This window comes from Acomys minous (assembly GCF_964271855.1).
Source record: "Acomys minous genome assembly, chromosome: 5".
Lineage (NCBI taxonomy): Eukaryota > Metazoa > Chordata > Mammalia > Rodentia > Muridae > Acomys > Acomys minous.
In genome coordinates, this window is record NC_140494.1 from 78,223,228 (window position 1) to 78,294,096 (window position 70,869).

At 47.0% G+C, this 70,869-nt stretch overlaps 3 protein-coding genes across 4 annotated transcripts in view; 1 reads left to right on the top strand and 2 right to left on the bottom strand.

Annotated features, from left to right (window-relative positions):
• The first annotated feature begins 14,688 nt into the window (after window positions 1-14,688).
• Window positions 14,689-37,509, top strand: VSTM5 (V-set and transmembrane domain containing 5). The gene is made up of 4 exons (XM_084781291.1): window positions 14,689-15,022; window positions 32,986-33,312; window positions 33,407-33,547; window positions 33,990-37,509. Exons 1-4 carry the CDS (start codon window positions 14,935-14,937, stop codon window positions 34,031-34,033), a joined length of 600 nt encoding a protein of 199 aa, XP_084637417.1. The 5' UTR covers window positions 14,689-14,934; the 3' UTR covers window positions 34,034-37,509.
• Window positions 37,510-38,920: 1,411 nt separating this feature from the next.
• On the bottom strand, window positions 38,921-56,149 carry MED17 (mediator complex subunit 17). Its single transcript, XM_084781538.1, has 12 exons — window positions 55,745-56,149; window positions 55,122-55,288; window positions 52,485-52,704; window positions 51,087-51,223; window positions 50,924-51,008; window positions 49,169-49,321; window positions 48,291-48,421; window positions 47,121-47,305; window positions 44,260-44,397; window positions 42,335-42,452; window positions 40,632-40,791; window positions 38,921-39,481 (listed from the first exon to the last, which is right to left on the bottom strand). Exons 1-12 carry the CDS (start codon window positions 55,986-55,988, stop codon window positions 39,270-39,272), a joined length of 1,950 nt encoding a protein of 649 aa, XP_084637664.1. The 5' UTR covers window positions 55,989-56,149; the 3' UTR covers window positions 38,921-39,269.
• A 3,497-nt stretch (window positions 56,150-59,646) lies between these two features.
• Window positions 59,647-70,869, bottom strand: part of LOC311597157 (ester hydrolase C11orf54 homolog) — a 23,290-nt gene continuing 12,067 nt past the window's right edge. For both annotated transcript variants that reach the window (XM_084781312.1, XM_084781313.1), the window contains exons 4-9: window positions 70,610-70,683; window positions 70,338-70,439; window positions 68,035-68,211; window positions 66,766-66,915; window positions 64,204-64,317; window positions 59,647-61,548 (exon numbers count right to left, since the gene is read on the bottom strand). In XM_084781312.1, coding sequence (XP_084637438.1) covers window positions 61,375-61,548; window positions 64,204-64,317; window positions 66,766-66,915; window positions 68,035-68,211; window positions 70,338-70,439; window positions 70,610-70,683 — 791 coding nt within the window. In that variant the 3' untranslated portion in view covers window positions 59,647-61,374. The remainder of the gene's footprint in view (window positions 61,549-64,203; window positions 64,318-66,765; window positions 66,916-68,034; window positions 68,212-70,337; window positions 70,440-70,609; window positions 70,684-70,869) is intronic.

Below are 70,869 nucleotides of genomic sequence, written 5' to 3' on the forward strand. Positions count from 1 at the left end.
TGCTCACTCTACACTTGGTTGTTTTGTTTTTAAACTTTACAGGTCTTTTTCTTTAATATTATGGCTTCCAGTTTGTGGTTTTGTGGAATTTCTGTGTGTACAAATGTGCGTGCTTCTGCATCTATACATGTTTTTGTGATTTTTCTTTAGTCTTTTCTTTTCCTGTTTGTTTTGTCCTACTCTGTTTTGTTTGTTTTGTTTGATTCTATTTTATTATAATTATTTTTAGATGCCTCTTTGTTATCTTTTTGCTTTTCTTCAGGGGATATTGTTCAAACTATTTCCCCACCACCACAGTTTATGCAGTCAAGTTTCCTGGGTTTGGGGAAGTCACAGGGGTCAGTACAACCAGGATGCAAGGGATGAACCTCGACCTGGGAAAACCACCCTTGCCAGCTAAGTAAGCCTGTTTGTTTTCTAATGAGAAAAGAAAAGGGTGTTGATTTGGGGAGGTGGGGAGGTGGGGAGGATGGCAGAGGCTTTGGGGGAGAGGAAACTGTAATCAGAATATATTGTATGAAAAAATATTTTTCAAATATAATATTTTTTTTTCAGCCTCATCCTCCTTCCCCCTTTACACCAAGGCACACATACCTCAATAAGTACAACCTGCTCTTAGCAGCCTTGCAGCACCACCTGCTGGGAAGTTAAGGTATTAAATTCCTATTGCTTCTGGGAGCGGAGTTGTCTGCTGTAAATGAAGGAGGTTGTAGTACTTCAGCAAATACTGCCTGCCAAAAAACACTGCAGTGGACAACATGAGCACAGACAGATGTCCCCCCAAATCACCTACTCCACGGCAATGTTCTCTAAGGTGAGAAGCTTAAATTAAATAAACATAGAATTCAAAAGAACAATTCTAAGCATCGTCGCCATGTTCAAAGCTTATGAAGAGAAGAAAAAGTAAAAGCTTGGATGCACTTAAAGAGGACAAGGACAGCCAGGTGCAGTGGCGCACACCTGTAATCCCAGCACTCAAGGAGGCATAGGCAGGTGGAGCTCTGTGAGTTCCAGGCCAGCCTGGTCTACAAAGTGAGTCCAGGACAGCCAGGGCTACATGGAGATACCCTGTCTCGAAAAACAAAAAATAAAACAAAAAGAGGACAAGGACAAATGACTGAAGTTCAAGAAGGAGAAAGGAGAATGGGGAAGAAAAATATGTATTATTTCCCTCAGCTATTTGCATACATATGTGTGTGTGTGTGTACACACATATATAAATGTATATATATAAATGTATATATATACACACACACACAAGTGGCTAACAAAAATAATGAGAACAGTGCAGGATATGAAAACTGAATTGCACAGAGACATAGAAACACTAAATAAAAAATCCAGTGAGCCCCACAAAGCGGTAGAAGGCCCTACCAACAGAACAACCTTTTTCACATGATCTTAAATTTGGCTTGACACTGAGAGTTTGCATCTATGTTCATCATGGGGTCTGTAGTTTTGTTATTGCCACTTCTGTGCCTTTTTCCAGTTTTCGAGTCAGGGTAACACTGGGTCTGGAAGTCTTCCTTCTTTTCTTTAGTGAAACAATTTGATTAGTGTTGGTGTTAATTCTGTAATTTTGAGCAGAATTCTGTATGAACTAAGCCAGACCCAGACTTTCTTTACTTAAAAGATATTTTATTACTGCTTCAATCTCATCCCACATCCTTGATTTATTTTAATTTTTTGTTTGTTTGTTTTACCCAGACAGGGTTTCTCTTTGTAGCCCTAGCTGGCCTGGACTCACTTTGTAGACCAGGCTGGTTTTGAACTCACAGCGATCCACCTGCCTCTGCCTCCCAAGTGCCATGATTAAGGTGTGCACCACCATGCCCAGCTTTATCCTTGTTCATTTTAAATTATTTGTTCTTTTCTTTTTTCATTTGGTAGGTCACATGTATCTAAAAAATTTAACAGTTTCTATTAGATTTTCCAATTTAGTGGATGAAAGGTTTTTATGGACAGTTGTTTCATATTCTGATGTCTGTGGAGGCTTGCTTTGCACCCTAGCATGAGCTGTGTTTTTGAGATGATTCCAGGAGCTGCTGGGAAGAACATACATTCTTTAGTTTTGGATGAATATTCTATAGATATGTTGGATCTATTTGATGCATAGTGTCATTTAATGCAGCATTTCTCTATTCACTTTTGTCCAAATGACCTGTCTATTGGTGAGAGTGGAATAGTGGAATCTCCCACTGTCACTGTGTTGGGTTTAATCTGTGGCCTTACATCTAGCAGCAATTGTTTTATAGTATTGGATGTACCTGAGCTTGGTGTGTATGTGTATATATCTGTAATGTGCTCATGATCACTGGCCACGTCCCAGTGCCAAGACTTTAAAGGCAGGTGGGCCTTGAGACCAATGGGGCAACCTTGCCAAAAGGAGTAGAGTAATGCAGAGTCAGTGGCCAAGTCTTCCAGTCTTGGTTGGGCCTGGCACAGTGTAGCTGATGCCACCGCTCCACAGGGCACAGATGGTATAGAAGCTGGAAGAGCCATGGGCAGATGAAGAAAACACACACACACACACACACACACACACACACACACACGCACACACATGCACACATATTTGAATGACTGGTTGGAGCTCATTACATTATAGAAGTTTTGTCAAAAAGAACTGATTGTGGGGCTGGAGAGATGGCTCAGAGGTTAAGAGCCCTGACTGTTCTTCCAAAGGTCCTGAGTTCAATTCCCAGCAATCACATGGTGGCTCACAACCATCTATAGTGAGATCTGGTGCCCTCTTCTGGCATGCAGACAGAACACTGTATACATAATAAATAAATCTTTTTTTTAACTGATTGTGAATGTAAACACAGCCTTGAGTACATTCATAGCAACCTCAAGACTAATATGTGACCAGAGAGTGGGACACCACAACCTTGATATGTAACACTCACCATCTCAGTAGGACTTGGGCTCTAGGACTGACTGACTGACTGACCCAACGTGCAGTGAGTATGCAGACATGGGCAAGTGGGTCAACGGGGAAGCGTGGACCCCACATCACTGCCCCACTGCACTGTGTGGAAAATGAGCAGTCTCCTGAAGAGTGGTATAGCCAGGCTGGGGCTGTATCCTGTCTCCGGACATGGCTGGGATGCCCGCTCTTTTCTCCGTCCTCTGTCTTCCTTCTTTCCCTCCCCAAGTTCTGAGAGGCATTGGCATTAAGCTCAACACTGCCAAACCCACTCTGACTGCAGCCCCCATCTCCCTCCCCCAACCCAGGAGCATCGAGCTGTTCTTAGAAATGCATTAGTCTTTTTTTTTTCCCCTAGACTGTTCAGCAAGCCTGTGTCGGGAATCCAGGCCTCTAAATAATGCAAACTCCTGTGTGGTAATGGCCTCTTTTCTCTCTGAGTGCAGGAACCTGGAGTCATGAGATGTTCCCACTTCCACTCCCACCACATCACAGAGCAACTGTGGCTTGCTAGAGAAGCCCTAAAGCTGCCATCCTGTTCTGCTCTCTCCAAAATGGTAACCATGGCAGCTCTGCCTGGGGACCATGCATTTGATGTGTCTGAGCCTATTTCCTTAACAACAAAGCCCTAGCTCAGCAGCAGACCACTTGCCCGGCATGCTCCAGGCTCTGGGCTCAATCTCCCAGCACTGAAAAGAAGGTCCCTGTCCTAAGGTAGCTGAGATAATTAGGGAGATGATTGACATGAAGCTGCGGGCCTTAGAGCTTGGGACTTAGCTCCCAGCCCCAGCATCCATCAGTTTTCCCCTCTGAAACCTTCAACTGCCTCAAAGCCTCTTGTGCCAGCCATCACCTGGGGACAGCCACAGGGACAGGGGATGGAGCTGCCATCAGAACTCTTACATTCCAAATGCAGCGTGAATGCCCCAATTCAGTCCTACAAGGAGCCTGCCCAGCCTTAGCTGCCTTTGTCCTCTGAAAATGTAAAGACCCAAGCTGACACTGCTGGCTGCCCTGGGGTGGGGTGGGGCCATATGAGGGATAGTGCAACCCATCAGTGTAAATCATCAGCAAAAGCAGATGGCATGTCACACTAACTTTCCAGGAACCAGCAGCAGGTGGAGTCATTTCTCTGGGGGAGAATTTCCTTTTCTCTGCAGTGAAATATAACCAGACATTCATCAGAGAAAATTGTATTAGAATTGATTCCTAACTAGCCTCTTTTCCTCATCTCTTATCATCATCAGCATCTTTTCTGTGCTGTCTCCTGCCCCTCTACCCTTCTTCTGCCTCTGCAGCAGCAGAACATGAACTTCACTGTATCTACTACTCACCAACCCCAACCCATCCATCATCCATCCATCTATCCATCTATCTATCCATCCATCCATCCATCCATCCATCCTCCATCAGACATCCATCTATCCTTCCATCCATCATCCATCCATCCATCCATCATCCATCCATCCATCCATCATCCATCCATCCATCCATCATCCATCCATCCATCCATCATCCATCCGTCTATCCATCCATCCATCCATCCATCCATCCTCCATCAGACATCCATCCATCATCCATCCATCCATCATCCATCATCCATCTATCCATCATCCATCCTTCCATCCATCATCCATCCTTCCATCCATCATCCATCCATTCATCCATTTACATAATCTTCACTGAGTCCCTGAGGTCTGAAAGAGATGCACTGTTTATTTCTTTAAGAGCACAGTTTAGTCTTGTGAGTGTCATACTTGACTGTCACTGCCTAACCACACTGTAACCTTTTTGAAGAGAGATATTTACAAACATCTAATGCCAATGGAGAGAATGCAAAAGACTGGATGACACCATGGCCACAGGCTGCTTCCCTCTGACTGTTACTGAGGTGCAGAGGTTGGGGGGGGGACAAAGAATGCAACTGGTTGCTTCAAACAATTGAGCTGAGATCATCCAGCACCATCCAGATCTCCTTGGACTGGCTCAGAACCTGGATTCGTTCAGATAAATGGAGAGACTATTTATCCAAGCATAGCCTGGCATTCACCCACCAACATGGCAGCTGTCCAGCTCCCCTTCGTCCCAGAAGCCCAGGGGCCATTAAGGCTGGCTGGAGCCTCTCATATTAATGAAGGAAGCTCTCAGTGTCAACTCACCAAGAACACAGACAAGGCTGCTGTCAAAAGCATCTCCCTCTGGTCCTCGCCACACAAAGGTTGCCTAATACATGGATAGCCTGGCTTCCTTCCCTCTCCTTGGCCTGTTTCTTTTCCTCATCTCGCATCACCATCAGCATCTTTTCTGTGCTGTCTCCTGCCCCTCTACCCCTCTTCTTGCTCTGTCCTTATTTCTCCCTCTTTCTCTTGTCACTAACTCTCTCCTCCTTTATCCTGGGCCCACTCCCACTTTACTGCTTTTATGTTTCTTCCTCTCTCTCTCTCTCTCTCTCTCTCTCTCTCTCTCTCCCTCCTCCCTTTTTTTAATCATTTCTATGTATTTTATCCTTTAATGTCTATTGAAGGTCATTGTAAAAGTGTGCTTCAATTTCCTGGATCATTTCCCTGTTGAAGGATACTCACATTTTTTTTTATCTTTAAGTGTATGTGTGTGCCTGTTTGATTTATGTGCACTACATGCTTGCAGTACCTGCAGAGGCCAAAAGAGGGCATCACATACCCTGGAACTGGAGTTGTAGGAAGCTGAGAGCTGCCCGATGTGGATGCTGGAAAATGAACTCGGGTCCTCTGTAACTGCTGAGCCATCTCTCCAGCCCTGGTCTTTTCTCTGTGCATGGTAATGAGGCATGAGGTTGAAATAGTAAGTTCAGACTGTATGGCCAGTCTGTAAACTTTAAACAGAGTTTACAGCCTAAGAATGTTTCAAAGAGGCTTTCTCAGTAGAGTGCTTTAGGATCTAAATCAGAAAACAGCTGGCCCATCCCTGAGGTTTGGTGTCTGCTCCAACACTGACTCTCTGACACACACTGGCACCTTTGGCTGGTTGTGCGCTGCTTACACTGTCGGGGTGGCCTTAGGAAACACACAGGAGGAGCCCTCTGGAGGTGGAGCACAAGCAAGGATCACAGTCAACTGACTGGAAAGTGTGTGTCTGGCCTGTTTCCTTGACAAGTATATGCTGGAATCCTGAAGAAGTCAGCTGTAGCACCAGTGAAGAAACAGCCTTGCTGGTGAGGTGAGAGAGCAAGCAGGCAAAGAGCAAAAGCTTCCTTCTTCCGTGTGCTTTACTTAGGCTTCCAGATGTGGCCAGGGTTGGATTTTCCCAGAGCAAATGCTCTAGAGTAAAGGTGTGCCTTCCCACCTTGAAGATCCAGACTAGAAGTGGATCTTTCTACTTCGAACTAAGACAAAAATAAAATCTCTCAGGTGTGTCAAATCTCAGGTGGGTCCTTGATTTTTGAGTTTTAGTTAATTCCAGATGTAGTCGAGTTACAACCAAGAATAACTGTCACAATGAGTAATGGAATCCAATAATGTAAATTTCTAGAACCTTCCATGGGTTATACTCTAGCCATCACCTGCCACTGTGAGAATTGCCTGAGGCTGACAGGGAGGTGCAGTCGGTACCTGCTGAGATCTCAGCCAAGGGTCAAATAACCTTCCCCACCCCCTTTATCATAAGGAATGTGAGCAGACTCCATTGGAGGGTTGCTTATGGGAAGTCACAGTTGCTTGGCTGAAAATAAGGTAAGTGGGACACCGTGATAGTGGTCCTTCCTTGCGGAGGAGTTGAGTTAGTTAAAACTGTGTTGTCACAGGTAGGCAACCCTGGGGAGCACCTACGTGCCGCTGTTAGTGATGGACTTACATTCCACAACAGCCTCGTGGACTGATAACACTCAACTCAAAAGGCGAGTCGCCTGAATTTACAACAGTGGTGCCATGTGCTCAAGTCCTAAAGCTGGTTCTAACTTCCCGCTGCTTCAAACACAGCCCAGGATGGACACTCCTTCGGCACCTGTTGGCCACCCAGGGAACTCAGGCTGCAGACACCAGCAATCCCTGCTGACCACAGAGACTGGAAACGGCTGTGGTTTAGACACTTTGGACCATAGAGCTCAAAGCAGGGAACAAACCAAACCTCACGGTTCCTGCTCTCGATAAGACTGGTCTCCATGAGGGAGGTCTCAGGGTGATACAGACACCACAGAAGCTCATCTTAAAGACTCAGACAGCCCCAGATGGCACACGGAAGCCTGGACTAAAGGAACCGGCCCTAGTAAAAGTCCGTGAGGGTGTTCTATAGTGTAGCATTGGACGCAACACCTCCTCTTCCAGCCGCCCACGTGTCACCATAGCATTACATCAGACACCAAGGAACAAGTGGCAAGGTGCGGTGGCCCGTGGCTTTAATCCTAGTACTTGGGAGGCAGAAGTGGCAGCTTTCTGAACTTAAAACCAGCCTGTTTTACTTACATGGTGAGTTCCAGGACAGCCAGAGCTGTGTAGAGAGAGAGAGACCCTGCCTCAAAAAAAAAAAAAAGAAAAGAAAAGAAAAAAAGAAAGAAAGAAAGAAACTAGTACATTTTCTAGAGAAAGAAAAGAAGCATCTACAGACCTCCAGATGTGGTGACAAGTTTTTGCAGAACTTGGATAAGGCCACACGTATCCAAATGCTTTTCAGAATAACAGAACATATTTAACGTCTGGACTGCCATTAGAAATGAGGCTGTCACAAGGAGGGACCATGGTAGGAACAATATGCTTATTCTCTTGAAGGTGAAAAAGGGCCTCTAGGGTTTTGAGAACCCTGATTGTTCTTCCTGACTGGGAAGAATTGCCAGTGCCTGAGGGCTACAGTGACTGCTAGAGGTTGTGAAGAAATAGCCAGCTTTTCAAGCTCCGGGACCCTTGACCTCTCAGCAGCAGTGCTCAGTACTCAGATTTTACTCTCAGTCTACTTTTCTAGGTTAATTTTTATTCTTTTTAAATATACTTTTACCTGAAATAGGATTACAGCCAGGTGTGGTGGCGCAAGCCTTTAATCCCAGCACTCAGCAGGCAGAAGTGGGTGGATCTCTTGCTGTACCCAGATCTTGAGACCCCCCAAAAAAGACCACCAGGACTCAGTACTGACACAATATACATAAGGACCTTTAATGGACTCGAGCTGGTCTCCGACCGGTCACCAACACAGTAGTAGCCAGAAAGAGCCTTGATCTCTGAAGTGAGAGTAAATTTATAGGCTCCTATCCCTCACAGAGCCCCAAAGCAGGGGGTTCCTAGCCTGGCAATCATCTATTGGTTGAGTAACATAAAGAGGTCTAATGCCTAAAGTGACAGGCTACCAAAAAAAAAAAAAAAAAAAAAAGACGCCAAGACCATCCATGGCTTAGCTTTCTTTGTTCTCTTTGTTCACTATCTTGTCTAGGGAAGTGTCTGGTTTCTTAATAACCCCATCTCCAGTGGGCAGGAAGGAATGTGGCCATAAAACTGGGTCTCTTTCAACTCTATCTCAGGTGGGACCCTTTGGGTCAGTCACTAGGCAACGCTATCTCTAGTGGGGCTCTTCTCTGCAGCTGGCCAGATTCTCTCCTGTAGGCCTATTTCTTAACCTTTGCCACGGTAACCCTGAAATCCAATTTTAGTCCTTCTGGTATCTCTCTCTGTGAGTTCAAGGCCAACCTAGTCTACAAAGTAAGTCCTGGACAGCTGGGGCTACTCAGTGAAGTCTTGTGTCGAAGAAAACAAAACAAAACTAAAAAGAAATAGTATTACAACACTTCCCCCCTTTGTAACTTCCCCCTGTCCCTCCCAGCTACCCTCCCCCAAACCCCTCTCATGGTACCCCCATTCTCAGGCCTATAACCTTTTTCTTTATTATTTTTACATACACATGTATGTATGTGTATGCACAAACACATACAAATACAATATAAATATAACATAAATTCCTACAGAGCCTTTGTTGTTGTTTGTGAGTACACAATTTGAAATGTCCACTCATGGACTGGCACACAGCTGGTGGTGCTGTTCTGGAAGGGTGTGGAAACTTTAAGAAGCAGAGCAGATGCTGGAGGAAGTGGGCTGCTATGGGTGGGCATGGAGATTTTTGTAGCCTGGCCTAACTTCCTGCTCACTGTCTGCTTCCTGACAATTTGTGACCAGCCGATGCTTCTGTCGACATGCCTTTCACCAGCATGGTGTGTTTACTGCTCTAGAGACAGTGGGACCTCAGAGACTGGAGCTCTTAGATGTGGCGGACTGAAGTGTGCTAGCCAACTTTATTCAGAGCATCAGACGATGTATGCAATCCTGAAGGCAAACTGCATATGGCAGAAACATGCTTCTCCAGAGAGGCCGAGAAACAAATAACAAGAACCAGTTGTAATGACTAATCAGAAGTAAACTCACTCCTATCAGCTACACCTAGGAGAAGCACGCAAGCATAAGCCAAGAACAATTCTGTGTTTTGTTTTGTTTTGTTTTGTTTTGTTATGTTTAAGAAGCTCAGGTCAGCCGGGCGTGGTGGCACACGCCTTTAATCCCAGCACTTGGGAGGCAGAGGCAGGCGGATCACTGTGAGTTCGAGGCCAGCCTGGTCTACAAAGTGAGTCCAGGACAGCCAAGGCCACACAGAGAAACCCTGTCTCAAAAACACAAAACAAAAAAAAAAAGAAGAAGAAGCTCAGGTCACAAGACTCTAGTATTGTGGAGTTTTCTCGGGAGCACTCAGAAATCTCCTCACAGGACTACATATTTGGACCACGCTCTGACAGTGGCCGAATGACACCCCTGAACTGTGAGCCAGGACAGACCCAGTCTTCCCTGGATTGCTTTGCCGGGTGTTTTGTCTCAGCAACAAGGCAAGTAACTCAGACAACCCGACTTGCAGAACCTCTGACTGCGAGGCCTGGACTGTGACGCTTTTTCCTAATGTCTTGCTGGACGCGCAGTCTGAACCTGTCAGAGGTCCACATCACTCCTCCATGACCCGAGAGTTAGGTGGCGGCAGTCACAGGAGGAATTCAAAGCATTATTGAATCATCTACTTCTACCAGCTTTTTCTCTCAAGAGACTCTTTCTTTTATTCTTTTCTTTTTGTTTGTTTGCTTGCTTGCTTGCTTGTTTGTTTGAGACAGGGTCTCTCTGTGTTACCCTTGGCTGTCCTGGACTCATTTTATAGACTAGGCTGGCCTCGAACTCACAACGATCTGTCTGCCTCTCCCTCCCGAGTGCTGGGATTAAAGACTGCCCAGCGAGGCTCTTTCTTCTAACTTGTGTTTCTCAGGCTTCATTCAGCCTTCCTGGTTCAGACATTCGTGTGACAAACAGCCACTTAGTGCTGGCCACACATCAGGTTAATGGCAGCGAGCAAACCAAGCATTTTTCTTTAACCTTGGGCTCCACAGAAAGAGACGATGGGCCTAGAGGCCTTTCTTAATTTGAGCCATTGAATCGACATCAGTGTGTGAGTCCCTTGGGACTTAGGTCCATGAGTCATTCATCTTTGGAGTGCCGATGGTGCCAGCTACAGGGCATGTTGGGTAAATGTTTGATGAACTAACAAGTAAATGCAAAGGATACAGGAAACCGAAACGTTTGAAAGACCCTGTATTTCAGTCAGGAGATTCTCAATTTAAAAATCGTTTCTAGCATTTTGGTGTGTTGTGTTTCCTGTGCTTGAGATCAGACTCAGGGCTGCAAGATGCCAGACAAGGGCTCTACCATTGCATTCTACCTCCAGGCCCTCCCTTTATGCAAATTCTGATAAGATTAAAAATAAAAGATAGTTGGCTCTTTGGCCTTATGAAATTGTTGTCTATAAGCATATTTATTAATCTTCTATCCTGTGACCACAGTATCTGACAGAAACAACTTGGTGGGCCAGGACTTATTTGGGCTCAGGTTCAGTCTGTCACAGGGGGCGAAGGCAAGGCAGGAAAGCTCCATTCCTGCCAGCGATCCTGCGTGGAAGATGCTGTTCCCATCACAGCCCATCAGGAAGTATAAGGCAGGAAAGTGGACTAGGTAACTAGCAAGTGTCTGACCCCAGGGACCTGCTTTAGGACACACCCTTTAGGTCCCTGTGGCTCCCACCCCCCCCCCCCGCCCCCGCGCCCCCCACCCCCACCCCGGCAAAACACCACTGGATGGAGAGTGCACACTCAAAACACAACCCCAAGGAGAACACTTTGGACACTAACTGTAAGGCTGGGGTTCTAAATTGGGATGATCTGGGAGATGGCTCAGTCAGTGAAAATGCTTGCTGTGCGGTCAGGAAGACCCAGAAGACCCTGAAGCGCCCCCTTTCCCAATGTACACATCAGTGGTCCCAGCACCAGAGACCCAGAGACTAGAGATGGGGGCTGGGGGGGGGGGAGCGTGTTGGCCACCCAGTGCAGCAGAATCTGTGAGCTCTCAGTTCAGTGAGAAAGCTTGTCTCAGAAATGTAAGATAGAGAGAAACCACAGAAGATCTTGCCCTTGACCTTTGGCCTACACACACACACACACACACACTCACACACACACACACACACACACACCTTTAAATTGACAGATGCACAACCTAATGTTTTAAAGGATGTACACACTGTGAACTAGCTAATGTAGCTGCTCGCACGCTTGTCATTTGCTTCATGAGGGCTCTCACCCACTCAGCACATTCCATCATCAATCGCCACTGCTGTGCTGTGTAACGCACGTCCTGAACTTATTCCCCCAACACACTGAAATGCTGTATCTTTCAACCATTAGTTATGCCTCAGAAATCCGACTCAAGCAGAGTACAACCAACAAACAGACAAAACATTTATCTGGTGGTAAAACGGAGTTGGAACCTCAGAGCACACACTGTGTCTGCACCTCAGAGCACACACTGTGTCTGCGTCTCTCCAGGCTTCCCAGCCAAGTTTGTCTCATCTTAGCTTCAGGGTTTTGATGCCTAAAATGTTTTATTTAGTCTTGATTGCATCACATTGCCTGACTTGGCATCATCCTTAGTCCAAGACCACTCATGTGACAAGCACGGGGTGCTCATGTCTACATCTCCATGCCCTCAGCTTTAGCAATCCCAGCGGCCTGTCTTTCTGTTCTTCCGTCCTTACTTAGAGATTTGTCCTCACTTGAAACTTCATGAAATATGCCAGGGGCCACAGATCTAGGGAGAAGGAATGTCTTCGAGGCAGCAGCAGAGCTGTGGGGGCTTTTGCAGGAGAGACTATTTCTGTCTTCGGTGGAGCAGAAAGAAAGAATTCCAAGTCCTGGTTGCTGAAGCAATGAGCTTATTAAGATTACATTAGCAAGGGTCAGGAGCACGGGTGAGCCAAGCACCTGTACTACAGAAGCAACCATCCCAGCCGCACTAGTGGTCCCTGTACAGCTTGCTTGCAGCTTTGTGGAACACTCTCCTGTCTCCTGGCAATTGGTCCTGCCCTAGTGCTCTGAATCTTACAAATTGCCTGTGCTTTGGTGGGAATGCAAACTTGTACAGCCACTTTGGAAATCAATCTGGCACTTTCTCAAAAAATTGGGAGTAGGGCTACCTCAAGACCCAGTTATTCCACTTCTTGACATATACCCTAAAGATGCCCTACCACACAACAAAGACATTTGCTCGACTATGTTCATAGCAGCTTTATTTGTAATAGCCAAAATCTGGAAACAAGCTAGATGTCCCTCAGTCAAAGAATGGATAAAGAAACTATGGTACATTTACACTATGGAATACAACTCAGCTATTAAAACCCAGGAAATCTTGAAATTTTCAGGCCAATGGATGGAACTAGAAAAGATCATCCTGAGTAAGATAACCCAGACCCAGAAAGACACACATGGTACATACTCACTTATTTAGTGATATTAGCCCAACATAATGTCCTCTGAGAGTCTTCACTCAGTGGGGGATCAGGACAGATGTTGGGACTCGCTATTGGACTCCAGGTGAGAGGGGTATGTAAGAATGGGGAGATGGAAGGACCCAGAGGGTCCAGGAACCCCACAAGAATACCATCAAGGCTGGAGGATCTGGACCCAGGGAGGCCTGCACAAACTGTTGTACCAACCAAGGACAATGCATACAATAAACTTAGACCCCCTGTTCATATCTAGCCAATGGACAGGACATTCTCCATGGTTGTGGGGAGAACAGGGACTGACTCTGATATGAACTCTGGTGACCCCTATTTGACCACTTTCCCTTGGTGGGGAGGCCTGGTGGCACTCAAAGGAAGTGGAAGCAGGTTGTCCAGATGATAGGCTGTGATCATATATATGGTGGGGGAGGAGGTCCCCTTCTGTCACAGGTCTAGGGGAGGGGAATAGAGTGAAAGAGGGAGGGGGGGGGACAGGAGGATACACGTGAAGGGATAACAATGTGGACATAATCTGAATAAATTATTTAAAAATTAAAAATAAAATAAACAAACAAATAGACATTTCAGGTGGATGGGGTGGAGCAGGGGAGGAGTACAGGCCTGGACTGCAGCAGGGGTGAGAACAGGAGAGATCAGGTATGTTGAGGGGGGTGGAGGGAGAGAGCAGTGAGAGAGGCCACTGGAATGGGGCAGGAAGAGGAAAAAAAGAAAGTAAGAGTGATGGACTATCATACAATTCGAAACTTCATGTCATGGTGAAGTTGACTGTAATTAGCCTCAAGATGGGAAGACCTGGGGGTTTCAATGATGAGGCTAAAGTTAGAGGCTGCAATGCCGTTTCATGGGGGGCAAAGGGCATAACGCTTTGTTTGCTGTACTCTAAACTCCAACCAAGGTGTGCCCTCCCTGCTATAGGCTTAGAGGCTTTGGGACCCACCAGTGGTGAATTGAAATCCACAGAATTATGAGGAAAAATAAATCTTTCCTTGTTATTAAAAAAAAAAAGTTGTTTGTGTTTTGTGAGCCTTCTTTCTCCTGTCAAGAAAGAAGGCCTCAATCTGAAGGAAACAGCTACACAACAGGCAAGAGGCAGCGGTGGCCTGTTTTGTCCCTTTAACCAGGAAAGAAACCTTTCCCAGAGACTCAGAGCAGGCTTCCCTGTTCCCTGTTCCCTGATTGCAAGGGAGGTGAGAAAATCCAGTTCTGACAGAGTAGAGTAGAATGCCAAGAAGCACAACTAGCTTGGACCACTGTTCGTTTCCCCCACCTCCTGTATCTTTACACACCATCACATCCCTCTTAGAGGCCAGTTGCTCTGAGCCCTACAGCATCCTGGTTCCTCGTTTAACAGCAATGGGCAGACTATATAGTGGTTGGTGGTTGTTTCTTGGCCCCACCCACCCCCATACTAGGATTCCTAAAGTACCTAGTCACTAGTCATTCTTGTGGCTTCCAGAATACTGGGATTACAGTCGGGACCAGTGCTTGTATCTCTAGTTCAGTTCAGACATCATTCAACCACTGTCCTGTAAGAGACCAAAATGCCCACCTGAGTCAGATCCTGTGTAGTAAGCAACTTTCAGAGCCCTTTCATGGATGGATGGATGGATGGATGGATGGATGGATGGACGGACGGCATGAGTTTACTCTACCCAGAGCCAGCCTGTGTCCTCCTGTCTCCTTTCATTCCTCACACCCCAGGCTGTAACTTGGCTTTCCTAAAAGCCTCCCCCTTGCCCACGAAGTCCTCAGATTGTCTCTTTGGGTCCTTGGGCAGCAGCTAGCACTAGCTGCCTCCCAGCTCTGAACCTTGAATTGGTACAGTGGGTGTGCCCCTCAGGAAATTGCTCATTATTTGCCATTAGTGCCTCTGAGTTGAGTACCTTCCCATTATCCCTTATCTTTCCATATTCATAGCCCTTCCTTCTCTCACTCCTCCCTCCCTCTTCCCTTCCTCCTTTCTTCCCTCTCTCTTGGGAACTGGTTGAACCAGAGTACAACTCGCTCATCTGCCTCCGGCAGAGCAGCTGCAGGAGGTGAGACATGCAGAGCAGCTGAGCTGAGTCAAGGGAGGCTAGGCTGGCGCGCTGCGGGACACCAAGGGCGAGCAGTTGGCCCCGTCGCCTCCCGGAGGCCCATGCGGAGCCAATACAGCCCGCGACTCGCTCATGAGACCGCCGTGGTGCGGGAGGAGGACCCGCGGCATCCCGCTGGGGCTGCTCGCGCTCTGGGTGGCTGCCGCCCGCTGCCTGCAGAGTAAGTACCTGACCCGGAGAAACCTCGCAGGTGGGAGCGACATGGCGGGTGGGAACCACGTCGCTGAAAGAGGCCACCCGTTCGGTGCCGCGGTGATACCGGCTAGGGTCACTTCGCCTCCAGGCCGGCGGGGAGCGGCTGGAGAGTCCTAGGCCGCTGCTGTGACTGGAGCAGGAAACCGGCCTGGAGACAACACGCTCCCGACCGGGGCCAGCAATTTCTATTTTCTTTCTGGAAATAATGAGGCTGCAAACCCTAAGGACGCTCACCCCCCGCTAGCTTCTGATGGTAGACATCTTCTATGGGTTTTCCTGGATCCTATGGGCCACCCTTAACCTGCCGCCGACTTTCAGGTAGCCTAAGGCTAAGAAAAAGAGGTCCTGGGGTTCGTTGGAGAGTAAGACCAAAGAAGGGGCAGGTGAGCCAGTGCTAGGAGCCCTGTGCGTCAGAGTGTAGCACACACACACCATTACCTATAGACACAATAGATTATAGTGCAATTTTACTCTCTTGTTCAAGGACTAGCATTGTTACCATTCCCACCTTACAGATCAGTCAACGGAGGTTTAGAGGGGACCTGAGTGGGGCGACTGGGGTTGAGAGGGCTGAGAGAGCCCGCCTTTTATCAAACCCTTCCGTCCACAGATCCTTGGCCTCTACCAACTTCCTAAACCATTCAGTGCTCAGAACAGCCTTATAAAATGAGAGCCCCCCCCCCTTTTTATTTCTGCGTTCTACAAGTACTGAAACTGAGGCACAGGAAAGCCATGCTGCCTGAACAAGGTGAAAGACTCAGTGTGTCGGTATGTCGTAAAGGGAGGGCTCAAACTGAGCCTCTAGGGATTTTCTTAGAGACCAGCATTTGGTGTTGGCAAGACTCCCTGAGAGTGGGGGTGGAGGTGGGCATGGGGTGGGGGTGGGGCAGCTGTTGCTCCTACAGCCAGGGAGCAGGGCAGAGGTGGTTGTTAAGCCAACAGTTAGGAATCTTGGCAATGACTTTTCTCGCTGTCTTTCAAGCCCCAAGCACAAATTGGCAGTCACCATTCTTTTTTTTTTTTTTTTTTAGACAGGGTTTCACTGTGTAGCCTTGGCTGTCCTGGACTCACTTTGTAGACTAGGCTGGCCTCGAACTCACAGAGATCCGCCTGCCTCTGCCTCCCAAGTGCTAGGATTACAGTCACCATTCTTGCTCTTGGTACGTATGTCTGTGACGATGAGGAGGTCCAGACACTGTTTCGCCCTCCAGGAAGCAGGCTATGGCAGATACAGAGGGCATTTATTTTTCCTTTGAAGTAGCCTCTGCAGGAGGTAGGTGCCGCCTTCTGGGACACTTAGCAACTCCGGATTTGGAAAACCAGAGCACTCTATCTAAAGGAATCACACTTAACCTGGACCTAGCGGTTGGATAGGAGCCACTATGACAGTGTGATGGAGAAAATACAGAATGTTCCCGACAAGTAACAGGTGAAAGTTTGCGTCACCTGGTGACCGTGGGCAGCACCAGCCTTTCTAATCAGTCCCTGGTGTTGGCCCCATACTAACCAGTAGCCCTTCTTTTCAAATGATGAGTGGGCGTGAACCTGCCCGGATATGGTCTGTGCTGGAGGCCAACCCCAGCTGTGCGTGAGCCTGTCTGCTTCTCACCAGCTCTCTGCGTCCTTTGCCGCCCCAGCTTCTGCCCAGCTTCAGTGCAGGGCTAGGATATAGCTCCATGGCGGAGCTCTCTTCTAGCATGAGCAAACCTGGGGCTTGGCACCTAACACTGTTCCAAAAAAAGATAACAATATAGAAGAAGAAAGAAAATGAGAAAAGACACTTCATTCCAAAAATCCTGTGTTAAAACTTTGCCCCCAAGCACAAGACTCCTGTACTTGGAAGCCTTTTCTCTATAAATGGTAGTGTTATAGACTAAAATTATGGGCTCCAAAGGCATTGGCTGGAACCATTGGATGTGATGTCTTTGGAGTCCGAGTCAGGCCCTTCATGGGAAGTTAGAACGACTGTGGTGAGATTAGCATCCTTATCAAAGAGAGATCAGAGCTCTTCCTCTGCGGGTGAGAACACGGTGAGCAACTTAATTAGCCATGAACAGGGCATGAACAGGGGATTCCCTAAACTATAACTCTGTTGCCAGTGCGATGGCTCAGCGGGTAAAGGCACTTCTCCCCAGTCTTGGAGACCTGGGTTTGATCCCTGGAGCCCACAGGTGAAAAGAGAACTGACTCATGTGAGGCCGTTCTGTGACTTCCACAGACTTCGTGGCACACATAAATAAATAATAAATAAATGTGAAAATACTGTTTCAAAAAGATTTATTTATTTATGCATTTATTTATTATGTATATGGTGCTCTGCCTGCATGTACATCTTCAGGCCAGAGGAGGGCATCAGATCCCATTATAGATGGTCGTGAGCCACCGTGTGGTTGCTGGGAATTGAACTCATGACCTCTGGAAGAGCAGTCAGTGCTCTTAACCACTGAGCCATCTCTCCAGCCCGTGAAGATACTTTTTAAGTAAAATAAAATATGACTGCATTAAATACTCAGGATCTTACACTTCCCCCCCCCCCAAAGCTGAGAGGAAATAAACGCCTGTTGTTTCAGTCATCCAGTCTGCAGAATCTTAACAACAGCTCAGACTAGAGAAACCATATCAAGAAATAGAGAGCTACAGTAATAAACACCTAAAGCTGTAGATGTCATTGTGCAAACAGGTACTGGGTGGAGGCTGGGGAGGTTTTGAGGAGTATACTAGAAACATGGGTTAGAACGGACGTTCGGGTGAGGTCTTACAGAGAAATCAGGAGTGTTCTTGGACCATAGAGAGAGAATCCCTGTGAAGTAGCAGAGATCCAGGCTGAGCTGCCTTTGTGTGTTAGTACTTTGGGGAAGGTAGAAGTCACTAGTGATGCAGTTGGTTATTTAGCTGAGGAGATTTCTAAGCAAAATGTTGAAGAAGGGGCTTGGTCCCTCCTGGCTACTTATAGCAAATCTGAGAGGGAGTAATGATTTGAGCTGGGTGTGGTGATTCATGCCTTGGATCCCAGCACTCAGGAGTTCAAGGCAGCCTGAGTTCTAGGCCAAGTAGGACTATATAGTGAGACCATGTTTTTCTTTTTTAAGTTGAATAACTAAACAAACAAATAAGCCATATCTTAAAGATTTGCCTGTAACATGCCTATAGGGGGAAAAGTTATAATAAAGGAGTATTAAGAAGAGAACAGCAAGGGTGTGGTGAGCAGCCTTGATAAGTGTGGGTGTGAACATAGGCACTAATCTGCCACCCCGACAGAAACATTGCCAAGCTGAACTGAAGGGGCCAGGACCAAATGAAGGAAGAATGTGGGTGTCTTAGGTCCAGCTTGACTGACTCAGGGAGCTATGCAACTGTAGACATGGTCTTCCCAACAGGAAAGTAAGCAAGACTGATTAAGAGGGCATTAGGAAAAAAATATAAAAAATAAAAAATAAAAATAAATAAAAGAGGTCATTAGGGCTTTCTTGGTATAAAGGAGAAAGGACAATGTTTCAGTGTCAACTGGTCAGATAGTGGACACAGGCCACCTGGAAGGACATCACAGGTCACCTTATTGTGTCTAAAAGCAGAGTATCCAACCAAAGAATCTATTTAGTCTTCACAGTGTGTCTTACTAAGCTTGGGTCCCACCATCCCCATCTTCCCTTCAGTGTCTTTCTAATAAAATGACAATTTCTGCCCTGTTCAGTGGTAGCCACATCATTGTATTTTGGAAAATGACACCTGTGTAGTTCCCAGTGCACAGCTAGAAAGAACCTTGCTTCAGGATTGTCCCTGGCATCTCACCATATCCGCCTTAGAGGACTTTTAAGTAAGACTTCAAAGTTAACTTGAGGGTTGACTCCAGAATGAGTTCAGACTTTCAAGACTACTGAGATAAAATAAGTCTTTTTTTTTTTAAGGTAGAATGGGTATGAGTCTGGGAGACCAGAAATGGAAGGTGTAGATTGAATGTGTCCTAACAAACTTAAATAAAGATGAGAATCAGCCTTCTCTCTCTTATGTCGGGCCAGCAAGATGATGACAGCCTGATGGCCAGGACGAGGATGTGTGGGAGCACATCAAGAACCACAGATGCTCTGGAAAGTAGGATTGTGGGGCAAAAGCATAGTCGTGGCATTAAGGTGGGCATACATTCTGAGACTTGCATCATCAGCTGATCTCAATGCGATGAGAACACCGTACACGGTGCTTACAGAAACCAGGGTGTCTCTGATGTTACCTGGAGGTGTGTTTTCATGAGTCACGATCACAAATGTGGTTCATAGTTGTGTGGTGTATGCCTGCGTTTATGTGCATAGCTAAAACAGGAAGAGAGAGAGAGAGTTGACAAGGTCAGAGTTTCAAAGTGACTTTCTCATTAACTGATTCACCAGCCTGCTAGATATCAATCAACTCTCTGGACGCAGGGGACACAGAGATGACAAAATGGATCAGAAAGGGATCTTGTCGACATGTTCAGCCAATTAAGAATGAATGTCACCCTTTCCACCTGCTGAGGAAGCCTGACCCTTGCTGACCCAGAGAAGTCCTGCTGCGAAGTCTTCCCAGATGGCAGAGAGAGACTTCTCAGAGGCTCCGTACCAGTCCCAGCCTTTAAGCCCTGAGTTCACAGGGCAAGGACAGTGAGGAAGGGAGCTCAGTGCTTCCCAAACCATGTTGTCCATTAGAACTCGCTTTACAAAGATGGGTGCAACAAAAACAAACACAAAAAAAAAACTTTGGGGGAAGGGGCCCAGAATGACTCTTGGTGCTTAAGAGCACCGGCTGCTCTTCCAAGAGGTTCAATTCCCAGCGCTTACATGGAGGCTCACAATCACTTGCAACTCCAGTCTGAGGGAAATCTAATGGTCTCTTCTGGCCTCCTCCATAGGTACCAGGTACACGTGTGATGCATATACATACATGAAGGCAAAGCATTCGTGCACATGAAATACAATAAAAACACATAAGTCATTTTTCAAAAGAAAAGCAGAGGCCTAACCCTGGCGCAGATCAGTACAACCAGCACTGCCAAGGGCAGGGACTAGACTGTGTGGTTCTGTGTTTGAGCTTCTCTGGCTAAAATGTAGCCAGGCAGAGCGTGTCTCTCCTGGACAATGTCCATCAGTCTGGTCCTAGGGGAAGAGCCAGCCAAGAAGTACTCAGGTGTCTCCTGCCTTTGTTTCGTTTCTTAGAATCTTGCTTATTGTGTGATTTCAGCCACCCAGACTTATAAAGACGTTCCCACGGGGCCTAGGGTAGGGAACAAGTCTCCTTTGCTTTGGTGTCACTTGTCTCAGAAGTTCTTGAACACTTACAGCGACTGGCCATCAGGAGCTGGAGATTCTGAGGGATCTCCTGGGAAAGTCTAATGCCAAGAGGGTCCCTAGCACTGGGCACTGAGATCGGGGCTCAGTTTGGAGTAGGGCGGATCCTCTTAAAGAGGAAGCCTTGAAGGCTGAGTAAGCAGGTAATCAGAGAAGGCTGGGCTGCCGGAATCACAGGGAGCCTCCTGGGCCTAGGCCAGAGAAGAGGAGATCATTGGTTAGCTATACTCGACTTTGTGGTCCTGTGTGTCAGTCTCCTGTCGCCCTCAGGCCTGTGTGGTACTTTCCCTGCTCAGTAAATCCATCATGGGAAAAAGTCACTTTCTAATCACTCTTCTCTCAGAATGCATGTCGTCATTAAGCAACGATGCTATGTGCTTCTTTCTTGATGCTATTTTCTGGGGGACTCAGGTTCAGGGATCCTCAGATCTGCCAAACACCAGACCAGTTCCCCATGAGTCCACAGCCACTTCCTCTTCCGCTCAACACCCTCCCAGTCAAGAAGACGGATGTTGGGAAGGTCCTGGATCTTGGGTGGAAGTTGCTGGACTAAACCCTAGTGCTACGGAAGGAGAGGGGCACAGCCCTGGACACTAAGCCCTGGTGAGGGGACCTAATGTGAAGCTCTTTTTGTCTGCTCCCCTCTGTGGACAACCTCATATTAATAAGACTGCTCCCCTAGGCTCCAGCCCAGGCCTGAAACAGAACCCTCTCCTCCCCTTTCCTTTCCCCATCATCCAGCCTTTGGCTAGATTTTTAGAGACAATCTTGAGTTACAACTTTTCTTCTTGGTTATAAGTGAGTTAGACACATTGTAGAGGCTTGAGAGGAAGGTGTGGAGAGAAATTATCCTCTGGTTAGAAGGTGTATTGGGGGAGTTATTGGATGTCACAGAGTGTACCAGGGTCCCAAACCCATAGAGGTTTCAGTTTCCCATTGGATGAAATGAGCTGTCAGCATTACAGAGGGGCGGGTGCTGGGGAGGGGCAGTCCCATTCATAATGGTTGATAAGTTCACTACAGTATGTGCATGTGGCTGGGTTGCCTTGGTTCCCAGGTAACAGAGGAAAGGGGGAAGGTCTGCAAGGTTACAGCAGGTGTTTCCTGTCAGCTCCCCACACCTGCACCTGGAGAAAGGCTGCAGCAGGTGTGGCCTGATCTGGAAGGCAACAACTCTTGATTATGAACAGGGTTAAAGTTCAGTTCAGTTCAGCAGCCCCTGTGACCTGGCCTGGCAGACAGATGGCATTTGAGACAGTCCTTGGAGAGGAAGAATAACCCTGAGACCAGGGAGGAGTGAGTTCAACTGAGGTTAAGGAGATAAAGCTCACTGGGGGAGTGGCCCAGAGTTTGGGGTGAATGGAATTGAGGGTGAGGAAGAAATCGTGGGAGACAGAGGAGGAAAAGAAAGTGGGAACCAGTATTGAGACCTTCCAGAGTCAAGGCGACTTGCCCTCGGGAAACTAAATACCCGCAAAGGCCTTGACTCTCGGAGACACTCAGCATCCCGCCCACCTTCCACAGCCGGGCCGCTTACCCAAGTCGTTCTGAACGGAACTCAAAGTTGAGGGGCGGATGGACTGCGAGGAACTCTGCTCCAGGCCTCTCTCAGCTTCCGCTGGCAATGTCTGGTTCTCTGGTGTGCCTTGGCTTGTGCCCATACCACCACCATGCCCTCACCTACCATCACATGTCGCTCTGGGTCTAGATCCGTCTTTTCCAAAAGACACCAGGTCAGTCGTGTCCAGGCCAATTGAGCCCACACAGATGACATCGTTTTAGCTTGATTGCCTCTGTACAGACACAATCTCTAAAGATCCTACAAAGACAGGCTAGGATGCCATCATATCTCTGGGGCACCCCATTTAAACTATTAACAGGCAGACAGGAAGCGTGGACCTCAGGGTAGGGCACAAGTCTGGAAGAGCCTCTTCAGTGCAGCCTCTGACTCCCACCAGCCCTTGCGAAGTCTGTTCTCACTCATCGCTCCACACTGTCAAGATAGCTCTGGTGGAGTCAGGGAATATATATATATATATATATATATATATATATATATATATATATATATATTTTTTTTTTTTTTTTTTTTAATCCAACAGAGAATGAGCGTAACACCCATGCTACATCACTGTTGTGGATGGAATCAGAACAGCCCTGGGTGAGAGGCAAAGAAACTCTGTGTCCCTGGATTTCATTTTTTTCTGGTAGGGGCCAGTTCTCCTCCTGGCAAAGTAGTCTTCTTTCACTTGTTGACTGGCAAGCCATAAAAATCCCAATGACAAATGAGGAGGAAACATCAGAGAGAGGTGAAGGGCTCTGTGCACAGTCACCCGACTAGGGTACCGTCAGACAAAACAGCTGGATACTTCTGCAAAATGCAGTACATAAGAACCAGCTGCCAAAGGGAGGAGGTAGCGGGAGGCCAAGGTAACAGGCGGGACTGCCTCACAGAACACATTCTTACTGAGTCTCAGAGACTGTAGATAGTGGGGCCCGTGAACCCGATGATGGGAGGCAGGGGGTTTACATGCTAAGCCTGACAAAGACTGGCTGGTGATATAGAGTTGGTAGAGTGCTTGCCCAACATATACAAAGCCCTGGGCTCAACTTCTAGCACAGTCTAGAATGGGCATAGGGGTCTGTGACTCTAACTTCTGCACTACAGTGGGAGAGCCAGGAGGATATGAGGTCCAAGGTCATCCTTGGCTATATAGTGATTTTTTTTTTTTTTTTTTTTGGTTTTTTGAGACAGGGTTTCTCTGTGTAGCCTTGGCTATCTTAGACTCACTTTGTAGTCCAGGCTGGCCTCGAACTCACAGCGATCCGCCTGCCTCTGCCTCCCGAGTGCTGGGATTAAAGGCGTGCACCACCACGCCCAGCCTATATAGTGATTTCAAGGACAACCTGGGCTACATGAGACCCTGTCTCAAAAAAGCAGGAGTAGGAGTAGACAAAGGAGGCCCAAGGCAAACTGGAATATACAAGGGCTTTCTCAACAAAAAGAAGAAAAGCAAACTATGAAACTGAGATGTCAGTCAAGAAGTAGCCTCAGGGTCAGGGAGCAGACCGGTGCACTTAGCTGACTGAATAGCTTTGTTCCTTCTGTAAGGCCTCCATAGTGTGCCAGTGTGAGCTGACGCCTAGGACGGGGTTGTAACTAAGATGGTTGCAGTCAGGTCAAGCTAGATCCTCCACTGGGGTCTTTTGCACTGGGGGTAACCCCTGTATTCCTCAGCAGCCATCTTGTCCCCTTTGCCCCCTCCTTTTGCTCCAGCTGACAGCCACTTTCACTCCCAGCTCTGTCCCTGTTTCCATAAGGCAAGGCATGCCCTGGAGCTCACCTCTTCTGTAAGGCTGCTGAGTGCCCCCATCAGAGCAGGAGCGGAAGTGTGCCTATTTTTCTTTGTTTTAAAAACCGTGAGGATTTTTCTGGCCGTGGTGGTGTATACCTTTAATTACAGTCGAGGGCAGGAGGATCTCTGTGAGTTCCAGGCCAGGTGGGGCAGCATAATGAGGCCTCATCTCAAAAAGGGGATGGGGATTTTTTTTTTTCCTGGTATGTTTGCCGCAGCCTGAGGTGCACAGCAAAGTGACTTCCGATTGGCATTCCTGTAGGCACCACTCACCCTTTACTTACAGGAGCATGGAGTCCTGGGCTGGCTGTAGCATTTGCAACTTTTCTTTGCGTCTTTCTAACACACCAGGCCTGTGAAGTGGCTATAGCCATTGCATCGAGGAGTTGAGGCCTAGTCAGTGGATTACCCATAACTTGGCCAAAGTCATGACAATAGCAAAGCGTAGGCTGGTACTGGAACCTACCTCTGCCCACTCATTCCCTTTTAAGGCTTTGAGTCCTGGTGGGATTCCCTGGGCTGGCCTCTGTATATGGCTGCCACCTGCAAGAAAGTAAGGTTCTGGGTTCTGCGGGAATCAACGGTGGGAGCAGGGGCCTGCATATGTGCATTCACATGTAGAACACGGGGCTCCTTGCTGTTTTCAGACACAGCAGGGGAAACAAATTAGGACCTGAGGTCTACACCAGAGCTAGCCGCGGGGGCCTGAGCTCTCCAGGCTTATTCAAGTCCCACATTGTGTACCCCCTACCTGCAGGCCAGCTGCATAACACGCTAAAAGGAAGGTCACTGCTCAGGGATGCCCAGCCACGTGCCAGGTGCTCTACAGGCTTCCTGAGGCTCAACAGAGACCAAGCAGGCTAAACCACAGTGGAAACGGGGAGAGATGTCGGGTGGTCACACAAGCAAGGCCACACAGGCTGAGAGAGGTATGGTAACGGAGAGGTGCCTGGAGAGAAGCGCGGGGTTGGGATAGGCTTTCTAAGCAGCCTTCCCCCTGTTTACAGCCAACAGTAATGCTTGAGTCTAACTTCTGGACACACCCCTAACAGCAGAATGTTATCAGGGTTCTTTTTCTTTGCCAGTCTGATAATGGCCGGAGTCATTGAACTCCTCACCTTTGGTTTCCTTGGACTGTGTCTGGCGCCCACAGATGCTATCCATAGGCTATTTCGGAATGATCTTTCTTTTTTTCTTTTTTCTTTTCTTTTCTTTCTTTTCTTTTTTTTCTTTTTTTTCTTTTTTTCTTTCTTTCTTTCTTTCTTTCTTTCTTTCTTTTTTTTTTTTTTTAGACAGGGTGTCTCTGTGTAGCCTTGGCTGTCCTGGACTCACTTTGTAGAACAGGCTGGCCTCGAACTCATAGCGATCCACTTGCTTCTGCCTCCTGACTGCTGGGATTAAAGACACCCGGCTGGAATGATTTTTCTTGTTGGGGTATGAATCCTGAGCTTTGGTGAAAGGGACAGCCTGGCAGCCTGCACCTAAGCCTATCTTTGTCCGGACTGTTTGGGTGACTTCTCAAACGCATGAGTTAGCAAAACGGTGAGAACTCCTGCTGGGTGGGTGAGCTGAACTTTGGTTTTTGCAAAACCGGACATAGATGAGCACTCAGTAGGACGAGGTACCCCGTAAACTGTGTGAGCATGTCAGCCGTTAACATGACTCTTGGCACCTTAAAATGACCAGCCAGCATTTGGTTGCCTTCACACCAAGGTATCGTCCAAATTCTGGCTTTGCCTGGGTGGCAGAAAGCAGCCAGGACAGGAGTTTTTGTTTTTGGTTTTGTTTTTGGTTTTGGTTTTGTTTTTGGTTTTGTTTTTGCTGCTTTAAACCGATGTCATTTTGGTCTCCTCAAATTATCAACAATTTGACGATCGGGACCTGGATGCAGTCATTCGTTCATCTTCAGAGTACACTTGGGCTCTAACAAGGTGCACAGCCCTGTGCTGGCTGCTAAAATGCTCCAAATGATAATCCTCAAGGCTGCTAAAAGGCTGGTGGTCTCCCAGCACACTAGTCTGTCAGTAACCCTAACAAACACAGAAAGCCCTCGGAGGTTAGAGCGCAAACGTGTCACCAGCTATCTCGCTAATCTTACAGCGATGACTTCTCGTATCTGAGGTCAGAGGCTCTGGAAATGTAGATAAGAAGAGGGTGGGAGGATTGTCACACACAGGGCACAGCTGCAAGGAAGCTCACCCTCATCGGTGACAGGCTATGTGGGTGTTGTTGCTTCTCATTCGAAAAGTGAAAGGAAAAAAAAAAGTCATGTTTCTCAGCTGGGTGTATAGACAGAAGGCTCAAGAGCTCAAGGCCAGTCTGGACAATATAAAACTTTGCCTCAAAAGCAAAACAAAAAATAAGAGAAACGATCTAAAATGATTCCATGAAAAACCTTGGCTTTTGGTACAAATCTGTAATACCAGCACTTAGAAGAAATGGGAAAGGGATCACTGCAAGATCAAGGCCAACCAGGGTCACAAGTGAATAGCTAGTGAGATTGATTGATTAATTAATTCATAGATGGGAGAGAGAGAGAGAGAAAGAGAGAGGGAGAGAGAGAGAGAGAGAGGTGGATTGAAAAATGATGGAACTTGGGAGGCAGAGGCAGGCAGATCAATGTGAGTTCGAGGCCAGCCTGGTCTACAAAGCGAGTCCAGGACAGCCAAGGCTACACAGAGAAGCCTTGTCTAGAAAAGCCAGAAAGAAAAATGATGGCTAGGTATATGATAGATAAATTGAGAAATGATAAATGGATGATTGTATATAGATATGGTTGATAGATTACAGATAAATAATAGAGGATAGGTAGATAGAGATAGAGAGAGATGATAAGCAAAAAGATGGTAGATAGTAGATGATAAATAGATTCAGAGATAATAAATGATAAATTGAAAGCTATATGGATGATGATAGATATTAGGTTACAGATAGCTGGATGACAGAAGGTAGATGACTGATAGGTTGTAGGTAGAGGATATATAAGTGATGATAGTGGGGCTGGAGAGATGGCTCAGAGGTTAAGAGCACAGTTTGTTGTTCCAGAGGTCCTGAGTTCAATTCCCAGCAACCACATAGTGACTCACAACCATCTATAAATGTGATCTGATGCCCTCTTCTGTCATGGAGGCAGAGCACTGTATATATAATAAATAAATATTTAAAAAAAATAAATGATGATAGTACATAAACAGGTAGATGATAGATAAATACTAATCAGTAAAATACATATATACACATACATGCATAGATACTAGATAGACAGATGCATAAGTAGATAGATGATAGATAGGATAATACATTTATACATTATATATATATATATATATACATACATACATACACACACACACACACACACACACACACACAGCTATAAAGTACACCAATCACAAAAAGCCTAGATTCTAGGCTGGAGAGACATTTCAGCAGCAAACTAGATGACCTGAGTTTGATTCGGAGAATCAACTCCCAGAAGGCTTACACACACACACACACACACACACACACACACACACACACACACACGTATGCACATGAAGTAAATACCAGTTCCTGCCCTCCCACACACTGGCTGTCAGACAAGCTTCATCTCCACAGTCACAAAGCAGCAGCCTTCCTGGGAGGAAAAGCAGACTATTCTCACTGTCACTCACGTACTCACTGACTCAACAAACCTCGATTGACCAGCCACCATGTACCTCAATGTGGGCGGAGCACAGGAGTCAGGCCCTCCAAGGCTGACTGGGAATTTGACCTCAGTTTTCTTATTTATTCCAGGACGGTAAACTCTGCCCCGTGTTCTTTGTTAAAGGATAACTGTGTCACCACACTGGCCTGAGAAAGAATGGTCAACAGTCATAGAGAGGGTCCTTAGGTAGCTGAAGTGTTCCAACCCTAGACAGCTTCTGTGGTTTGTATCAATATTTGGGATGAAGGGCAGCTTCCTAGAAAAGGCATCCTCGAATAGAGCACAGTGTGCTTCGAGGTAGACCTGCCAGAGGCTGGGAGCTGAGCTCTTTAATTCCCAACTGGAAGTGAGGTTAGCCAGGAAGAGCCTTTATACCTCGAGAGGCTGAGATCTGCCTGTGCATAGTGCCAGGCCAGACTTTGTCTCAAAGATTGGCCACGTGGCCACTGCCAGGTCTGCAGCATGGGATTCAAGAAGACCAGTAGCTCCGGGTGCTTTCCTTAGCACTACATTTCAGAGATCTCACTACTGACCCTCGGAGGTCTCCTCACCAGTGGGTCTTATCTTGGTGCCAGAAGCATCCATGTTTCTCCTTCTTTGGCTTTGAGACATGAGGGTCCTTGTTAATATGTAATCTGTTCAATAAAGTGCTGGGCACTCAGGAGGCAGAGGCAGGCAGATCAATGTGAGTTCAAGGCCAGCCTGGTCTACAAAGCAAGTCCAGGACAGACAAGGCTACACAGAGAAACCCTGTCTCGAAAAACACAAACACAAACAAACAAACAATCCCCTTGTTGGACCATCAACAAGAGCATCTTAAAGAGCATCCAACAGCCCTAAAGAAGCTCCCCCTGGCCAAATGTAAGCTAAATTGTCGGACATCTTACATGATAACAGAGTGTGGTGGGGTCAATTTGAAGAAATCCTTGAATCTGCAGGAACACGAAGAACACTCCATCCCTCTTGAATCTCAGACAGGATCTCCCTATGTAGCTCTGACTGGCCTGGAACTCATGATGTAGCTCAAGCTGGCCTGAAATTTTCCATGATTTTTGCCTCAGTTTCCTAGATTCTAGGATTATACGCCACTGTGCTCATCTTGGGGGGGGGGGGCAGGGAAGCTTTCTTGGGCTGGAGAGATGGCTCAGAGGTTAAGAGCACTCTTCCAGAGGTCCTGAGTTCAATTCCCAGCAACCACATGGTGGCTCACAACAATCTTTAATGAGATCTGCTGCCCTCTTCTGGCCTGGAGGCATACATGCAGGAAGAATCCTGTATACATAATAAATACTTAAAAAGAAAAATAAGTTTCTTTTTGCACTGGGGCTGATGGGGGAGGGGTATGCACACCCCATTGCATGTGTGAGGTTTGAGCATCTGGCTTCTATCTGGCTTGAGCATCTTCTTGAGAAATATCTTCTGGGTTTTTTTCCCCACAGAGCAGTACCAGCCAATAAACTTAGGAGAATGATAGAATTTAAAATATCATAGGTTCGCAGCTATAGCCATTTACGAAGTAGCTAAGAGACCTGCGCATGCCAAAACCTCCAGTGTGCACCAATGTTGCCTACCAAGGTGGTCATGTGGTCTCTAGAGAAAGAATGACATGCCAATCACAACCCAGGCCCTCTACCCATCTTAGCTCCCCCAGCCATGGGACAGACTTCCATTGCTCGTCTTCTGGACTGATGCAACATGAAAACCTCACATCTACAGTGGTTTTCCATTGTTTCCAAACAAATATAGAGTCAAATGTTTTAAAATATTGCCGTGAAGGTCTCACATCATTTTTTTCTTTTCTTTTTTTAAAAAAATATTTATTTATTATTATGTATACAGTGCTCTGCCAGAAGAGGGCACCAGGTCTCATTATAGATGGTGGTGAGGCACCATATGGTTGCTGGGAATTGAACTCATGGCCTCTGGAAGAGCAGCCTCACAGCATTTCTAAGGGGGAGAAGCTTTGCTGGATTATGGAAGACTAACAAGGTGTAAGGACCAAATGCAGCAAGTGGATTCCGCATAAGAACACAATGGGTCATTCTGTGAACAGCTAAGGAACTTTTTGGGTTTTTTTGTTTTTGTTTTTGTTTTTCGAGACTGGGTTTCTCTGTGTAGCCTGGGATGTCCGGGATTCTCTTTGTAGACCAGGTTGGCCTGGAACTCACAGTGATCCACCTGCCTCTGCCTCCCAAGTGCTGGGATTAAAGGTGTGCGCCACCACCACCCGGCTCAGCTAAAGAACTTTAATGATACACTCTACATTAGGAAGTAGTGTTGCTCATGGGGCTGGAGAGATAGCTCAGTGGGTAGAGGTGCTGGCCACCAATACTGACAACCTGTTTGATCCTGGGGTCCCATGCAGTAGAAGGAGAAAACTGACTCCCGGAAGTTGTCCTCTGACCCCCATGCATGCACTGTAGCACACATTACACACACACACACACACACACACACACACACACACACACACACACACATACACACACACACAAATAAATTAACATGTGCTAAGGAAATGGTGTTATTCCAAAGCTCAATCTCAGGGGTGGGTGATGGTGTGCATGTGTCTGAGAACACCTGCTTTTAGGTGAAGTCTCGGGGTGCCTGTAATGACTTTCTTATGGTTCAGTCCCTCAGACCACCCTGCTCTTCAAATGCCAATCAAAAGCATAGGTTGGGGCTGTAGAGATGGTGCGTCAGTTAAGAGCACTTGCTGCTTTTGCAGAGGGCAAAGGTTCAGTTGTCAGCAAGCACATAGCAGCTCACATCTGTAACTCCAGTCCCAAGAGGACTGACACCCTTTTGTGTCCCCTACGGTACCATATGCATGTGGTACATATACAAAAAATGCAGATGGCGGACTCACACAAAAGAAAAACAAATAAATCTGGGTTTTAAAAGTCCCAGGTCACGCCTCATGCCTTTGATTGCCTGGCCCAGTCTTTGTACCCAACTAGTTTGCTAGAACAATTCATAAGACACGTGGAGACACTTTCTTTACATCTACCCAATCACAGGGCACTTACCCAGGCTGCAGGTGTTGGGGGAGGGGGGCCTTCAGAACTTTTTACCCTTTCTATGTGAGCTGCCCTGTGGCCACCTGTGTTTGGCTCTCCAGAACTCTCAGAACACTGTCCTCAGGGCTCTGCAAATGCTTCTGCACGTGGTCATGGATGACTGATCACAGACCACTAGGGAGTAGCTTTACCACCTCTCAGCCCCTGTCCCCTCCCTGGAGGCTGGAAGTGGGACGTGATGGTCCAGCATTCCCGTCACCCCCTGTCTTCCTGGTGACCGGTCCCGTTTCTGAAACTCTAGGGATCGCCAGGCACCAGTTGTGTCATGTGAAGATAAAGAGGCTTTGTGTCACTTCCATGGCTCTGGGGGAGTCCACAGTCTTAGGAGCTGAGTAACAGGAAGCGGAGGCAGAAAGCAAATTGCATAATAGTATTAGAGGGAGAAAGTGAACGCGCTCCTGTTTCGTGGCAGAATTACTCTAGAAAGTCATTATTACTACTTTAAGATGTTTTGCTCTGTTTATTTACTTATTTTGTGTGGAGAAAGGTACAAATGCATGCACATACCATGGGGACTGCGTGGAGCTCAATGGACAACTCGAAAGCATCAGTTCTCTCTTACCATGTGGGTCTCAGGGACAGGACTCAGGCCATCAGGCTTTGTGAGAAGTCCCTTAACCCACTGAGCTATCTCTGTAACCGTACTACACCCCCCATACCCCCTTTTTTTAAAACATGAAATCCATTGCATTGTTTTAGTTACCTGCCAGGCCTGAGGAAATGGGTACAAGTGGGATCCTGTTATCAGTGGTAGAGAACAAAAGAAAGTGTCTGCAAACTTTACCCACAGGGTTACCTACAACCAGCAACATGTATCCAGGGCAGCTGGGCAGCCGAGGATGTTAGGTAATCAGGAAATAAAGGTGGAAACTAAGTGTCTTAGTTAGCCTTTCTATTGCTGGCATAAACCACTATGGTGATAAGTGATTTAGGAAGGAAAGAGTTTATTTCGCCCACAGTTCCCCATCACAGTCCATCTTTGAAGGAAGTCAGGTCAGGAGATCAAGGCAGGAACCAGGAGGCAGGAACCTGGAGGCAGGAACCTGGAGGCAGGAGCCGAAGCAGAGGCCACGTAGGAGGAGCTTGCTCGGCCTGCTTTCTCGTACACTCCAGAACCATTTCCAGAGGTGACACCACCCACAGTGATCTATCTGGGCTCTCCCACATCAATCATCAATCCAGAAAATGCACCACAGGCTTGCCCACAGTCTAATCTGATGGGGGTGGGGATTTCCTCAACTGCGATTCCCTCGTCCTAAATGACTCTGGCCTGTGTCAAGTCGACATAAAACTCGGCAGCACACCAGGCTTGGCTGCCAGGCTTGCACCCCGCCCCAGTCACTCTCCCATCATTAGCCTCCCTGTATGTGGGAGGCACCTGTCACATTCTGTCCCCTCCACCGCCAGCCACTGGCCTTATACTTGAGCCTAGATGTAAACGCTTGTGCTTTGAAGTCAGCTGCCCATGTGTAAACTTCAGCCCTGCAGGGGGACCCTGGGCAGACTTTGTAATCATGACGAGCCCGAGGCATAAGCACTGATTAACTGGCAGTGGATCATGGGAGGCTTCAACAGCATGGCCCTGGTGCATGGTGTGCTCTGTGCAGCACCGTTCCGCTTTAGTGCTTGTGAAGCACACGTGTACGCGGCCTAGGCATTGCTACTCCCTTACACACTCAGCAGAAATCTCTGCCTATCCATCCCCCAAGCCACATCGTTATGCACAGTTCCAAGTCCTTCCTAACACATGTCCTCCGTCACCCTTCTCTGTCCCCTTCTCTCTCTCCCTCCCTCTCTCTCTCTCTCTCTCTCTCTCTCTCTCTCTCTCTCTCTCTCTCTCTCACACACACAATAACCACCTGGTGGCCTCTCATTTCCACTCTTATCTGCCCCACCCACCCACACCCAACCCACCAACCCCCCTGTGCAGCCCCCAGGCTGGTGACCATAGCAGATATTAGCACCACTGTTGGGCTTAAGGCACTCTGTAGTTCCTATGCCCCCTGAGTTCCGAATACTGCCAGTACGGATTCCTGCCCAGTGCTCCAGCTTTTTCATGCCAAGCTCTGCCCAGTGTTTCTTGCCTTTTGTTGCTGTCCACCCTCAAACACACCCTGCTCGCCCTCCAGGACATGGACATCAGATCTCTTGTCGCCTCTGCCAAGAATGTCTACCTCATACTTTCCTTCACAGGGGCTTTCCCATTATGTCTGAGCTCAAATGCCATTTCCTTGGGGAAGTCTTCCCAAGTTGTGTGTGTCCCCCTCCACTGCTCACTGTTATCCTTGCTTATTGTTGTCAGTGCGCAGGCTTTTTTGTTGTTGTTGTTGTTTTATTGGTCTCCAGTATTCCACCACTTGCTGAATACAGAGCAGAGCTGGAGGGGTCTCTGTGTCTCCTCACCTGGCATGTAACAGGTGCTCAGTAAATGCTCATAAAGACACTGATGAGTATGTTGACTCAAGTAGGTTCCTATGTGTGTCCGACAGGTCAGGGCGTGTCACTGTACATTCCACAGTCAGCCATCAACGCCACTGTCCAAGAAGATATCCTGCTATCAGTGGACTATTCCTGCCATGGGGTGCCCACTATTGAGTGGAAGTACACATCTAACTGGGGTGTGCAGAGGATCGTGGAGTGGAAACCAGGGACCCCAGCCAATGTCTCCCACAGCCATAGAGACAGAGTCTGCACCTTTGACAATGGCTCCATCCAGCTTTTCAGTGTGGGCGTGAGGGATGCTGGCTGCTACGTCATCACTGTCACAGAGCACCCGGGGAGCAGCCAGTTTGGTACCATCGTGCTACGTGTGTCTGGTAAGAGAGCCCCAGGGCTCCTCAAGCTACAGACGCAGGTGGGCGACTTTGTGGTATTAAGAGAGACCTTGCCTTCCCTCCTGTCCCACCCCAGAGATCCGCTATGAAGACCTCCATTTCGTTGCTGTCTTCTTTGCTCTACTGGCCGCTGTGGCTGTGGTGCTAATCAGCCTCATGTGGGTTTGCAATCAGTGTGCGTACAAACTCCAAAGGAAGAGGAGATTCAAACTCAAAGGTAACGCCCCAGGCCCTGTGGTAATCCTTGCATGCTTTTTGAGGCCAGGATGGCACCTGTTACCTCATCCACACCAAGAAACCACTGTGTGACAGGTTTTCAATCTGTTGTCTCGTGTGTGTGTGTGTGTGTGTGTGTGTGTGTGCGCGCGCGCGCGCGCGCGCGCCAGAGGTCAATAGTAGGTGTCCACCTCAAGCACACCCCACCCCTTATTTTTAAGGCAGAATTTCTCTCTGACCTGGAGATCACTGATTTGCTAGACTAGCTGCCAATCATCCCTGAAATCTGCCTGTCTCCACCCATGCCTTGAACACTGGGATTTCAGATATGCTCCCTGTAATTTTTACATGGGTTCTCGGGCTCTGGACTCGGGTCTTTATGATTGTGCGTGTAACCAAGCGAGCCACCTCCCCAAGCCCTTGACTTGTCTTTTGCTTTGCAGAAAGCACCACTGAGGAGATTGAGATGAAAGGTGTCGAGTGTTAGCCAAGACTCTGCCCGATTACATTGCTACCTCAAGAGAAGAACAGTATTTTCCAATAGAAGGAACCAACTGAGCCAGTCCTTGCTGCAGCCACTCAGAAGCTGGTGAATCAGCTTCTGGAAGATGAGCAAACTGTGTGGAGCTGAAGGTGATGGCTTCCTTCTATAAGCCAGTTCTCGGACTTGCATGTAAGGCCAAGGAAAAGCTTAACTAAGACTTTCAACCAGGAGCTGTCCTTGGTTGGAGCTTCAGGGCCATGCTGACCCTTGACACAGGCAGGCACATACAACACAGCTGCCACATGCAATCCGGGGCTACGGCCACACACTGGCCTATTGGAGTCCCCATCTCTGGGGCCAGAGTGTCCACAGAGAGCCTGATGTGCAGCTGGCACTGGGACATGCTGTCTGTTCCTTTGTGCTCCTGCCTGGTCTGCAAACTGCGGCGTCCTCCACCTGCTTGTTTTACATCCCATAAATGCTGCTGTGGAGACAACATGAGCAGACCTGGGGCTCTTGGGGTGAACTGCACCTCCGGGGAGCAGCTGAGTGCGCCGAGGGACCAGCTGTGGGTGCAGGGAACAGAAGGCGTCTTTCTCATCCTTCCTTACTCAAAATCAACTGAGCAACCTAAACTTGGGTTAGTTTGAGAAAACGTGCATTAAGTTGATGGGTGGCACAACGGAAAAAAACTCTGTAAGGCTTCATCCTGTTTGGTCTCCAGATCCTGGGCTGAGGGGCATGTGGCATTCACCTACCTCATGTGGCATCAGGAGAAGCCAGCATTAGCCTCGATCTCTCAGAGTGAGAATCCTTGAAGGATCTGGAAAGCTATTTGGGAAAGTGCAATATTGCATAACAAAGGTTGAAATGCCCTGAGATAGGCCTAGGGAGATGGCTCAGCAGGTAAGAGCCCTTGCTGCTCCTGCACAGGGCCCACATTCACTTCAAGCACCAACATGGTGGCTTAAATCTTCTGTAACTCCAGTTCCAGCGGATCTAATGCCCTCTTCTGGCCTCCATGGGCACTGCATGCACACAGGGCACACATATATATGAAACAAAACACACAAACACACAAAATAAAAACGTAAAAAAAAAAATCAACCAAAAAAATTTCTTTTTTTTTTTCTTCAAGATAGGGTTTCTCTGTGTAGTCTTGGCTGTCCTAGACTCGATTTGTAGACCAGGCTGGCCTCGAACCCACAGCGATCCGCCTGCCTCTGCTTCTGCCTAGAATGCTAGGATTGAAGGCATGTGCCACCACACCTGGCTTTTGTTTTGTTTTGTTTTGTTTTGTTGTTTTAATAACCCAGGTTATCAGCTGAGCTTGGGGGCTGGGTCTCGGTTGGCCTTGGCTTTCACACTCTGAGGCTCTAGTTGTGTTTACCTGAAAGGCTCTTCTTCCCAGTTTCCAGTTGCCGAGCTCTGTCATCAAGGATTTGCTCCGTTCTTGGTTCTCATCCCCCGGCTGCCTATCAAAGCTACCCATCCCAGCTATGATGGAAACTGAGGTCACTAGCTGTGTGCAGGGCCTTGGCTGCAGATTCTGCACACAAAGGTAAAAGTGTGCTAGAACATTCCTTTCTTTCTCCTTCCTTTCAGGTCCCCAATGCCCATATGTTTTCTACTTCCCATGGGGTAGGTGAGGAATTGCTGCTAAAATTCCTTTCCTCTGGGAGATGAAAACAGTGACTACCTCTCCTCCTCAGGCCCCAGCAACAAAGCAAGGAGCAATTCCACCAAAGTCCACCCAGGAACCAATGAATTTATTAGGTTTCTTAGAGAGCACTGGGTGCAGGGATTTGGTGAGGATGGCTTCCTAATGGCTGCTTGGATGCAGCACCCTTTCTTCCCCCACATGCAATAGTGCAGAGCTGCATCTGTCTGGCTCAGGGGGTGGGGGGGGTTGGATACTCAGGGGAAATGTTCAGGATCCTCCCGTTTCCCTGCTCAAGGAGGGAGAGGAGACAGTCAACAGGCCCAGCAGAGCTGAAGCTGGATAGTAGTCCCATCCAACAGGCGTTATCTGAATGAGTCCCTTGGAAGCCATTCCTTAAAGACCAAGCCAAGAGCTTGCAGCAGGCTAGAGGGGGCTCAGATGGCACCTCAACACTTCCTGTATTCAGGTGCAGACACCCACCCCTGTGCCCCCTGTGCTAGCAGCAGTCTGAGGAAGCCGACCCTGGGCCAGGGCAGTTTCTACCCGTGTCAGGAAGAAGCAGGGTTAGGGCTGCCGGGAACAGGAAGCAAGGATACAAGCCTCCCAGAGGCCCTCAGTGCTGTGGGAGCCTGGGCTACACTACCCCCCCCCACACACACACACCCAGGGACTTGAATAGAGAGAAATGGAAGTGGACCCCAAGAGGATTCCACGGGCAAACCCATCTGCAAACCACACTGTCCTGGGCCAGTCTCATTCTCTCTGCCACCCTATTTGGAAAGGGGCTTTCCCGTGCTCTAAAGCTGCTGTTTTTAAACTCCAGTCTAAAGATTCATCTGTTGTTTTGTTTTTTTCTTTCTTTCTTTTTTTTTTTTTTAATATTTATTCATTTATTATGTATACAGTGCTCCAGCTGCATGTACACCTGCAGGCCAGAAGAGGGCATCAGATCACATTATAGATGGTTGTGAACCACCATGTGGTTGCTGGGAATTGAACTCAGGACCTCCGGAGGAATAGTCAGTATGCTTAACCTCTGAGCCTATTTTTTTCTTTTAAAGACAATATTAAATTATAGAGAATTACCAATGTAGTGTTAAATAAGTTGTTTCAGGGACTAAAAAAAATGTTTAAAGAGTTCTGAAAATAAGTCCACTCCCACCAAGAAGATAAATGCTGGGCCTGAGTGGTTAAGAGCGCTGGTCATTCTTCCTGAAGACCTAGGTTCGATTCCAGCTCACAGCTGTCTGTAACTCTAGTCCCAGGGGATTGGATGCTTTGTCTGGCCTCCTTGTGCACCAGGCATGCATGCAGTACAGCCAAAGGATGTAGGTGAAGTTTCCACTTGGTATAGAACACAACTGTCAAATAGAGTGGAGGGTCAGACAGATGTAAGTGACAACAGAGCTTACCACACTGGGACTATCAAAACAGTTTCATAACCTTAGAAAAACAAAACCTGTTGTGCTGTAGCCAGAAGACTGTTTTTGAAATGTGTGCTTCCAGAATTGTAACTAGTTCTTGAGGGTGGAGACCAGGAGATTGCCATGCCACACACTTCAGTGGCGTGTACCTTGCCCTGTAGAACATACTGGTGTCAGCCTGTGTTTTCTCAGAGTGTGAACCGAGACCTCAGGTTTAAATGGAGCAATACCACAGTAAGGAAAACATAGGGAGGTTGCCAGGATGTCTTGGCCAGGACAAGGCCTGAGGAGGATGTCATTCAGAGGGCTGGAGAAAGGTAAGCATGGACAGAGAAGATGGCCTGCAAATATTTCCTTCAGCAATCTCATATTTTGCCTGCTCTAGGACCTTTTTCCTGGCTAAACAAAGTAGACTTATTAAGTAATTCAGTTTCCTCGTTTTATTCTTCAACAATAGTTTTGATACCAATTAGAATGTCACAAGGGACAAATTGCCAAGGGACTCACAGAGGGCCCTCCCGCAAGGTAGGGAGAAGAGGCTGTGAGCAGACTGGACTATGTTCTGCGTCTCCTTGGCACACTCACTGCATTACTACCAGGTTTCTCAGTTTATGTCACTTTCCCCCCTGAAACAAGGTTTCATGCAGAGCAGGCTGACCTGAACTCTTGATCTTCCTGTCTTCAGCTCCCTAGTCCTGGGCATGTGCCATCACACTTGTATGTCTCCTTTGTATCTCAAGCTTAACTTGACAAATTTCAAGGGTAGTGCAATTAGCTTTATGGAGGTTTCTTTACAGCCAAAGACTTAGTCATCACCAACAGGGAAAACAGAGACTGTAGTGTGGTAGGTTTCTTAGTTTCTGGAAAAGGAAGGCAAGACACTGGAGTCCAAACACCTTAATAATGAAGAACATCCAAACTTGGCATGTCTAGAATGACGCCACTTCAGAGGTTAAGGCAGAACTGTCACAAGTTCAAGGTCAACCTTTGCTACAAAGATCATGTCTCAAAACACAAAGCAAGCTGGGCGCGGTGGTGCAGGCCTTTAATCCCAGCACTTGGGAGGCAGAGGCAGGCGGATCGCTGTGAGTTCAAGGCCAGCCTGGTCTACAAAGTGAGTCTAGGACAGCCAAGGCTACACAGAGAAACCCTGTCTCAAAGAACCAAAACCAAACCAAACAAAAACCAAACAAAAAACCACAAAGCAAAAACCCAAATAGCACGATCTGATAACCTTTCTTCCAAGGGAGTCAAAGACTAATGAGAAACAAAAAGAATCCAGAGCAGGGGGTGTGTCTTGGGGAGGGGTGAGGCCTCTAGGGGGTTAGGGGGAACAGCCAGCAAGGGGGCGTGAATGGGGGGGGGGGAGTGAGGCCTCTAAGGAGGGTGGAGCAGCCAGCGAGGCGGTGGGGGGGTGGGGGGGCGAGGTGGAGGAGGGCCCTCTTAGGGGGGTGGGGCAGCCAGCAGGGGCATGTCTTGGGGCCTTTAAGGGGGAAAAGAGCCTAATGAGCTGCAAGCGCTAGACTCCGCCTGCCCTGCTCTGCTCATGATGACACAGGTGAGTAAGAAGACGCTAAAATGGCACTTTCCATCCCAAACACCCCCAGCGCACCCCAGAGCCTGGGTGCTGGGGAAGCCTGCTCCTGTGGGCGGGTGAGGTGGTCTTGGAGGTCTTCAGAGAAAGTGCCCGGTGCGCTCAGCAGCTCTGCACTGTACAACGTTCTTAGGTGACTGTAAACAGCAGGAGTGGTTGATTTGAGACACAGCTCATACGGGTTACAAGAAATTCACAGAATGCTTGGAGATTTTTAAACACAAAGTTTATGTCACCATCAAAGATGGATTTTTATTTATTTTAAAAAAGTCAAGCCCTTAAGTTAGTAATGTTTTCATGTTAGCTGTATAAAAAATGTACTATTTTACATCTCATACTGCATACTACAACTGTACATAAATTTTTTCATTCCAAAGCTCTTGTCACTTATAAAGTGAGAGAATTCCAGCCGCTAGGCAAACACTTAACTGTAAGCAGGGCTCCTGTGAAGGGGCAGAGCAGCAGTGCACATGAGCCGGCACTAGGACTTATATGGAAGGCATCTCTCCCATGCTCGTGACTCATCTGCAAAAATGCAAGTCAGTGTTCTGGAGAAAATCACAGCAGACAAGGGCTCAGGGCAGACATAAGCAGCTCCATTTTGTAAACGAAGTTCCGGCCCTCCATCTTGTTCCACTGAACCTCCTTGAATGGTCCTCGGAGATGACTCCACTTGCTGTCTTGTAAAACATCACTTTTCGGAAGGTCTTTGCACTGGTTACGGGGAAACTGAACCATCACCTTGCTGCCACTCTCAGGTCCATTACGAACTATTGAGGGAAACAAACATCACTTTGCAGCTTAGAAGGCGATGGAAAACCCTGCTAGGCTCACCTCTAACCCCAGCTCCTGGGAGGCTCACCTGTAACCCCAGCTCCCGGGAGGCTCACCTCTAACCCCAGCTCCCGGGAGGCTCACCTCTAACCCCAGCTCCCGGGAGGCTCACCTGTAACCCCAGCTCCCGGGAGGCTCACCTGTAACCCCAGCTCCCGGGAGGCTCACCTGTAACCCCAGCTCCCGGGAGGCTCACCTCTAACCCCAGCTCCTGGGAGGTGCAGTCTTTAGCATCAGGAGCTCAAGGCCAGTTCTGGCTACACAGTAAGTTCAAGGGCAGTGTTTCAGTTCCAAAACACTATCTATTTATTAATTTATGCACATAAGTGTGTATGTGTGAATGCATGGGTGTATGCACATGTGAAAGTCAGAAGAAAACTTCCAGTTGTTCTATCTGACCACCATGTGGGGCTTGGGGTCAAGCGGGTCATCCAGCTTGCTGGCAAGGGCCTTTTTCTGCTAAAACATTTTGTTAGACCTCAAATGCTAAAGTTCTGTACACACCGACACTCTAAGATGATCTAAATATTTCTAAATTATTATTTGTCTTATAAAAATTATGCAACATGTGGCAGGTGTGGTGACCTATGCCTGCAAGCCAAACCCTCAGTAGCTGACACAGGAGCACTGAGGTTGCTCTGGTCACAAAGCAAGTTCAACACCAGCCTGAGCTACAGAGTTTGAAGCTAGCCTAAACTGCACACAAGACCTGGTCTCCCCCCAAAATAAAATAAAATAAAATAATGGAAGAAGTCTTGGTTTTAATGAAGTTTTAACTGACATAGGTAAGATTTTAAACTGGCTTTTTGAACTTAATATTCATAGGTGTAAGATCAGAATGTTTACTTAGTAAGTTCTCACATGCACTCTTCCCTCCTCTCCCTCTCTCCCTCTCTCCCTCTCTCTCTCTCTCTCTCTCTCACACACACACACACACACACACATATACAAATACTATCCTGTCTTGAGTGACAAATAACATCATATAACAGCAGTGTAAACATGTTAACTTATCATAGAGAACACATGTTTAGTTATTAAAGCAGAATTTTAAGAATAACCTCCCATTGGAGCAGTGGAAATTACCTGAAATAGCATAGTCACCACTTGGGGAGGCCACTGTGATGGCAGAGGCATTGCCAATGCTCTCTATGGGCCCGAGTCCCACGTGATTACTGAAGCTGAGGACCTGCCAGCCCATAACCTTGGCAAGCTGCTGAACTGCGTGCACCTGGTGCTGCGACATCTGTGAATGAGAAGATGCGACCGAATGACAGGCACGCTCTGGTGACCTGACGTACTCAAGTTTGTTGAGGAACTCTGTGTGACATGACTACTAAGAGGAGGTGGGTCCCCACTTTCCACTGCAGACTCAGGCCCTATGCGGCCCCGTGGAGTTTGCTCTCTGGATCAATGAATGTGGAGCAGCATCAGTTGCAGTGCTACAAGCATCTTTCATTTGCCCTTCAAACAGTCTCACCCACCCTGTGCTGGGGAGGCTTCACGTCAGCTTCCTATGTTCTCTGGCTTTAGGTAATGACAGCCATCTAAGCTGGCAGCTACCCATGCAGCCAGCAGAATGGTAAGGAACAGAGTGGCCCAGCTCTTGTCCTCCTGGTACTTGTTCCTGTGTGGATGGCTGCGTCAGCTGGATCTCATGAGAAAAAGCTGTTCATCTGGTCATGTGGCATCACAGCCTCATCCTGGTCTCAGGCTGTCCCTCAATGACTGCTGGTCTCCCACACCCACATGGCCAGCTGACTCTCAGGAAACAGCAGCCCACTCTTCTTCATTCTCTCACTGGTGGAATGCACTCTGCCACCAGCAGGACCAGGGCAGCAGTACTACCACTCCCTGCCTTGTCTGGCCCGGTCCATGTGCAGACCTTGGTCACTAGACATGCCATTCTCTCTGCGACACTGGAACACATCTTTGTGCACATGTCAGCTAACCAAACCCACTTAGGCTGTAACTGGCAGCGGCTACGTGAGCTGCACCCCTCACAGATGCACCTGATTACCTGGCATCAAAGAGGCAAATCCTCTATGAGAGTACCGCACCTGGAGGAAAGCATTAGCATATTTTTTCTTAATTTGTGTGATAATCATTATTTTACATTAGCATAAAAACCCCTCCCTTTTCTGCCACAATTCATCACTTTATTAGACAATCCCAACTCTAAGGTGGCAAACCACTGCTCTTCTTGCACTGCAGTGTCACAAAGCAGTCTGAGGAACAGGGGCTAGAATGCAGTGTTTCCATCCTGTCCTTTCACATGAGCAATGCTCTCCAGGGCCAAAGACTAAATAAAGCACTGCATCTGTTACTATGGATAATGGCTGCTGTGCGCTGCATCTAACTTCCCCTCTCTGGTTTCCTTGGGTTAATACTGCCCCAATCCTGGCCGGGGTCTGCACCTGACAATTGTGACAAACAGAAGCACTGTTGGCTTCAGAACTGATCTTCACTTCAATTAAGTGAGTGAAAATAAAACCAGATTGTGAGCTAAAGGCATGTACTGGAAATAAGTGATAGAGAAAAATGGTTTCCTCTTCTGTGAGCACTGCTGCTACTGCTTGCTCAACTTGTTCCTTAAGCAATTAACCAAACCAGGGCCCTCAGGCCTGAGGTGTGGCCAGGCATGTGCTGCACACCTGCGATGCCAGCAACCAGAGGGCAGAAGCAGGAGGACCACGGGGCTGCACAACTCATTCCAGGCTGAACTACAGTGAGACCTATCTCAAAGAAAAAAAACAAAGCCCCAGCCAAAAGCATAACGAGCGACGCACCTGGGACAGAAGGAAATCCTGCAGCTCCTGCTCCTGATGAGATAGTGTGATCACTCGCCCATCTCTGTGTACAACACGCACCTGCTCAACACCAATGTTCAACTGCAGCTGGATGGACCTGCAGACACACGCAACTGTACATCATGTCAACAGCACGGACAAAACGCAACAGGTCTGACAACCTAAACCAACCGTTAGGTTACAGGGAGGAGGGTGCTCTCTTAGCATCCACCGAATGAGATCCAAAGCAGACTTCCCCAGGCTGCACCGGGCACCGACTCCACAGCAGGCTAGTCAGATGACTGTCTTCTCTTGGAGTTGTCACAGCAGGACACCCACACAGCAGCACCTCCCAATTCCCAAGTGGAAAGATAATGGCCACTTAAAGGTAGGTAAGGGCTCTTACATCCAAGCCTGAGGACCTGAGTTCAATCCCAGGTACCCACGTGTGGAAGGAGAGAAGCAACGTCTACAGATTGCCCTCTGTAGCTCTCTACACATGTGCCAGGTGCAGCAACCCCAAAATAAGAAGATAAATGTAAAGCACACCCCCTCAGGTCCTTCACATCACATACTTTCACTTTCTGTCTTTGATCTTATGCACTTATTGTTAGTCATTAAATCTGGCACACTGGCCGGGAGCTGGATCTCTGAGTTTGAGGCCAGTCTGGTCTACAGAGGGAGTTCAAGGACAGCCAAGGCTTCACAGAGAAACAAAAACAAAAAAGATAGTGCATACAGATCTTCCATTCATCCTTCACAAGGCAAGGACTTTGCACGTCATAGGGCTTTGCTCATGGTGGCTAGTGTGCTGTCTTAAATAAAGAAGCTAAGCACTTGCAGAGCCTGGAGAGGCAGGGCTGGAGCTCTGGGACCACAGCTAGAAGGACTCAACTGCTCAGACCAACAGAGTACTGTGGCTGTACTTTTTTTGTTTTGTTTTGTTTTGTTTTGAGACAGGGTCTGTGTTAGCCTTGGCTGTCCTGGACTTGCTTTGTAGACCAGGCTGGCCTCGAACTCACAGCAATCCACCTGCCTCTGCCTCCCGAGTGCTGGGATTAAAGGTGTGCACCACCACCACCTGGCTTGTATCTTTCTTTACTGAAGTTTTAAAAGACAGGTCCTTGTCTTGTAAAACCCAGTCTGGCCTTGACCTCGGTACAGGCTTCCTGCCCCTACCTCCCAAGCTCTGGGAGTACAAGTGTGTACTACCACACCCAACTTATTGTAGGCTGCTGGAGATCATACCCAGACCACATCTCTTCTTGTTGCAACATGGGAACGCAACTCAGAGTTCTGCATGCAAGGGCCTTGCCAAGCAAGCTTTCTGAGCTGTACGCCTTGCCCAAGGATCTGCCTAAGAATGCTGGGACAGGGATGCTGCTGCCATTTCACAGACATACAATGGTCAAGCTGGTTCAGAGGCACAATCATCAACTAATGAATCAGACTAAGGACAACACGAAGTCAGGCGAGCAGATTGAGGGCAGGCTTGGATGGCCATCTCACTCCTGACACAATAGACTTGCACAGCTTCTAGGCAAGAACCGAGGCAGGCTTGGTGAGCATCTTAGCAAGTGAGGTAAACATGAGGTTTCCTGTGGCATTTAGATGTGTGGGTGCCATATACGAGCAGGTGCTCTTGGAAGTCAGAAAAGAGTCAAAGATTCCCTATAGCCACCCGATGTGGGTGCTGGGAATGATCCTCTGCGACACTTTAAACCACTTGGCCATCTCTCCAGCCCCAAATCACTTGTTTTTGCAATCACTTTACAGGTGACTCCATGACCTGTAAAAGTTCCGTTCGTTACAGGAACTCCATGGCACCCTAGCAAACAAAAAGCCTGAGGCTTTATAGAGTTCCTTGGAAATGGATACAAGCAACACTAAGCACACTATCTCTGAGACTTACTTGTAACACTTACTTGCATATTTGTTCATAGCCTTGAGATGTGATTAAAACTTTTACACTAGACTCATAAACATCGCTGATGTTTGACCAGTGGGCCTGGATCTGGGGGTCTTCAATGCGACTCGCCAAGCTGTCAATGGTTGCAGCAGTTCTTTAAAAGAAAAATTAAAACATTAAAAATTATCATATAAGCTGAGCACAGCCCTGAAATTGCAGTACTCAGAGAGATAGAGGCAGGAGGATCTCTGTGAGTTCAAGGCCAGCCTGGTTTAGAAAGTGAGTCCAGGACAGCCAAGGCTACACAGAAACCTTGTCTCCAAGAACCAAAAAACTAAAAACCAACAAAAAACCCCAACAACATATAAAATGATTTAAATTATGCATCAATTTTACAAAAAATGTCTATTGTTGCCTCCTTTTTGATCATATCACCATTTGAAAGGTCAAGGTTCTAGAGGTGAGTTGGTTCTGGGAGCCCTTGCATACCCACTAGTGTGCTGGTCTAAGCTTTGCAGCAACACACACACACACACACACACACACACACACACCACCTTGTCCTGCTCATGAAAGCTTACTGCCACAGGTAAGACAAGGTAGTAAGCTTTCTGATGGGTACCATTCCCAGCTGTTAGCGTCTGATCTTTGGTAACAAGTGACAGGGCACACCCAAACCTGTTATTGTAAGGGATTAAAATCATAATCAAGGCAAACTAGAGCCGTGAGCACAATCCAAACATCACCCATTGAGAAAATCAGCAACACCCACTACACAGTACACCAGCATCTAAAACTGTGCCCATGGTCAAGAACTTCGTCATCTCTTCTCCCTAGCACGCCAGGGTCCTCGGTGGGCACTGGCTTTGTTTTTTTAATTGGGTTGATTTAGTTAGTTTTTATTTTGCTTTGAAACAGTCTATCCCTCTGCAGTCCCAGCTTGCTCTACACAGCAAGTTCCATGAGAACCAGGGCTACACAGAATGAACCTGTTTCAGGGAAAAATAAAAAGATTCACTGACACATCGACAGGTGTAAAGCTTCACCAGCCCATTAGTGACCCCCAGGTATGGCAGTATATACACACAGTGTTCTCTTCACTACACATTTTGCACACGAGTCCATTATTTCTATGAACGGGTGTGGAGGTGTGGGGATACATTTTAAAGCTTTTCCATTTCTGAGATACACTTACTGTTTAAGATCACTAATGGTTCTTTTTTGTTGTTTTGTTTTTTCGAGACAGGGCTTCTCTGTATAAACTGGCTGACCTTGAACTAACCGCAATCTGCCTGCCTCTGCCTCCCAGAGTGCAGGTAGCAATGGTTCTAAAGATACTTCTTTCTGTGTCACATATTTCTAAGACTATTTAACTTTATGGTCTATTTAAGACTGACAGTACACTCACATTAACACCGTTCACCACTGAAGTCACCAAAGGAAAGCAGTATGTCACTGACACAATAATTGTTTCCAAGATACTTCTGCATGAGTTACTTAATTTATCTCAAGACTAGGCTCTTACAGATACTCACAGTGAAGCAGGAAACACTAGAGGCCACAGGTACCAAGGGACTTGGTGGTGAGTAAGCCAAAACTTAAAGCCATCTCTCAGCCTGAGGCCCCTTTCTTTCACTGCATCACAGCACTCTAAAACATCTTAATTTCATTTCCTAAAAGCTGAAGGATCCAAGTGTCTAGGCCTGCTGGGACCATAAGCAAGTGTTCTAATAAGCCACAGTAAAGAATGGAATCTGCCTCTAGGAGGAGACAGGCCCTTGTCTCTTCCCTGGAGGGTTCATCTATGGGGCAGGTCAGAGACTGGCTAGTCCATCACCCCTGAGAAGCCAGGTTTACCTTAAGACAGCGTGTGCTTTTCTTTCCCACAATTCCTTCGCCCTGGTACAGTACCCAGGAGCCACTACAAAATCTGAGCTAGGCCTACCCATCTTTACCCAGGCCTGACTCAGTAAGATGTAACTATTTCTTTTTCTTCTGTCTCTCTTTCGGGGGTGCTGGCAGGAGATCCCTAACACCCGCCCAGGCTTCCTTGCTCGTTTGCTAAAGCTCTGGCCTCTCACTGCCTCAACTCAAGCTGCACACCTTTGTTCTTCCTTCTCCCCTCTCCTTATATCTTCCAGCAGCTGGGAGACTTACAGCTTGCCTAAGGTTTCCCTTTTAAACTCTAACAAATCGTCTGTCTTAATTTTAAGAGGGGACCTCAATTTTTAGGTACAACTAGATGGCTCTGCTGGGCCCCCTCTAGATTTCCGGTAACACTACTCTTCAAACACTGTGCATGAAAATGGACAATGAGCTGGGCGGGGCGGCACATAATTTTAATATCAAAGGCAGCCAGAGTCATGTGCATCTTCAGTTCAAGGCCAGGGCTACAAATAACCGCTCTCATAACAAAAATGACAGGCACTTGTGGGCTAACACAGTCTTGGCCTGAAGCCTTAGCTGTTACCTTTAGCTGTGTAGTCTTGAGCAAACAGACTAAATTGTCTAAGCCTCAACAAGCTTATCAGTAAAAAATGGCTGTAATGCTATTTGCCCCAAGTAAAAAGTCAGTATCTGGGAATAAGGGCCTCAAAAATAGGTTACCAAAAAAAACACAAAGTCAGGAGAAAAGTTGTTTTCCTGGCTATCAACCAACGGTCTGTACTGGTTCAAGGGATTGCTACAAACAGAGCAATCAGCTAGACAACAGGATTGTCACCTCCCCCTCCAGGTCCCCCTGCCACAGGGGAGGACCCAGTTTGTCACCATCCTCTTTTGCTCTCAGCCACCTTCTGCTTACATGTTCACAGAACACAAAGAGGACAGGAAAAGGCCTCACGTTCACAGAAAAACAGTAGCTCTCTTCATGCTTACCTGCTCCGCAGAAAAATATGCTTTGCTTGTTTAATTATTTTTTCTAGGAGTCCCTCTGTTGATTGTATTGAATTAATTTCATTTTTATCAAAAGCTTGAGGACCTGAAAGTCTCATTCTCTTGTGGCCAAAGGGAGCGCTCGCCGGGTGAGGCATCACGATGGAACTCAGGGTCTGCTTATGAAACTGACAAAAAACAAAGCCACTTTTAATAACCAACACTTATGTAACATACACAACAAAAATGTTCTATCAAAGCTTGGCTCACATTTTTGGAAATATTTAAAATATTAAATAAAAATACTCTTGCCAGATGCAGTAGCAATGCTTTTACTTTCAGCACTCAGGAGGCAGACAGCAGCCTGGTCTGCATAGTTGTTCAAGGGCAGCCAGGGCTACACCGTGAGATTCTGTCCCCCAACAATCACCATCAGCAGCACTCAGTCGATACAGAGGGAAATGCACCGAGTGGTAACAGGCATTAGTCAAGCCTGTAAAGAGGAGGGCTCCCTTGAACTGTAATTTTTATTTTCAAAGTTTTAAATTACAAAGCATTCTTCATTTAGTCTCATCTCATGATTAGTTAATCAACTGTCCTAGACTGTCTGGCAGAACCCCAAGAAACATGTCTGTACAGTTGCATGTGCTTCCCATTGTAACTCCAGAACCTGCTGTACATCCCTAGCGCTACAAGACACCCTGGGAGCAAGGACCGTGAGCTGATTATCTCTGAATCCCTGGCACTCAACAGGCTCTCTCATAGCAGGCAAGGAACACCACTGCTACAAGTTACTGAGACTCACAGAGGGGGTTTGTGCATGCTCAGCTGTGCTCACACTGCAGAGCCTCAGTACAGTTGTGACCTCTCATCAGCAGCAGTGCTCCCACTGCAGAGCCTCACTGCAGTGTCACTTCTCTCAGCAGCAGCAATGCTCCCACTGCAGAGCCTCACTGCAATTGTTACCTCTCTCAGCAGCAGCAGTGCTCCCACTGCAGAGCCTCACTGCAGTGTCACTTCTCTCATCAGCAGCAGTGCTCCCACTGCAGAGCCTCACTGCAATTGTTACCTCTCTCAGCAGCAGCAGTGCTCCCACTGCAGAGCCTCACTGCAGTTGTTACCTCTCTCAGCAGCAGTGGTGCTCCCACTGCAGAGCCTCACTGCAATTGTTACCTCTCTGATCAGCAGGTGCAAGTTGTGCTCCAGAACATAGAGGTGATCCTCTGGACCCGGCTTCTCCGTGGCACATTTCTGGGACTTCTTGTCATCTGAGGAGTGGCAGAGGGAAATGGACAACTGCAAGCCTGTGTACAGAGAGGCAGGACAGATGCAGCTAAGCTAAGAACTGGACACGGAGAAGATCTTCACATGGCACAATCACAGAGTACTCTCCAGACCCTGAGCCGGAGCTTCAGGCCTCATGTGAGCTCCTCTGCTGCAATGACCTCCCTTACTTACTGTGCTAAATTCTCACGGGCAATATTCTAAAACTGTAATGTGGTGCTGATCCTCAGTTGCCACTGAAAAAGACTGGGGAAAGCTCCCAGTTCTTGGTTTTATAAACATAGACTCTTAAAAACAAGCTTTTCTAGTTAAAACACAACACGAAGTTAGTGCCTGGTTTTCCCAGGCTTTCTCTTCCCTGCTCCCAAAAGTATAAGGAGGAGCTGTTCGTATCCAACCCTACACCAACAAGTGGACAGCTAATGACAACTGATTTCTGGGCTAAGCCTGACTGTTTGTGAACAAAAATTTTGTTTCTACAAATTAGAAATACTCTAAATTTTTTAAAATTTGGTATCTTATTTAGAAATGGCAGTATCCTTGAAAAAAAAAATACTACTTGACAGCAACTGCTGCTGTTTGCAGCCACCGCACCACTCATTGTTAACATGTACCATGAAAGCCACCCTCAGGACACAGAGCAGGCAGCCCCCCTGGCTTCACTGGCTGCCATGAGGCGCAGCACAACCTCTTCCTGAGGGAACTCTACCAGCACACCTCACCCATGAAGTCCTGCTTGCAGGTCTCAGCAGCCTGGCTGTGCTTACTTGGAAAGGGCTGAGAGATGATCTGGTTTTTCACCACAATGTGAGGGATCTGAGACTTAATCTGAACGGCTTCCCGAGAAAGCTGTGCAAAAATTTCTTTACAGAGAAGAACATTTTGTGCTGCTTCTAATTTTGTCTGCCAGTGTGGGGAACCTGAAAGACAGAGGAATGTGTATAAACTCATGTCCAGCCAGATTATGTACACAGCTGCACAAACAGTGACCTCACTTAATAATCAAAGGTTCAGAGAATACTAGTATAATCTCTTCTCAAACATAAAATCGCACTTAAAAATTTCTTCAAGAGGGCTGGAGAGATGGCTCAGAGGTTAAGAGCACTGGATGCTCTTCCAAAGGGCCTGAATTCCCAGGAACAATGTGGCAGCAGACAACCATCTGTAATGAAATCTGGTGCCCTCTACAGGCGTGCAGGTGTACAGGCAGGCAAAACACTATACATAATAAATCTTAAAGAAAAAAAACCAACAGTTTCACAGACGCAAACAAACTTTTGGTCATTTTGGTCTCTCTCTTATCCCTTTCCTACTCATATTCTTTTTCCAAAGCCTCCTTCGTGTGTGTGTGTGTGTGTGTGTGTGTGTGTGTGTGTGTGTGTGTGTGTGTGTGTGTGGTGTGTGCTCTCTGTGTGTGTGTGTGTGTGTGCTGTGTGTGTGTGTGTATTATGGTCGCTCACATGAGCATGAGGTTATTTATAGGAAGACAGGCAACCAATCAGTGTCTACACTGTAGAGGCAAGAGGTCCTTGTGCACACAGATAAGTATTAGAAAAATCCAGGAAAAGTTAAACATGCATGCTTATCTCTTCAAAGGAAGATGTTTACCGGTCTTCCTCCCGAAGGCTAGGAAAGGCTGTCGTTTACAACCTGGTGATCCTGTGCTACCTGGAGAGCTAGGCTTCACCCATGTGCTCCAGAATATTATGTTTTGTTTATCCCAAACCCTTTTCCTCTAAATCTTGAGCACTGCTTTTAAGTCCATTAAACCCATCCTTATAAGCGATGTCACTTGTACTTTACAACAGCCTAGGTGAGCCGGGCGTGGCGGCGCACGCCTTTAATCCCAGCACTCGGGAGGCAGAGGCAGGTGGATCGCTGTGAGTTCGAGGCCAGCCTGGTCTACAAAGTGAGTCCAGGACAGCCAAGGCTACACAGAGAAACCCTGTCTTGAAAAAACCAAAAAAACAAAACAAAACAAAACAAAACAAAAACAACAGCCTAAGTGACTTCTATGTTCTCTCAGGGCCAGACTAACCCTGACACCCACAAGCATTGTGTCTGCCTCATTTCCTCCAGGCCCTAAGTCTTGAGCACTGTTTCTGAGTCAACAGAAGCCATCTTTATAGAAGATGCTAGATGTGCTTTGTAAACAGCTTCAGGGAAACCAGGTGTGCTGGTGCACGCCTTTAATCCTGCCACTCAGGGAGGCCAAGGCAGGCTGACTGCTGTGAGTTCAAGGCCAGCCTGGTCTACAAAGCAAGTCCAGGACAGCCAGGGCCACACAGAGAGACCCTGTCTTGGAGGAAGAAAAAAAAAAAAAAAAAAAAAAAGCTAAAACCAGATGGCAGTTCTTTGAGACACCCACAGCCATGCTCCTGGGATGTCTATCTGAGCACCCCTTCTCTTAACCCTCAATGCTTATAACATTGACAACTCTTGCTTTTAAAAGATGCACTGCCTGTTGTTTTCACACCATAGGTTTCTTAAGTACAGAATGAAGGTTAGACTCCATGACATACCTGGCTTGGATTTGGGCAAAGGTCTCTTAAAAAGGTTAACTGTGCCAAGATCACCAATGTCTGGAGCCTGTTTCTGAATAGAAACCTAGACAACATGAAAAATGTTAGCAAAACAGCTTCTGGGTGACTGCAAGAAATGGCTTGTAAAGACTCTACCCAGTACCTTGATGTATGCAGACCCCTCTAAGTCACTAGGAATCTGGACATCCAGGGGGCAGTAATCTTCTGGTATTTTTTTATCCAAGTCAATGTCTGTATTCTTTATCACTTCAAAGGTGCCATGATGGGGAAACAGAGAGCCTAATTGGGTATTAAAGATTACAATAATTAACACAGCATATTAATTTAACACAAATTATCAAGTATAACATTTTACACCCACATCACTAAAATATGAATCCTTTCTACTGGAAACGTGCAGGTTGAGAGGGAGGCACTGGTGAATTCCAGGTCAACAAAAGCCATACAATGAGATTTTGTCTCAAAATAAAACCAGACAACAAGCACAACATAACACTATGTGAGCTGTACCTGGCTTAAAGGCATCACTATAACCTGACGCCACAGGCCACACACTGCATTCTCATGGAGTTTTGATAAAATGAACATGCCTCTGAGTTCATTCCTTAGATCGGAATTCAGTATCAGACAGACAAGGCAATAGTGCCCACAGCACTATCTGTATCCAGTTCCTCTACTTTTATGTGAAGCACCTCTGCGCAGCTCCAAGTCTAAATAGCTGTCCCACTAAGAAGCGGATGGTTAAGTGCAGTGCCTGTCTGCCAAGGGAAGTCACTCAGGACCTTCTTGCAACTAAAGAATGCACCTAACTCTTCCATAACCTCAAGGGACCACTCCAAAGAGAAATTAAAATGAACTATTTGTCCATAATCATTTTGGGGAAAGAACTTACAATGTCTAAAACCAGAAAGCACCAACCCACCTAAGTGGGAGTCGCATCAGGGATGGGGCACTGACAGTGCTTTCGAGCAGCCTGACTTGGGTCCAAGGTGTCCATCTCTATTACTGTTCTCAAGCATCCCAGCAGGACTGCTTGGCATCTCCCACTGGTCTGTGAACCTTAAACATCCCATATCTTTAAACCTTTCTTTCTTTCATCTTTTTGGTTTTTTTGGTTTGTTTTTCAAAACAGGGTTTCTCTTATAGTCCTGGCTGTTCTGGATTCGCTTTGTAGACCTGGCTGGCCTCAACCTCACAAACATATATGCCTGCCTCTGCCTCCCAAGTGCTGGGATTAAAGGCGTGTACCACCATCACCACCACCCAACTGAAGTTTTTCTTAAATTTACCTAGTATGATAAGACTGGTCTGGCTTCGGAGTTTCAGGATAGGGTCTTATGCAGGCAAGGTTCGCCTTGAACTCTTGACCCTCTTGTTTCAGCATGTTAGGACTCAAGGTGTGTGACACATGGCTCTGTCAAGAACGGTTTGGCTTATGGGTAATGAAATTAAATATCACTGTACTATAGGGAGCTGAGAGCTGATCATAGTGTACCCCGTTTGCTCACACAAAGCAGCTTCTATGGTGAGATAACTGCACCTGCGCTTCTGTAGCTCAGGTCACCCAGGATCTTATCGCCAACCTTCCTCAGTTTCCAGTGCTGCCGCAGCCTCAGGAGCTCAGAGTTGAAGTCTCGCTGGAGCTTGTTTTCCTGGTTCTCCGTCACTGACTTGGTCAGTCTCTCGGCTCCCTTCAGGAGGATTTGAGCTGCTCCAGCAAGGGACTTCTTCTTAGAGATCAGCTGCAGTGTCTGAGGACTCTGCCAAAAACAAGCTAGCATGTTTCTATCAAAAATTTGAGTTCTAAATTATTTTAGATAACCGTAAAACCACATTATTTTCTCAAGCAGGAAATGTTTTACTTGGAAGAAAAGTCATAATTAAAAAACAAAAACTGGGAAGAAGAATGATCCACTGGACGAAGGGCTTGCCACGCAAGCACGGGGCCTGCTGAGTTCCATTCCCAGCACCCACATAAAAAAACCCAGTGCAGCCTCATGCACCTGGAATTCTAGTCCCAGGGAGGAAGGACAATTCTAGAGGCTTGCTGGCCAGTCAATCTAGCCAACTAGTGAACTTTACCTTCAGAAAGAGAACCGGACTCAAAAATATAACAATTCGGAGAATAACTGAGGACGACACCTACAGTAACCTCTGTCCTCTGCACCCTCATGCACACACGCAGATCCATACACAAAAACAAAATGAGTAAATGTACAAGAAAAATGGGTGTGTGACGAACTAACCGTAACAGCATGGTCTGATGCCTTGTACTTGATAGCTAATTACTTTCTATCTCCACCCCTCCCCCAGGGCTGCTCCCTGTCTTTAACATGCAGACACTCACAAAGCCCAAAATGATGATTGTAACCTTGCCTCCAAGTTATCCCTGATTGGCTGAATGAATGCCCACACACCTGGGCAGGGCAGGGTGAGGAGGAGAGAGGGGTCTTGCACGGGTGGGAGAAGGAAGGTCTCAGTGGGCTAGCGTGGAGAGAAGCACGCGGCGGGATCAGCGTGGACGGAGGGAATCGGCCCAGATGGAGAACGTTAGCAAGTAACGGGGGCTTGTGGCTGGGGAGGAGCCCAGACAGGACCGCCTAGAGCAGGTGGCCTGGGATGGGCGCTGGGAAGCCATCAAGGATAGCTTAAAGGGTTACTATCTGCCCAGTGCCAGATAAAATGAGGCTTATTCTAAAATACAACAGGTGTCTGTGTCTTTTATTGATTTTGATAGTGGGTTGGATAATACCGCCGTATTATAAGTATAGGCTAATTTTATGATAAACACCAGATATTTTTGTATTTACTACAAGTCACATATACCAAGACCTTAAGCCAAAACCATCACAGTGGCCCAGAAGCCAGAAGTCAGCAATGTAGCAGTTGGGGCAAACCTAGGCCTGGTGCTGCCCTTATTCACCAGCCCCTCTGACTCGGTGCGTCTCCCGTGGCACTCACACTTTATATTAAACTCCAAATGCCTCCTTGGATGGCACATGTCAGCCCCCAGCTTACAGCAACTGACATGTGGCCAAGTAGGTACCTCTAGCGGCCACACTTTAAACTTATCGCAACCTACTGACATACTTTACTTTTTTGGGAGGGAAGGGGTGGGCGGGTTGAGACAGGGTTTTTCTGTAGCCCTGAGTGTCCTGGAACTCACTTTGTAGGCCAGGCTGGCCTTGAACTCACAGAGATCCGCTTGCCTCCGCCTCCTGAGTGTGGGAATTAAAGGCACTGCCAGCTAACTGATGAGCTTCTGACATCAAGGCTGGTGTCAGTAGGCAGCACTGCATTAACTACACTCACTGAAGTTACTGTTGACTGAAGACACTGACAAGCGACCGCAGACTGTGTATACCACAACCACCAATTTTGTGTTTCATTGACTTAGCTATACTTCCGAATGACAAGTCTAATAAGTGCAAGTTTTCTGACTGTACGAGCATGTACAAAAACAAAGCAAAATGTTTTGCATGTGTAAGTTTCACAAGAAGGCCGGAGTCTTCTACAACCGTATTACTCTGAATGTCACAACTCACCTGACCACAGGCTAGCTAAGCTGAGTCAGGCCTGGTTAGCACTCGGCTGGGAGCGAGGCCACAATCACTTCTTCCTGCATAAGAAGCCTGATTCAAAGATGCTCCTCATCTGTGAAGCGCCAAGATTTTTCTTTTTCGTAATAATAATGATGATGATGATGATGATGATGATGATGATGATGATGGTGTGTGTGCGCATATGAAGAGGCCAGAGAGTGTTAGGTTTCCTGGCCTGGAGCTGCAGGCAGTTGTGAGCTGCCTGACGTGGGTGCTAAGAATTGAACTCGGGTCCTCTGCAACAGTCTATGTTCTCAATCACTGAGTGATTGCTCTAGCTCCTGGCTTGAAGTTTTCAAGAAAGCAAAAGGGAGCAAAATGCACACGACTGAACACTAGTCCTGGGACTTAAAGAAAGCTGTTTGGGGCCGGGCGTGGTGGCGCACGCCTTTAATCCCAGCACTCGGGAGGCAGAGGCAGGCGGATGGCTGTGAGTTCGAGGCCAGCCTGGTCTACAAAGCGAGTCCAGGACAGCCAAGGCAACACAGAGAAACCCTGTCTTGAAAAAAAAAAACAAACAAACAAACAAAAAACAAAAACAAAAAGAAAGCTGTTTGGTTAAAGGCCACATGTACCTGTTTGGGAGGAAGCGCATCCTGAGAGACTGGGTCCAGGGTCATGAACTTCTTGTCCCTGACAATACTGAGGACGTCATAGAGAACACACATCTCTGTGAGGGCACTTCGCAAGTTGTTCCTCACTGAGTCCCAGGGCCACAGAGAAGGTTGGAATTTTACTAACCCTGAAAAAAATAGAAAGGAAAACCAGAAACATTAGAAAGCCCATTTAGAGGTTTAAAAGTATGAAAAAGAGAAATGAGTTTTCTTCCAAACTGCCCCCTCTTTCTGTCTCATCATTTTTTTTTTCTTCTTCCTCTTCTTCAAGACAGGGTTTCTCTGTGTAGCCTTGGTTGTCCTGGACTCACTTTGTGAACTAGGCTGGCTTCCTACTCACGGAGTTCCCTCCTGAGTACTGGGATTACAGGCGTGGGCCACCGCGCCTGGCTTCACCATCCTATCTTGAACTGTTGCCATTTAATATAGTACTCCTTCTATGGCAAAACAAATTATCAGTCTAATTTCTACAGGCCAAAGCTGTCCCTATACCTTAGGTGGGCGCTCAAATCTCTTTTTGAACTTCACCACCAAACGCACCTTAACCCTAGGGGCAGGGAACAGCAACGAGGGCGAAGCCTTACCTTCTTCGTCGTCCTGCTCGGCCCCGGTGCCCGGCCAGTCCTGCGCGTCGCCGTCGGGCCCCGCCGCCTCTTCTTCCTCGGAGCCCGAGCCCTGGCTGAAGTCGATGCGCTGCGCCAGGCGCGCCAGGTTCTGCGACATGGACAGCGGCTGCAGGTACGTCTCGGTGCCATCAAGGCCCACCTCCTGCACCTGCTTTTCGCAGGCTGACTCGATGCTGATGCGCACGGCTCGTACGCCCGACATGCTGGCGGCGGCCTGCGGGCGACACGACGGAGGCGCAGAAAAGAGCACGGACGCGGAAGGCAGGCCACCAAGTTCTCCCCCAAAGCCAGTCGCTGCCGCCCGGACGGAAGCCTACGGCGCAGCGCCACCCCACAATCCAACGCGCCGCGTCTCGCGGAACACTATGAGCAGGCGCGGCGGTCCAGCCGCCCGGACACTTCCGATGTGCGGCACACCAGAGCCCGGAAGCTTCCGGCCGACAGAGGCGCCGCTCTGCAGAGACGGTGGAGTGGGGTGGCCATAGGTTGTTATGCTGAGCACTGGAAGTTTTTTGGTTTGTTGCTTAGTTTTTGAGATAGTTTATTTCGTTTTTGGTTTGTTTGTTGGTTGGTTTTCGAAACAGGGTTTCTCCATGTAGCCTTGGCTGTCGAGGACTCGCTTTGGAGACCAATCTAGGCTTGAACTCACACGATCCGCCTGTCTCTGCCTCCCTCAATGCTGGAGTTAAAGGCGTAAGCCACCACTGCCGGCTCATAGTTTGTTTCTTTCGTCCGTCCGTCTTTCTTTTCTTTCTTTCGTTTTTCGAGACAGGTTTTTCTCTGTGTAGCCTTGGCTGACCTGGACTCGCTTTGTAGACAAGGCTGGCCTCGAACTCACAACGATCCATCTGTCTCTGCCTCCCGAGTGCCACCACCGCCTGGCGTGATAGTTTCTTTCTTGTTGACTTGGTGGATTAGTTATTGAGACACAGAGCTTCCTTGTTAAGTTGGCTAGGTTTTTGATTTTGAGACACGCAGCTTACCAGACCATGGGATGCTTCCACTCCCTTCCTGGGTGGTTTTCACTTTCCTGTTAAACCTCTCTGGGAACAACCTCGGGTTCAGTGAAGTGAACCATGAAGGTACTATTACGAAGTGCTTTACATTTATGTTAAGACCCTGTAGATGTCGGTTGAACTGTAATTAGAAGCTGTTGGAGTCTCTCTTGGTGATGGAGCTGCCTCCAGCAAACAGACAGTCAAACAGTTAGCAGCACTACCCTTCGGACTGCACCAGCTGTCTTAAACACTCCAGGGACACTTGGCTATGCAAAAGATTGCAACTTATTGTCCTGATCCAGCAGGCGCAGCTCCGTCTAGGGCTTTGTGCAGTCACGAAACTGGATTAATCATTTTCACCTTGGCTAGAGAGGATGCACTGGCCCTGGTGGAGGGACCACTGTGACTGGTGGCTTATGACAAAGTAGAGGCCTGTGCTGTCTGTCCGGCCCTGCAGCCACCCTCACACATGTGGCACACACTCATCCAGATACAGACATGTACACACACAGACTAAAAACACCTGTCATTAACCAAACAGATGGCCATGATTGGCCCCAGTGCCCCATCTTGGCTACTACTCATGTCGTCTGCCAGGAGGCACGCTGCTCCTGTCAGTAGTCAGGCTGCACTGGAAAAAGCAAGGAGCATCAGCAGATTGCCAGCTGTGGCTCACCGCCTGGCAGGCACAACTCCCTCCCCGGCCCCCCTACCCACCCCCCCACCAGGCACAACTCCCTCCCCGGCCCCCCTACCCACCCCCCCACCCCACCCCCGCTACTCTGTCCAGTGTTTCTGTTTTGTTGGTTAATTGTTTTGTTGGTTGATTGGTATTTTATTTTATTTTATTTTTTCTGAGACAGAGTTTCTCTATGTAGGCCTGGCTGTCATGGAACTCCCTCTGTAGACCAGACTGGCCTTTGATGCCACTTTGAGTCTGATCTTGGGATCCTTAACAAACTTGCCTTATCTAGTCAACATTGTTGAGGAGTCCTTGGGCCCTTGCTTCCCAAAACAAAGTGTAGATGGAAGCTCAGCACTGTTGACTGACAGAAAGAAGCTGTAGAGCGCAGAAGCCTCTGACTTACTATTGGCAATGTCCCCAGGCCTGAATGCCCTTGGTGGTGCTGGTGCGCCCCTAAAGTCTTGGCGATTCCCTCTGCTGAGTGATCCTAGCTGGGTCCAGTAGCCAGAGTCTGAACAGCCCTCCATATGCCCTGGCTCTCAAACACTGTCCTAGCAGAGACAGGCCCCCAAGTAGCTGTAACCATGGCACTGACAGCTGAAAAGTCCCTAGAGTGGTCAGGGCACAAAGAAAATGGACCGTGGAAGCATTAGAGTTCCATTTACAATGTCATATCCCTGTTGTCACCCCTCCCCCCTTCCCCAACCACCACCCCCACCACTCACTATTGTCAGACACCGAGACAAACAAAATCTACTGGACACCAACATTTAACAAGCTTGCCTACCCAGGATTTCCATCCAGGTAGAGCAGAGAGCACTGACTTTCTTGAACTTTGTGGCAGTCTGATCTCAACAGGTAGGGTGTGTGTATGTGTGTCCCTGAGTGTACATATAGGTACCGTGGAGGTCAGAGGCCCCTGGAGCCCCTGGAGCTGGAGTTACAGCCAGGTGTGAGCTGCCTCATAACAGTGGTAGGGAGTGAACTCCAAGCCTCTGGCAGAGCAGCAAACACAAACACTGCTGAGCTATCTTTCCAGCTCCAGACTCTACTTTTGATGTGAGACTGCTGGCAACCTTTAAACCTACATTTTGACTTTGGAGGCAAAGGCAGGTGGATTGCTATGAGTTCGAGGCCAGCCTGGTCTACAAAGCGAGTCTAGGACAGCCAGGGCTACAGAGAGAAACCCTGTCTCGAAAAACCAAAACCAAAAACAACAAAACCCTACATTTTGACAAGAGCACCCACATGCTCCTGTGATATGTTGGACATTCAAAAATCATGCAGAAACCATTAAAACCAGGCTTTCCCTATTCTGTCAGGCTTTTTTTTTCTTCAGACAGGTCTAGTGTTGTTCTGATCTCTCTAGAAATCTTTACATCAGGATTAATACCTCGTTGGTGTGGATTTCATTAGTCTTGATATTTGAACCAAATTAAGGAAAGTCCATCCTCAGCATGGAACCCCAGGAGGAAATAGAATTCCTTTTATGTTCCACAGCTGCTATATTTCTCTTCACATAGTAATATCATATATATCACATAACACTTACCTTGGCACTGTGCTACAAAGGTGAATTAACACCGCACTCACCTCCAGAGGACAGGGTGAGTGAAATCAAAGAATACTGCCACTGGGCTGGGATGATAATGTGGATCAAGCCCTTATTGCACAAGTGTGAAGATTGGAGCTTGGATCCCATAACACACATAAAAAGTCAGGTGAGTGTGGCAGCTCCTATGGAATTTCAGTACCCAAGGAAGTAAAGACAGGCTTGCTCTGACCACTTAGCTTAGTTGAAGCAACAAGCCTCAGTATTTAAGGGAGAGAGAAAGCAAAGATACAGTGCATAACCTCTGGCCTCCATATGCACATTTACTCATGTGAACCCCCACACAAGGGCATGTGCGCGTGCACACGCACACACGCACACATATACACACATTTAAAAAAGAATAGTAATGCTGTTTTTGTTGAGGTAAGATACTGAAAAGAAAGTATCAGCTGATCAGCTGGGCAGTGGTGGCACACACCTTTATTCCTAGGACCTGGGAGGCAGAGGCAGGCAGATCTCTTGAATTCAAAGCTAGGCTGGTTCTACAGAGTGAGTTCTAGGACAGCCAGGGCTACACAGAGAAACTCTGTCTCCAAAAACAAAAAGAGAAAAAAAAAAGCCATTGTATTAAATTCTTTTATTCAGTTTCACATCAAAATCATGTTTATACTCACAAAACAAGCGCATTACAAAGTAAAGAATCAGAAAACATTTAGGGCTTAGTTCTAAAAAGTTCCTAGACCCATACCTTATTGCCTGGAGCAAGGGTTGATTTCTGACTAATGATTGTCACAGTTTCTATAATACAGAAGAGCAAGCAGTTTTCTAACCATCAGCACACAGTAATTTTTTTTTAAAGAATAAAGGAATGTAGTCATCGGGAAGAGGAGCAAACAGGACTCTGGATTCCCATCCTTCCCCTACCATCCTAAACAATCCATGATGGGGCCTGGCATGAGGTTCAGGCTTAAATAGAAGGTAAGAGGTATGCCTAATTAAGCAGGGCAAGCTGTGGTCCTGCCCACCACAGCTTCTGTTTGTCCTGCAGAGCTAGGTAACATCTCTTTCCAGGAGACAAGTTCCTCCTCTGGCTGGCACCAGGCTTCTCCTGGCATGAGATTCCTGAGGAAATCCCAATCTCCTGCCAACAAAGGGCACCTCACACACATCTCATGATGGAGAGTGGCAGTGTTCAACAGCAGCCTTATTAAAGTATGTGGTGTCCGTGTTGTGCTTAGTTGCTGTCTCTTCCTCTTCTTATCTTGCAAAGTTACTAAGGGGACAAACGGTTAGACAGAGCTCTAATTTGAGAAGAGCCTGTCTAACTAGTGTTACTAACATCTGTGGAAGGCAGGCTGCAGACTTCTGGGTGTGGGTTGTCACCAGAAAGTAAAGAGCTCCTTTGTACCCCAAGTGCTGAGAGCTAGTACACTGATTTCCAGAGTAGGCTTTTAAAACTCGGGGCAAAGATTCCACACTGTAGTTCCTAATGCTCAGTCATAATCCTTAGCACTTGTGAGATGAACTTGGGAAATTTCTTGCCACACAAATGTAAGTTATTCCTAGATAGCAGGAATAACGGAAGTCCCTGTTCATGCTTATATCTGAGGTATGAGGAGAAGATAAACTTGACTGGGCTATAAAGACATGAAATTGGTTTACTAAAGAGAACATATAGGAAAGTAAGCATCTCACTTAGGTATCTATGTTACCAATAATCTCCTTCATATGGGGGCTAGAAAGATGGCTCAGAGGTTAAGTGCACTGTCTGTTCTTCCAAAGGTCCCGAGTTCAATTCCTAGCAATCACATGATGGCTCACAACCATCTGTAATGAAATCTGGTGCCCTCTTCTGGTGTACAGGCAACATATGGGCAGAACACTGTACAAATAATAAATAAATCTTCCCCCCCTCCCCCCCGAGACAGGGTTTCTCTGTGTAGCCTTGGCTGTCCTGGACTCACTTTGTAGACCAAGCTGGCCTCGAACTCACAGCGATCTGCCTGCCTCTGCCTCCCAAGTGCTGGGATTAAAGGTGTGCGCCACCACACCTGGCTAATGAATAAATCTTTTAAAAAATCTCCTTCACATGAAGATGATAAATAATATGAGTATCGTGTATCCATACATACCCTTGCATTTCAAATGCCATAAAAATAATGAGTATGTAGTGAAATTGCTCAAATTGAGTATTTTTCTTCCACGCTGGGGATTAAGCCAGGGCCTTGGCTTACTAGGACAGCACTGTCTCTCTCTGGCCTTCTACTGGACTTTAGGATTAGTATCTGTTGCTGAGTTAATGATTTAGCCTTAAGTAACGATTTCTTTTTCTAAGCAAGCATTAGCTTCTTTAATCCCTCCCAAAAGCATGGGTCTCTTTGGGCTGATCGATGCGATAGAGGAACTGTGCAGGTGAGAGGTAGCCAGCATACTCCACGGTGTCTGGCGTGGTATCGCAGTGGTAATGTCCACCTTCTCCATGATGACTGAAGAAATGCGTGTGCTCCAGTCGCAAATCAAGTCCCTAGGGCAGCAGAGAGACTGTTAGGACGGATTCAAATCATTGTGCTTACTGCGTTTGTTTGTTTGAGACGGGAACTTACTATATGGCCAAGACTAGCTTTGAACTCCCAATCTTCCTAACTGTATCTTCTGAGTGACAGATCACAGGCATCTACCACTAAACTTGCAGTTTAATTTTTTGCACTGCTGGTGATCGACTCCAGGGCCTCATGCATGCCAGGCAAGGGCTCCATCACTGCGTACATCAACTGCTGACCGGTTTTTAAGTAAGCAATGGCGTCACACATGAGAAAAGCCAGGGATGCAGGAGGGTACAGTCACTAGAATGCACCGCAGTGAGACAGGGCCTCGTTATACAGCCCAGGCTGGCCTAGGACTCAGAGATCCTACTAAACGCTAGGATTAAAGGCTTGTTCTACCACACCCAGCTCTTTTCTTGTTTAGTATACAACTTCTGTGTTATTTTAAATGCCTATTCTTTTCCTTTCTTGAAGCTAAAGTATGCTGTGTCTAAAAGTCAGTGCAGAAACCACACAGCTCTCATCTTTCAGGGTGGTGCCTATAATAGACTGGCTATGGTGGCACATGCCTATAACCTCAGCACTGAGGAGGCAGATGTAGGCAGGAGGGTCCTTGGCTACATAGGGAGTTGGTGGTGGCCTGGATTGATCTGTAAGGTCAAGGAAAAAGAAAGCCAGTAGTGATGGCGCATGCCCTTAGTCCCAGCACTCGAGAGGCAGAAGCAAGTGGCTTGGTCTACATAGTGAGTTCTGGTATAGCCAGTTAAGTCTCAAACCCTGGGACAAATGGCTGAGGTGTCTATTTAACATATCCATGCAGACCTAGCTGCCAGGTTTTCCCAGCATCCCTCAGTCCCTTTTACAGGGTATGGCTGGCATACCCTTTCCCCAGAGGCTCTTCCTATATAACCCAGCCATTTTATATAACCCAGCCATTTGGTTACCCACCCTATTTTTACCTTTTGCCCTCATGGCTGCTGCACCTGGTTTCTTGCCCCCTTCCCTACACTCCTACAATAACCTTTCTCCTCCACCCTGCCTAGATCCATGAAACAAACATGCCTCTGACCTATCAGCCCTTTCCTAAGGGCAGACATTTCCTGAAATGCTGGATGTTTTCCACTCTCTGAACAAGTCTGTTTGAGCCAGCTGCACTGGACATGCTTGATCACATGTAGTGGGAGGTATGACGCCAGGAACTACATCAGGATGTACAGGTACGAAGACAGGAAGTACATCAGGATGTACAGGTACGAAGACAGGAAGTACATCAGGATGTACAGGTACGAAGACAGGAAGTACATCAGGATGTACAGGTACGAAGACAGGAAGTACACCAGGATGTATAGGTACAAAGGCAGGAAGTACATCAGGATATATTCTTGCCCCTGATTGGACCTGGTGGGAAATATGTCGCCTTATGGGTTTGCCTTTAAAAGCCTCTGCAAAATGTGACTTGTCACCATTTTCTGGGAACCCTGGAATGAATCTGGCCAGAATCCATCTTCCTGGCCAGTATTTAATTAAAAGCCTGCTTCAAATTAAGTTAAAAAACTGTGGTAGTGGTCTTATTCTCACATGACTCTCCTAAGTATGTACGATCATTTGTTTCTGCTGGCTTTTGCTGCCCACTAAATTTGAGTCTAGAGTCGGCCTCTTTAGCTGCATCTTCCTCCACCTTCTCTACCCACGCATCTCTCTTCACCTACTCAGCAAGTGTCCTCTCTGGCTTCTGGAGCCTGCCACCCCCCTTTAGGGTGCCTGTCATGTGGGCATCTTCCTGCTATGCCCTTGGGGGCACCCACCACATGGACAATTCTGCTTACTAAGACACTAGTCCCTCTCCCTCTATTGGACATGAGTGCTCCTAGGCATGGTGGAGGAGAAAGTTTATTGTCAGCAAAAGGGAGAGCATAGCCAGAGGCAGGGACATCTGGGCAAGTCCAGTGTGGATATGCCCCTGAGCCATGTGAAGAAAGGGAAAGGGGCAGGGGAGGGAGAGATGGGGGGGGCGGGGAACCAGGTGCAGCAGCCAAGGGGGCAAAACGTAAAAATTGGGTGGGTAACCAAAATGGTTGGATTATATAGGAAGAGTCCTTGAGGGAAGGACAGCCCAGTCCCTGGGCTGGAGAGTTTTGGGTAGAGGGCAGGGTATGCTGGGTTCCCTGTAAAGGTAGAGACTGAGGGATGCTGGGAGAACCTGGCAGACGGGTCTCCTTTGATATGTTAAATAGGCCCCTCAGCTATTTGTCCCAGGTTTGAGACCTAACAGCCAGGTTATGTAGAGAGACCTTGTCTCAAAAAACAAAAGAAAACAAAACAACCAAACAAAAAGATAACCCCCAAGGCTATCCTCATGCATAAATAACAAAAACCCAAACTATCTAGTCTAAAACAATATGAGGCTGATAAGGTGGTTCAGGTGGCAAAAGTGCCTGCTGGCAAGGCAGACAACCTGAGTTTGATGTGTGTACTCACACTGCAGGAGAGAAATGACTCACAAGGTGTTCTCTGACCTCCAGCATGTGCTACACACACAGACACATGTGAACACAGGCAATAATAAATAAATATTTTATAAAATGAGTATGTCACCAAGTATTTTCACTGAGTATAAAAGGCAGATGAAGACTCACCGGGTCTTTGGAAACAAAAACTGGTAGACAAACCAAAGGAGCTGTCATCTCATAAAACTGTAGCCACTTATTGACAGCTTCATCAGATTCCAGTGGGCAGGGAGAAAACTCAGGCTGCAATAAAACATCGTCACCAGGAAAGCACACTGAATATTAATGAGAATTAAATGTTTAAAGTATGATCTCATTGGTAGAAGTTTTATACATCTCACTGACTGGGTTTTGGCATCAATTTCATACCCCAGTTTTTAAAAGGCTAGCTAACCAATTTGTACAAACTAAAACTTATTCCTAAACTAAAGAGTGAGGCAATTAACTCTTTTTACTTTTCACAGATTTCAGTCTTTCTGCTGCATATGTTCTCCATTCTATGTGTGATTTTAATTTAATTTAATTTTTTGTGATATCGGGAGTTGAACCTGGGGCAAGTACTGTACTACTGAGCCATAGCTCAGCCTCTCCCCATTCAAACATATTTTTCTTATACAATTCTTGAGATTGAAACCAGGGCCTCCTGCCTTCTAGGCAAGCACTCTACCACTGAGCCACTCAGCTTTCCCTTTCCAGACCTTTGAGCCTGGCCTTTGGTTTTCTTCAGGGCTAGGGATCACAGCCAGGGCCTTGCACATGCTGGTCAAGGCTCTCCTCTGAGCACCAGCCCCAGTTCTTTGGAGTTTGTCTGTACCGCATAACTGCTGCCAGGAACAGCAAGCAGGTGGGACAAAGTGCTGTAATATACGATTACGCCACACAACCTATCCAGTATAAGGACGTTTATTTGGGGGAGGGGAAGAGAAGTTAGGGCCTCCAGGAGGAGAGGCAGAAGAGGATGTCTGGACATGTAGACAGACAGACTGGGACAGAGCCATGAGGGCCGCAGGAGAACATGGGGACAGAGGGAAGCTGGAACACACACACACACACACACACACACACACACACACACACACAGAGAGAGAGAGAGAGAGAGAGAGAGAGAGAGAGAGAGAGAGAGAGAGAGAGAGAACGTGCCCGAGCTCTGAAGGCAGGTCAGTGGAATCACCTGCATGCTAACACAGAGAAACGAGATTCTAGAAGTGGGTAGAGGCATTAAAGAGAGTAAAATATGTTGTAAAAGCTTAAGCAAGGAGGTAAGAGAACATATTTAGGAAACTATAAAAATTGCTGAAAGAAATCAGAGTGGGGCCAGCAACTTGGGTCACCAGGAAAAGCTGCTTGCCATGTAAGCATGGTGACCTGAATTCAATCCCTGAAACTTACAACAGAAGAAGAGAACCAATATGGAGGTCAGAGGACAACTCTGTCTTCTCCTTCTACTTTTAAGTGGGATCTGGGCATTAAATACTCCTTTAAAAAAAGATTTATTTATTTATATATATAAAGACTCTATTGCATGTATTCCTGCATGACAGAAGAGAGCATCAGATTCTGTTATAGATGTTTGTGAGCCACCATATGGGTGCTGGGAATTGAACCCAGGACCTTTGGATGAGCAGCCAGTGCTCTTAACCACTGAGTCATCTCTCCAGCCCCTAAACTCTCCTTCCTTGCATTTAATTCTCCTTTCCTTTTTTCCTTCCTTCCTTTTAATAGATCAGTTTATGTATATGAGTTTTCTTTCTGTATGTATGCCCGATCCTTATCAGATAACACTAAAGATGGTTGTGAGCTATCATGTGGTTGTGGGATTTGAACTCAGGACCTCTAGGAGAGCAGCCAATGCTCTTAAACCACAAAGCCATCTCTCCAGCCCCTGGGTATTAAAATCTTATCTCCAAGGCTTTCTAGGCCTGCCTTTTCATACTACATTGCCCATAGTGAGCTGACGTGGCCCTCCTACATCAATCAGTAATTTAGAAAGTACCCACAGGCCAATCTGATAGAAGCAATTAAGATTCTCCCTTCCCAGGTGACTCACCTATGTCAAACCGATGAAAACAACAACAACAACAAACTAACCAGAATGCATGTCGACCAACACTACAGAACAGAGAGGCCAGAAACAAAGCCTTGCAAAAGGGAAAGGGGGTGGGGAGGATACTTGTTTATGTTTTGCCAGCACGTATATGTGTGCACCATGTGCATACCTGGTGCCCATGGAACTGGAGTTAATGAAGGTTGTGGGTCACTATTGGGGGAATTAAACCCAGGTCCTCTGCAAGAGCGGCAAGTGCTCAGTCAACAAGGGTACCAGCACCAGCCAAAGGGAAAACTGACACACGTGCAAACAGATGACGGTAGACTCTTTGCAATATTCATACAAGTTACCTTCAAATAGAGCCAGGATAAAATGTCAGCTAAAATTTGCAGAAAATGTACAAAAACATGGGAAAATTTCTGACACTGGAGTTGGTTATGGTCTATTGGGCCACATGAAAATTAAAAACTTCTACCATGAATGGTGGTATATATCTGCAATCCCAGCACTTAGGAGGCTGAGGCAAAGGGCTTGTTAATCCAAAGTCAATGCAGTCTATATAGTAAGTCTGAGGCTAGCCTGAGACATACGGCAACACTCTGCCCCCACCCCCAAGACGCAGGCAGCAGACACAGAGCCTTTACCATGACATGGGCCTTGACTTTCCCGTTCTTCACAAGGAAGGCGCCGCCCATTCCCACAGGCTTGCTTCCATAGTGCTTCTCCAGAGTCTGCCTCATGCACGTCACAAAGTTAAGCTGTCCTGTTCTTCTCTTGGTGTTCACTTTAATGACCTGCCCAGGGTGAAATAGTGCACACAACTGCATACACTGTGTAAAGCTATGGTGATAACCACCTAACTGCACCATTTTAAAACCAGGTAAATAGTCTTATCTGCTCAGTGCACAAAGATTAGAGTTTCGATGGCTCAGTCCTTGTGAGCCTTATTTAATTAATTAATTAATTACTTATTTCATGTGCACTGGTGTTTTGTCTGCATGTATGGCTAAGGGTGTTAGGTCCTCTGGAGCTGGGATTACAGACAGGTGTGAGCTGCCATGAAGGTGCTGGGGAATTGAACCCAGGTCCTCTGGAAGAGAAGCCAGTGCTCCTAACTGCTAAGCCATCTCTCCAGCCCCCAGTCCTTGTGAGTCTTAAATATAACTCTCTCTCTCTCTCTCTCTCTCTCTCTCTCTCTCTCTCTCTCTCTCTCTCTCTCTCTCTCTCTCTCTCCAGCAGTCTTATTCACAAGTCCTTGAACTGAATCCTATTCTAAATTCTGGAGCCTCAGGGTAGTTTGGAAAGTTTGGAGATTACTGAGCTTAAAGGGAGTCACCTCTGGTGCCCAGCTGGAGACATGTTTACACGGTCTCACTTCCTATACAATTCCGGATGAGGTTTCCATACGCTCCTGGGTACTATTACATCTCTATCTCACTTCTCAAACAGCTAAAGCAGCTAAGATCGCAGTCCTTACAGAGGCTAATACTGAGATCAAGCTGACACGCGTTCCTTCTCCTTACTGTTTTCTTCATTTTGTTACCATCAGTTCTAGCACAGTGCAGGTTATTCTGAAATAAACAAATGCCTAATCACCACCTGTAAGTAAGCATAATCTTACTGTGTATGCAAGTTATGACTATCCTAGATTTGTATCTTGTTACCTTCTACTTAGAAAAGTAAAGGTAATGGATGCTTTGTTTACTAATATTCTTAACATTGGTTTTAAAAAGGACTTTGTCTTTCCCTGTACTGTTCTGAATCTTTTTTTTTTTAAATCTAAGTAGGTTATATAAAAGCTTTGGCACTGGCACATCTGATTTTCTTGGAAGAATTATATTAGGGGCAATAAAAGCTCAAATTTTTAGCTATCTGAGATGTAAAGAATACTACGCTTTTACGGGCATAATCACCTTGCCAGGTTGGCCCTCACTGGCAAAAAGATTAGCCAGTAGTGCACATCCAAAATCATGGTATTTCTCGCTGTACTTTTCCAGCAGGCACGCTCCATCTGCAGGATTTATATAGGCAAAGTAACTTCTGTTCACAGGTTGGCTGTGTTCACTTGCTGTTTGAACAATTGGCATGAACTGGAAAGAAAAAAGTCAATTTTAGTTACTAATTTTTTTTTTCTCTCAAGACTTTAAGAGACTTTATCTCAGATCTTTTCCAGTATATTCCCAAGCTGTTGTGGTGTTGCAGATGGCACCCAGCCTTTGTTCATCCCAGGACAGGCTCTACCCCTGGCCCACATTCGCTGCCAAATTCAAACTGTGATCAGACAACAACATGATCATTCCCTAGTGACACCTCAAGAACACACTGGACTCAATGATTGGGGGAAGGAGGCTTGCTCCTTCCCTCCCTCTCTGCTTCCTGGCTGCGGTATGGTGAGCTGTGCTCCACCATGTCTTCCTCATCACGCTGTGCTCCCTCCCCAATCACGGACGAAAACTTCTGAAACCATGAGCCCAAACGAGGTTTCCTTTACTTATCTATTTCCACTATTTTTGTCACAGCTGTGGAATTTAACACAGTTTATAAAAGGTTTTGAATTTTCTTTTAGCTACATTTATTTTATGTGCCTAAGTGTTTTGTCTGCACATATGTGTGACATGCCTGGTGCTCACAGAGTCCAGCAGGTGGCATTGGATCCCTGGAACTGGAGTTACAGATAATTGTGAGCTGCCATATGGGTCCTAGGAACTGAACCTGGGTCCTCTAGAAGAGTAGCCATTGAACTTCTGGGCCACCTCTTCATCTCCAGTTTTATAAAACATTTACAATACTTCTCTTTTGGAGACAGCCTTTTGCTGTGTAGCCCAGTACCTTCCTATGAAGGCTAACTGGCATGGAACTCCTACACTTAGATACAATCCTCTTGCCTCAATTCTGAGATTTCTATGCCTACCACACCACCTGACGAAATGTCTTTCTAATTAGTCAGTTAATTCTTTCTTTGAGATAGGGTGCAATTCTGTGGTCCTTCTGGCTGTGTAGATCAGGCTGAGCTCAAACTCATATAATCCTACTCAGCCTCTTGAGCATGAGCCATCACGCCTGGCTCAAGATGCCTAATCATAGATTTAACTCTTTTTTATATCCTGAACCCTGGGAAAATTGTATCACTGCTTCTGCAAGAGAAGTTCTATAACTTCTGAACAACCCCCCCCATCTGATGAAGTTATAAGAAAATGGCAGCCCCTTCTCACCATCATGACTATAAGTAGGCAGTGGTGTCTCACTATCATACAGCACATGGGGTATGACTGTCTTAGTATAAATGGAGCAAAGCATATTATAATGCAGCACATATAGTATGCATGACACTCACTAGTACTTTTGTAAATAGCCATTGGTTCACTGTGATAGTTATTTACTATTAGGTCCCCCCCCCCTTTCTGTTTTTGGTTTTTCAAGGCAGAGTTTCTCTGTGTAATAGCCCTAGCTGGCCTGGAACTTACTATGTAGACCAGGTTGGCCTTGAACTCAGAGATCTACCTGCCTCTGCCTCCCAAGTGCTAGGATTAAACCCATGCAGCACCACGCCCAGCTACTATTTGGTTTTTAATAGGGAGTTCTCCCCATCGTTCCTCTTTGAACCCAAAGCTGCCTTTATGTGACAGCAAGGGTGTATAGAGAAGGGAGGGATCCTATGACATGTAAGAAGAAAAGCCATCAAGCACGCAGTGGACACGTCAATCCAGAACTCAACAGGCAAAGGACGACAGCCTGGATTGCATAGCCAGGTTCTGCCTCAAAAGCCCAAGGATACACATGATGCATATGCAAACACACAACATGCATACACGTAACACAACCCCCCCCCAACACACACACACATCCTTTAGGCTTAATCCATTCTCTAAAATCTCTGAAAGTAAAACAGTCATTTCCTTAGCATTGGACCTATTGCAGTGTCTACTTGGCCCAAATCTGGAAAGATATCAATTCTTTACAATTTTCTCAAAAAGAAGGTGGTATTTTGTTTTTTTTTCCCCCTTGAGACAGGTTCTCCCACTGCAACCCAGACTGACTTGGAACTCACTATGTAGCCCATGAAGGCCTTGAACGTGAACAGTCCTCCAAGCCCCAGCCTTGTAAGTGCTAGAACTATATGTAGGAGCCACCACTTCCAGCTAAAAGTCAGTAAAAAGGTCATTAATAACTCAAATGTCAGATGAACCAAATAAAATAGTACTATACACACACTGACCTCAGAATTGAACCCAAGGGTCTGAAATGGGCCTGCCCCTGCTCCAAGGATAAACGCTCCGGGCAGCTGTATTTCCTTCGCAATTTCATTTAGGTCATAAACCTATAAAAAGGAAAATTTTAATAGAGATGTCATATATCAATTTCCTGATTTATTGTTTACAACAGACCACTGGCTTCCCTTGCCTGCCACACTCACTGGTGACCTTAGCGACCAACAGGCATCGACCCAGTTTCTATAGTCTGTGACACAAAGAATAAAAGCATACTTACTTTTTCTTTGTTTACAAGAGGCAATAAGTAAGGCACACCTCCTACGTCTACAATTCTAGTTTGCCCACAGATGCCTAAAAAACACAAGCCATCTTAAAATCAGGCAAACATATCATCCAAGTATAACTCCAGAAGACATTAATTTAGTAGGAACAAATGCAACAGAATCTCAATATTGGAACTAGCAGAGATGAAAAGAAGCAAGTGCCCCCCCACCCCCCCCCTCGGTTCTGCTTTAACTGCCACCCATGTCACCATTG

Excerpts from the sequence above, each read along its gene's own strand:
- MED17 (XM_084781538.1), bottom strand. The coding sequence starts at position 55,988 with ATGTCGGGCGTACGAGCCGTGCGCATCAGCATCGAGTCAGCCTGCGAA. Across the intron at positions 49,322-50,923 it reads TTTGCCCAAATCCAAGCCAG|GTTCCCCACACTGGCAGACA; the intron begins GTATGTCATGGA and ends TCTGTCTTTCAG. Across the intron at positions 40,792-42,334 it reads AGGATTTCCTTCTGTCCCAG|ATGTCGCAGCACCAGGTGCA; the intron begins GTGCGTCGCTCG and ends TCTCATTCACAG.
- VSTM5 (XM_084781291.1), top strand. The coding sequence starts at position 14,935 with ATGAGACCGCCGTGGTGCGGGAGGAGGACCCGCGGCATCCCGCTGGGG. Across the intron at positions 33,313-33,406 it reads CATCGTGCTACGTGTGTCTG|AGATCCGCTATGAAGACCTC; the intron begins GTAAGAGAGCCC and ends GTCCCACCCCAG. Across the intron at positions 33,548-33,989 it reads GAGGAGATTCAAACTCAAAG|AAAGCACCACTGAGGAGATT; the intron begins GTAACGCCCCAG and ends TTTGCTTTGCAG.